The 72,089-nt window shown below is 39.1% G+C and overlaps 5 protein-coding genes and 1 pseudogene across 5 annotated transcripts in view; 5 read left to right on the plus strand and 1 right to left on the minus strand.

Annotated features, from left to right (window-relative positions):
• cacng8a (calcium channel, voltage-dependent, gamma subunit 8a) overlaps nt 1–1,923 on the plus strand; it is a 15,791-nt gene extending 13,868 nt beyond the window's left edge. Inside the window, exon 6 of the mRNA XM_017718540.2 lies at nt 1–1,923. This exon is cut by the window's left edge and continues 1,758 nt beyond it. The gene's annotated coding sequence lies outside the window, so the exon portion shown is untranslated.
• Nucleotides 1,924–6,295: 4,372 nt separating this feature from the next.
• On the minus strand, nt 6,296–14,144 carry cacng6a (calcium channel, voltage-dependent, gamma subunit 6a). Its single transcript, XM_017718579.2, has 5 exons — nt 13,941–14,144; nt 12,652–13,466; nt 11,247–11,321; nt 9,364–9,501; nt 6,296–8,092 (listed from the first exon to the last, which is right to left on the minus strand). Exons 2-5 carry the CDS (start codon nt 13,040–13,042, stop codon nt 7,872–7,874), a joined length of 825 nt encoding a protein of 274 aa, XP_017574068.1. The 5' UTR covers nt 13,043–13,466; nt 13,941–14,144; the 3' UTR covers nt 6,296–7,871.
• A 2,684-nt stretch (nt 14,145–16,828) lies between these two features.
• LOC119264424 lies at nt 16,829–16,981 on the plus strand (annotated as a pseudogene).
• Nucleotides 16,982–22,015: 5,034 nt separating this feature from the next.
• On the plus strand, nt 22,016–34,658 carry si:dkey-14o18.2 (neuronal pentraxin-2). Its single transcript, XM_017718539.2, has 6 exons — nt 22,016–22,065; nt 25,993–27,093; nt 28,722–29,295; nt 29,408–29,658; nt 30,773–30,952; nt 32,251–34,658. The coding sequence occupies exons 2-6, from the start codon at nt 26,359–26,361 to the stop codon at nt 32,458–32,460; spliced, it is 1,950 nt and encodes a 649-aa protein (XP_017574028.1). The 5' UTR covers nt 22,016–22,065; nt 25,993–26,358; the 3' UTR covers nt 32,461–34,658.
• Nucleotides 34,659–35,770: 1,112 nt separating this feature from the next.
• LOC108439909 (C-type lectin domain family 4 member E-like) lies at nt 35,771–41,989 on the plus strand. The gene is made up of 7 exons (XM_017718578.2): nt 35,771–35,962; nt 36,230–36,364; nt 36,523–36,618; nt 36,877–37,038; nt 39,687–39,838; nt 40,872–40,996; nt 41,703–41,989. The coding sequence occupies exons 2-7, from the start codon at nt 36,277–36,279 to the stop codon at nt 41,854–41,856; spliced, it is 777 nt and encodes a 258-aa protein (XP_017574067.1). The 5' UTR covers nt 35,771–35,962; nt 36,230–36,276; the 3' UTR covers nt 41,857–41,989.
• Nucleotides 41,990–56,238: 14,249 nt separating this feature from the next.
• Nucleotides 56,239–72,089, plus strand: part of slc2a3a (solute carrier family 2 member 3a) — a 19,461-nt gene continuing 3,610 nt past the window's right edge. The window contains exons 1-7 of the mRNA XM_017718538.2: nt 56,239–56,578; nt 56,955–57,051; nt 62,636–62,734; nt 62,948–63,108; nt 64,030–64,270; nt 65,152–65,314; nt 71,909–72,089. The exon at nt 71,909–72,089 is cut by the window's right edge and continues 7 nt beyond it. Of these exons, the coding sequence (XP_017574027.1) occupies nt 57,037–57,051; nt 62,636–62,734; nt 62,948–63,108; nt 64,030–64,270; nt 65,152–65,314; nt 71,909–72,089 (860 nt within the window). The 5' untranslated portion in view covers nt 56,239–56,578; nt 56,955–57,036. The remainder of the gene's footprint in view (nt 56,579–56,954; nt 57,052–62,635; nt 62,735–62,947; nt 63,109–64,029; nt 64,271–65,151; nt 65,315–71,908) is intronic.

The following is a 72,089-nucleotide window of genomic DNA, read 5'->3' on the forward strand; positions in this document are numbered from 1 at the left end:
TCTGAGAGAGGGAGCGAGTGAGCAAAAGAGAGAAAGAAGAGAGGGGAGATGGGGATTATCCAAGCTGCGAATGGCAAACAGGGATGGAAAGAGAAAGCGTGGGAGGAAGAGAGAAAAGGGAGAGAGAGAGCGGGCTGAGAAGCAGAGAAAGGGATGACTCACAGGACAGAGAGAGAGAGAGAAAGAAAGAAGCCAATCATCCTCTTTTTTCTCTCCATTTCTGTTTTCGAACATGGTGACTTTAGTCATAAATAGAGTTCCATCCGCACTTTTACTGATTCATGTTGAAATACTTGATGTGTGTGATGGTGGTCTTACTTTGGGTTCTTCAAGCTCTTTTAATTCCAGTGCTTTATCATCAGGTTATGCCTGTTACTTATTTAGCATTCCAATATAAAATGTCTTTGTTTTTATTATTGTTGATGTTACTGTTTGGTTTTTCTGAATTATTTTGTTATTAAATTATTAGTTATTTTAATAATTTATTTATCTTATTTCAGTTCCAACTGATGAATTTAAACTGTGATTTTCTCTTGCACATACTGACACTCTATTTTATGATGTCATTTAGTGTCAAGCATGTGCATATTTGTGAGATTGTGTGACATTATTATTATTATCATTATTATTATTATTATTATGTCTTTTTTTTTTTTTACAAAGATGGATAATATTTAGATCTGTGGAATTTCTTTCATTGTAATTGTAGGTGTACAAGTAGTTAGATTTCATATGAATATATTTGATTATTCAATTAATAACCTTAATATTGTTACAATGAGATGACAATTTTGAAGAACTGTTTTCCAGAAAGCCTGTTTCGGGACAAGGAAGAAATGAAAAGGTAGAATGTGAAAATTAAAGACTTTCATGCCGGGGAGCAATACCTATACCTATAAAACCTCACCAGAAAAGACAAAAAAACTCTATTATAGTATATTATATATATGAATATATATATATATATATATATATATGTGGAACTTTTTTTGACAAATAAAACAAAATATATTCTATAAATGTACCCAGTTGAGATATGTATGCAGTGTTTTATCTTTGAATGTTAGGAACTAGCCTGATTGATAGACTATAGATACTTTTTATTTTTACTAAATAAACTACATTTACATTTTGAACCATTATTAGTAACAGAAATATCACTGTGGAATAGGTGGAATACAGACAGAGGTGGATAGTAGTAGCAAGTAGTCATGCTATAGTGAGACGTTAGCAGAATATTTCAAATTACATCTACTTATGCTGTAATATATTTTTTGTTCATTTAACTGCAGATTTAGCCACTAATATCATTCTCTTCTATTGTGTCAGCACTGGTGTTTTATACCGTTTGCATTTGCCCACACCCCTCACTTTGTAGACCAGAAAGAGAAAAATAGCATCTTTGAACTTCTGTTCCTATGTTAGATGCCAGATTTACTAGAGTTCAAGTGCAGTTCTATAGGGAACTCTATAAGGTACTCAAAAGTTTTTGCACCTAGTGCTTTTTCACTCCCACTCAAGCTTTTTTTTTCTTTTTCAAAAGTTACTTTTACCTCAGCTATTTTGCTGGAACACTTTTACTCTGGTTTTAGGCTACTTTGCCCAAGCCTGAGTGCAGGTAAGATGTGGTTTTACAAATGTAGTCCAAAACATATAAATAACAACCCATCATGGTCAAAGCAAAAATGAAGGTATTTTCTCCTCTTGTCATTATTTATGTGTACACTGTTTATATATCTAGTGTATGATTAATTACTCCAGTTGGCCTTCTGGCATTTTGGGTTTAGTAGGTATGATCAAAGAAAGTACAAAGAGAATTCGTAATCATGAGGAATCCAGGTATTAACATAATGCTGTACCTGCCAAATCCACTGAAGAAAGCGGGGTCAGGTCTGCAGTGTATTAAGGACATTAATGAATGGATCAGTGTGGAATTGAGTGTTTGAGTTGACCTTGAGAGCATGAAGCGTTGGGGAGGTCAGCACCAAACATGTGAACATGAGTACCCTGAGGGATTTAGGCTACGCCTGTTTAGACAGTCACATTCTCTTCTCTCGCTCACACACACTGTAATTACTGAGAGAACAATGTAATGCTTAAGCGTAGCTCTGGGGAAGGATGCGACCGACTGTGTATCCTCGAGAGCTCCACACTGGCCTTCATCTCCTGCTAAATAATAACACAGGGAATCTTCACTGTGCGCCTGGCTGTGTCTTGTCCCATTTCCAAAATGTGTTGTGTGTGCCACTGTGTGACCCCTCACCTTTGCTGCTGTGGGGCTGCTGTTGGCACACGGTGAGTTATGATATGAGCAAGTGAGCTACTGCATAGCTTTAAGACCGCTGGGGTCCCAGCCACATGCTTTCTCCAATTACCTCTGATCTCTGCTGGCACACCCACACAAACACACGCTCCACCGTACCACCGATCAAACTCACAGCTCAAAATGATATACAGCCCGCTTACTTCACAGATCATGCACTGAAACGTGTATAAGTACTTTTTAGATTACATACTGAAATATATATAATATGCAGATATTTGCTTTTCAGATTACACACTGACACATAAATTATATACTTGTCAGATCACGCAATGAAACATGATGTTTACTTTAAAACCACACACTGATACATGTAAATATATTTTTAGATGGCACATAAAACAAAGATATTTACATTTCAGGCCACACACTGAAACACAATATAAGGATTTTTGCTTTTTAGAAGACGCTTTGAATCTAAATATAAAGATATTTACTTTTCAGATCACACACTGAAACATATGAACACACTTTAAAATCACACACTGAGATATATTACTCCATTTTTAGATGACACATACAGCAAATATGTTTACTTTTCAGAAGACTGAAATATAACATAAAACAATATAGTATAATATAATATGAAGATGTTTACTTTTCAGATCCTGCACTGAAGTCTATATAAAGATATTTGTTTTTCAGATCATACTCTGAAACATTTATAATATAATGATGTTTACTTACTCAAACACACACACACACACATATATATATATATATATATATATATATATATATATATATATATATAAACACATATACTTTGATGGATTTCAGCACATGGCTATCTTTATATATATATATATATATATATAAAGATAGCCATGTGCTGAAATCCATCAAAGTCCTTACAGGGATGTCTGTTCACTCTTCGCAACACTGCTGAGGAGTCATTCCCAGCCATACAAGAACAAGCTCCCCTCTCTTTGAATGGGGACAGGCCAAAGTACTTGAAATCGAAGGTCAAATTTCAGCCTCGAAAACAAATTTGAAATCACTGCTAAAATCTGACAAAGAGTTTGGCTCAGTAATGCACAATAACATTTTTTGCCTTGTTCTGGCTTGTGCCACAGTATTGTCAATCATTCTCTGTTAGTGGCATAATCAGCAAGCTGACTGGCTTTTTTCTTTGAAGGTGGAACTTTCTCATAACAGACGCCATGTCAACTGATACAAGCTTTCCCATTCATGTTTCAGCCAGTGACAGGTCTCCTCCTTTATAACATCTCTGATGCCATTTGCAAGTGGACAATATAAGGGATCTCAAACAACAAATTAAATGTGATTAACTGCATCATTTCATGTAGTTAATTGTGATTAATCACGTGTCTTATTTGTTTAAATTTGACCCTAAAGAATGTTTTGTGTTTTTTTTAAAGCAGGGCATTTTGTTATACACTAATGCTCAAGAGTTTAGAACTGCTTGGTTTTTACTTCACAGGTAATGACTGCGACACTAGCAAGCTGTTAAAAAACAAGGAAAACAAGGAAATATAAGATGGGTTTGGAATGATGAACGGAGCTGTAGATGATTCTAAAATGACAAAAAAGCTGTATGACATCGAGAATGTACTTATCATAAAATCAATATCCAAAATTCATCAGATTTCAGAAGTGTAGATTAACTCTCAGGTAGATAATTTGATTAAATTAATGTAAATTGACAATTACAGTATATCATTTACATCATGTGAATGCAGAGCTCTTTCAGAATTTCCTAGTATTTGGTACTTTCCTCATTTGCTTTAATAACTTAAAACTGGCATGAACGCCATACATTTGTGCAAAAGCCTCTGAGCAGTAGATTAAATCCCTCTGAGAGTCTTCTGAACAGCAATATATATTATCATATATAAATTATATCGCTGTCAGAAGAAAATATCAGAAGAAAACCTTGTATCTCCAAAATGGTAACTTTACAGGAAAAGGGAAAACCCACTTTCCCACTTTACTTTTAATGTAAGTCAATGCAGCCAAATTATAAAAAAAATTGAGCCATTTCTTTTGGTTCATTTGTAATGAAATTTACAAACAATGTAAATGCCAACAGGCATTTTCAAATATGTCATACACTGAAAAACAACATAAATGTAAATACAAGCTTTTCTTCCAACAGCAGTGATATATATAATAATTGGCAAAACACAAAATTATGAAAGACAAAATTGTGCTGTCATACTGTAAATCAGTAGACATGTAGAAATTATGTATTCTTTTCAATCTAGTTGAAAAGATGATGAAGGCATGCATTACATCTCCATGGATACATATAAAGAAGTTCCAAAAACAAACACAATCCTGAACTCTCAGACCAACTAGCTGCTATCTTCTTTCCTTACAAACATACACACACACACACACACACACACACACACACACACACACACACACACACACACACACACACACACACACACACACACACACACTTTAAAACGATTAAACTGCTATATATACAGAGTGCACGGAAGATCAGGTGTCCTACCCTGGCAGTGGGACAGGGATGTGTTTCAAGTGGGTGAGCATGTGTGGCTTTGTGGCTTTGAGGGGTAATGCGAGGGTACAGGTTACAGCACTAGCTTGTCTGCACCTCATCTTAGATGGTTGCTATGGGCATAGAAGAAACACTGAAAACACTTTATATATAACATACAAACAGAAAAACAACCCACGTTTAGTTGGTGCCAGTTATGTTTGGGTCAGTGTGGACTGAGGAACTTGTTTCGGGTAAAGAAATGGCATAAATGACAGACAAGGTAATGCTGCTCTTCAGAAAGAGCTTGGGTGGTGGAATTGCACTTAAGCCCCAGGTTTGTGTTGCATACATCCACTGGAGCGCAATTGGCCACGCTCTAAATTTAGAGAGGGAGGGAGCAAGGGAGGGGAGGAGATGAGATGAGTGAGAAAGCGCAGAGACAGAAATCTGGAAGGAGGTCAAGACAGAAAATGGCATGTATATGTGCAATGGTGAAAAAGAAACAAGGAGCTTTTGGAGGGTTTGTCATTGCCTTTTTATCATATGTGGATTTGTGCATGCATACAGAAAGAAAACGGTGAACAGTAACACTAACTATTCAAATCAGTTCAGTGAGTTTGTTCCTTAACAAAGCTAAAATTACATGTTAAAGGTATACATACAAGAACACATACAAATCACACACACACACACACACACATATATATATATAAATATATATATATATATATATATATATATATATATATATATATATATATATATATATATATACACATTTAAGTTACACGTAGGCAGCAAGGTTGTGCAATTACATGAGTCACTAAATAAATATGCATTCCATTGTACAAATAAGTCAAGCTTCTCATGAAGTTGCACAGATTATTAAAAACATGCATTTTATTAAAACATTTATGTACAATAAGACATAATTCATATTTGAGACAAAACTGGTGGAAAAGCATGCTGAAAAAAATGACATATGAAATACATGAGCAACTACAACACATGGAAAAAGAGAGCTTATATTTTCATATAAAATGGATTATATTGCAACATGTTATCAATGTATTTGAAAACTGTAATTATGCTCATGAATTATGATTATGTTGCAATGCATTTTTAATATGTTATATTTTTGATTTACATTTTTGAGGATTGTTTTGCTGTATAATATTAGAAATAAATGGTTACATTGTAGAAGGTAAGGTAGATGGTTATGAATTCGCTTTTAGGTAGATTTATATAGATAGATAGATAGATAGATAGATAGATAGATAGATAGATAGATAGATAGATAGATAGATAGATAAGATATAAGCAGTATTCAGTAATGTATATAGTACAGTATAGTTAATACATTTTACATTAAAAGGGTTGTATCTTATACTTTTACAGCTCATTGCATATAAGAGCTAGGGCTTTGGTCTATCCAGATTTTTTATATAATATTTTATATAATATTTTCATTGTTAATTTTTTCTGGTGTTTAATATTTGTTTAGGTAATTCAGTCCCTTTGGTGTCTTGTACTCAACCAACCTCCTCAGCAAAAAGTGACGATCCAGTGAGTCAAAAATGTTAGCTTGAGTTTAAAATTTGGACAGACTATAGTTTTTTTTCACCACTCAGCAAAGTTGTATAACATTATTTAACATGCTATTAAACATGTTCTATTTTCATGTATTGTATTTGCAACAGAGGTATAGTTGCACTTCATACTGGCATCATAATTGCCTTTTCTACTGAAAATTGAATCTTTTCACTACAGAGATCCAGGGCTAAAATATGGCAACACTGTTGCTTATAATCTGTGCGACATTAAAAAAATCAAGGGCACATACAGTTTAACTCATATACTCAACGGTGGATTGATCACATTCTCCCTCTACAGTTTTAACTATGCTATGGGCTTTTGAATATTTTTGAATATATTTTGGATATTATTAGCATACATTATGTCTAAAAATCTCCCAACACTCTTTCACTTTTAGCAGACTAAATCTTCTGATAACCTGACGTTACATAAATCTGTTAGGCTGAACTTTTAATGCAGTCTGCTTCTTTTTTGGTCTGCTTCCCTAGCCTGGTACTTGAGAAGTTGTGAGGATATTTTTAACTGCTGATTGGGGATTAGCAAGTCTCTGGTCAAGACACCCTATAAGCACCCTGTTTTTAACTTGTGCTGGGTCACACGATAATAGATCTATACCTTAGACTTAGTTTGGAAAGATATCTAATGTTGTAAAACCTTTTTTTTCACTGTGAAATGAGGTGAAGATCAGGAAGCTATATCTCGTTTTCTGGGTGGGGGTGCAAGCTAAAAGGAAAGAAGAAATCAACTAAATCCTACACCATCTAATCTTAGCACACTTCATTGGTACACTGCCAGAGGCAACAGTTTGGGATGGAAGACTTATGAAACCAGTATTAATGTACAATCTGTGGGGGGTTGTTTGCATTTACTGCACTGTTACAACATATTACATAGAACCCTGACTGTTAAGCTTCAATATGGTGTAGATATTCAATACTATTAAAGTATAAGCTTCATATATTAAAAATAGACAAATGTCATTGCCACAGGAATTACATCATCAAATGGTTGTGCTACATCTTGTCCAGTGAGTGAGTGAACAGTTAGCTAAATGTCTAATTTAACTCAAATTTAGTCTTCATTCTTACCAACTTTAAGCATGTCTTTATCCAAAAGAAAACCTTGTATTGTGTCTAGGACTCAGTCGAATGCAATTAAATAGCATCATTTCAGTGCAACATGGTGGCTAACAAGGAGGCGGACTTTGCCTAGTTGTTTATTTGTTTTTATTATAAACAAACATTTCCATTTAATTTATACATCCATATTTAAATGGTCACTGGACACTGTTTTAAGGCATAAAAGTCCTAACAGTCAGGGTTGACTTTAAACTGTACGGTATTATTTTTATATTATCAGTTTTAACCAGCAAGCAAATGCCAAAATGTACTGCACTGAAAGGTGAATGTGTCTATTTAACAGTTACTATGCCATATAAAACAAAGCTTACAAAAGAGATCTTCCTCCATGTCACTAGCTGTCATTGTTCCTGCAAGGCGGACACTTCTCCCAAGGACTGTATGGAAGAGCAAGGAGAAGGAATGAAGCTCCCGCAACTACAAGCATGGCTCCTGCACACCCCACACATGTCACAGACCATGACAGTTCGTAGTGCAAAGGTATGGTGTGGTCGCTTGCCAAAAATGAAAGAACCGACTGGTGGAAAACGATGAGCGATAGGAAAACAAGGACACCTGATTTGAGACAAAATGAAAGAAAATCAAGCACTGTTCACTGGAAGAAAAACAGTCACTACATCCCATTTATCGTGAAGAAGCTTTTAAAAACAGCCTCGTTGTACAGCTGTGTTTCTTTGTGTGTCAAGCAGGCTTTGTAATGTCATGATTTTTTGAGCTGGGAGAACATTGTCGATAAGTGTCTTATGAGAACACCCAAATTAATTTCTTAAAAGTGGTTTCATTGTAATGGCATTGTAGGCTGCTATGATGCCTTAAAGGGGAATTCAACTGATTTTTTAATATTTCTACATAACTAAAATGGAACGATATAGATGAAGTCATTCAGAGTGGTTTGATGTGAAATGCGCCTTCCTAGAGAAAGTTACCGTGTCTGAATTGTTCAAAAATGTGGTGACAGGAACCAAATGTATGAAGGGTTTAATGTGTCTGAAGGCTGCCTCACAGAAAGCTTTCACATGAAATAGTTACTAATGCTCCATCTGGTGCCTGAGACCTTTTTTATTTGTATTAAGTTTAGAAAGAAAACAGCAGCAAAAACACATTAATGCCAGAGAGGAACATAAAGGTCACTGTAAGGTTAAATGGTACCCATGTTTTTTTTATTCAAAAATCATTATCATTATTAAAGTTGCATATTGCTGCTGTCAGAAGAAAACCTCGTATCTCTAAAATGGTAACTTTATAGGAGAAGGACAAAAATACATACTTTACTTTTAATGTAAGTCAATGGAATCAGACATATTTCCCAAGCAATTTTGGGTTGTTTCTCTTAGTCCATTCTTCATGAAATTTGCATTCGATGTAAACAGGCAATTTCAAATTATGTCAAAAACTGAAAATGTTCAAAAATGGAGATACAAGGTTTTCTTCCAACAGCAGCGATATATAAATTCAGAAGACATATGTAGGTTAAGTGGTCATTTTAAATAGTCATAGCAAATAAAATGACAATATCTGTACTGTAGATACTGTGACTCCTGGATCTTATAGTGGATCACCACCACTATAAAGAAATCTGAGTGTGTAAGTTTCTCTGCAAATGAATCATTTCACATCAAAACACTTGAAATGCTTTTTTGTTTGCATCTTGACGACTGATTTATGCAGAAATGTAGAACAATCAGTGGAACTCTCCATTTTATTTCTAAATAAAATGCATGCTCAGGAAGTGTCTTTAGATATTTAATTGCACTTGTCAAGTGATCCACATCATCAGTTGCTTAGTGTTTTTGTCCTTTTTACTTGCAGTTACTGAATTACTGTACCTGATAATGTAAAACAGACTGAGGCTGGCTTTAGGAAGAACTGCACGCCTTTGCTTATTGCCATGATGATGCAAACAGCTCCCATCAGCATTAGGAAAAGACCGAAGATAGCCAGCATTGCTGACATCACCGTCAAATCTGTGCAGAAAAAAGAACAGAGGGTCACAACTTAGGTACTTAAGGCCTTTTTATGTAATTTATATATCGCTGCTGTCAGAAGAAAACCTTGGATCTCCATTTTTTACATTTTTCAGTTTTTAAAAAGCATGCTACCTTTTATATTGTATGTAAATTTCTTGATGAATGGACTAAAGAAAATAACCTAAAATGGCTTGGAAAAAATTCTGGTTCCATTGACTTACATTAAAAACTGAAGTGTTTTTTTTTCTTTCTCCTGTAAAGTTACCATTTTGGAGATACAAGGTTTTCTTCTGACTATATATATATATATATATATATATATATATATATATATATACAGTCATGTGAAAATTGTATATAAAAAAACTATATTTTTTAACATATTTGGACATGTGGATATTTAATATCAATTTTAACAATACTGTGGGATCCAAGTAATAAAACTATACTATTAAAGATTAATAAAGGCCTTTTCACAATTTTCTGTAAAATGGAATTTAAAAAGAATGCAATTTCTGGGTCCCAGAGCAGACGGCAAGACACTCAAAGAAGTCATGAAAAATCTAAAAATTTCATCACAGGACCTACAGCAGGCTCTTGCTACGGTCAATGTGAAAGTGCATGACTCAACTATCAGAAAGAGACCACACAAGTTTAATTTTCATGGGAGGTGTGCAAGGAGGAGACCTTTGCTCTCTAAGGAAAACATTAAGGCCAGAGAGAACGCAGACAAAGACCAGGACTTCTGGAATAATGTTCTTTGCACAGACGAGTCTAAAACTGAATTATTTGGACACCAGAACAGAAGACAAACACAACATTCCAAGAAAAGAACCTCAAACCAACTGTGAAGCATGGAGGTGGAAGTGTCATGGTTTGGGGATGCTTTGCTGCAGCAGGACCTGGCCAGCTTACCATCATAGAATCCACCATGAATTCTACTGTGTATCAGAGGGTGGTAAAAAAAAAATAAAGCTGGAGCGGAACTGGACCCTGCAACATGACAATGACCCAAAACATACCAGTAAATCCACCAAGGACTGGCTGAAAACTAAGTGGAGAATCCTGGAATGGCCAAGTCAAAGTCTGGATCTTAATCCCATTGAGATGCTGTGGAGTGACTTAAAACGGTAAGCATCTCACTGAAGTTAAAACAAAGGGGGCAACACTAGTTATTAGAGGGTAGGGTGTCCTAACTTTTTCCTCCATTATAATACGCATTTTTATTCATATCTTTTGTTTCATGAGCAAAATGAAGTTCATTTTTGTTGTTTAATTGCAGTTACACATCACTTTTCCAGAAATAAACAAACAAGATTGGACATTGATATGTAAACATTCCTTAAAGAGCTGACTACTTAATGGGGTGTCCTCATTTTTTTACATGACTGTATATATATTCTACAATACAGTACTCTATGGTTACTGTACAATGTACATGTGGTTAATGTATCTAGATGAGAAACACTGGCAGAAAATAATTTGCTATACATAAACCTTTTTATTTTTTCTCAAGCTCCCCAAAAGAGAGGGTTTGGGGTATTTTTATTTCACTTTATTCAACTTTTCAGCCTATTCAGATGAAAACCAACCTATAAGAGAATATGCATTTTCACAGGCAGCAGATTTTAAAATTCACAGTTTGAATTAACCTCCTGACCTTATCTCCTGAGAGAGACAGACAGAGAGAGAGAGAAACAGACAGACAGACATTGTATTGCAGTAATGGAAAGCGTACTCACTCTTGGCTGGTGTTTTCTGAAACAGGACCGTGTTCTCTCCAGTGGTGTAGAACTTGAAGAAGGTACAGTTTGATTCTAGGATTAACATGCTGCAGTTAATTTTATGGAAAGAAATATAGTTACATGAATAGATGATCTGTTAGAAAATACATGGATTGTTTAATATATATATATATATATATATATATATATATATATATATATATATATATATATATATATATATGTGTGTGTGTGTGTATATGTATTAGCAGATCATGCTAATAAAATATTAAAGTTGATGAAAAATATATTGTTTTTTCCCTCCGTGCCGTGATGTATGTCTGAGGGAAACGTGACATATACACTCAGGTAGCTCATATAGACCAAGGTAACTGACAGGTTCTGCTTGATAATTAGTGGAGGTGGTGGGGTGGTGAAGAGAAATGCTATTTTGCTACAGTGGATTCAGAAGATGATTTAGAGACACTGAAAAGTCATCACAGCCTGATGGAAGATTGTGGGACAACAAGGATTTTGTCTTTGTAAATGTATATGATGAATCATTCTTAACATGACAATATGAATTAACAAAGTAAACACAATTAGGCTTGTGTGCTATACCTATTTGTAGTTCTTAGAATTTGTTCTCCTGCATTGTGGATGTTGATGTTCTTGAATAATGTCATGTCAATGGCTATTTTCAGTTTACAGGGTTAACGTGACACAAAAACAGGTTTGAGCCCATTTAATGTCTTTCTTGTCAGGTAGCTATCCAATATTTAGCTATAAGACTAATGAGAATGGTCAGATCAGAGTCCATTTATTTTTTTAACCACACTTCACTGTGTATATCTTTATAACAGATAGATCATGGCAAGTAAATGTGCCAAAAAAGGTTCTTTGCAGAGCACAATTAGGTTCTCTAAAGAGCCTTTCAGAGGATGTGCAGCATATTGATGTGGCTCAAAAAATGACAAGTAATACTAGATGATAAATCTACAGTAGATCTGTCAAAAGGAGCCACACATTCAGGACACAATAAGACGCGTTCTATTTAGGAAATCTGTCTGCTGATGTATCCCCAAAATGCAACCAATACAAAATGACACAAAGTTTCTGCTGTTAATCAATGTAGTCTTTTATACTGGGCATGTGAGGCTTACTTTCACTTGATTAGTGGGACATTGCTTTACTAAATGACCCCCTGAGGCCAGGCCTGCTCAAAGAATCTTTTTTAAGAGTGTAATGGCAGATGTGGGTCACTTACAAACTCACATGTGAACTGCCAAAGCAGAAAAATCAGAACTGAGCAACAGATTTTAGCAGTGAGACTTGTAAAAGTGAACACTTCCAGAGTGCATCCTGGGTTGAGCTAAGACCATTTCTGAGATTGTTTTAAGCAGCACCACCTCAGGAAGCTCACCTCCAGGTAGATCCAAAGGCCCGCAGCTTTCTCGCTCTGGATCGACATCGGCAACCCAGAGCATCTTGGTACAGCTTTTCCACAGGCCATGGTGCGCCGCCAGGCATGTCTGATTGTTGTGAAAGCCCTTGGATGGTGCAAGCTCCACCCAGAATTCGGTGCCCACCCCTAGCACAGTCAATGTGATGCCCACTGCGGCTACAAAGAAGGCGAACTTGATCTTGCCCTCCTGACTCTCACTTAGGGCATTGCCTGAAGGGGAGGATGCTCTAGTCCGCCGTTTGCCCCCTCCAGTACGCACACCCATCATTCCTGTCAGTGTTCCGGCACCTCCGCCAGATGCAGCCGATGGCCTGCTCTCCTCATCCTGCACGATGAAGGTGGACCACATGGCGGAGGGAGGGGTGTGAAGAAAAAAGCAATTTGAAAAAGGCTGACTTCTTGATGTGGCAGTTGTGAATTGATGTTAACGTGGGTGAAAATAATATGGCTATCTAGCCAAATGCATAAAAAAGCTAAAGAGTGGAGAAAAAGTAGAAGGCCAATATCCTGAAGGCTCAGCTAGTGGTGGAATGATGTAGCATTAGAATAGGACTTGGCAGAATGCATTAATGATAGCCATGTAAAAACCAGCATTGAATGATAACACATGATATAAGCAAGGGTGTGGACTCTGCACAACCATATGAAGGCATTTTCATGGGGAAATTTGAAGGAACCAATGGAGAGTGATGAAGGAGATTCATAGAGTCGACATGGAGAACATATGAGGGGAGGATGAGGCCGGGGGGTTAACAAGTGTTGTGTATCTGGAGCTTAAACAAAACAAAAGAAAAATTAGAAAAGATTAGAACAGCAAAATTGGGAAAAGTAGGAAAAAATTGAACAAATATTAAACAATCATGCTTTGTCCATATAGGCAAATATGCCCATTGCAGCAATACAGCGTGCCATTTTGTAAGTAAAGTATATTTTTCAAATACTGCACACTGAACATGTATCACAGGCTAAGCTTAATTCCTACTAATACTCCATTTCGTGTTTATATGTCACAAATGAGAGAACTTAACACAATAGAACCATACCAGGTATTCTTGACTAACAAATTTAAACCTGCACAGTAGACGGAATTATAGGTAGACTAGCCCTTAGTGGATGTGTTTATGCATATTCTGCAATTGCCAGAGACAAACCAAACTTTTTTTGTCATTTTAGTGGTGATTGACAAGCGCTGATCAAGCAAGGGCTTCAATAACAAACCGTAACAATGGTACAAACAAGCTGCTAACCTGTTGGGCGTGAGAGGCTCAGTCGGAGTGAGGGAGGAAATCTTTTCTCTGTGCCTGGGAGAAACAAGACAGAGAGACAGAAAGGGAAAAGGGAGGGTAATAGAGGGAGGAGGCCAAACTGGCACGCTGTTGCCGTATGTTTGGTGGGGGGTTGTGTGTGACTACACGTCCAGCCCCTTACATGCACAACCAAGGCAAGAGTACTGGTGTTTTTTTAAGCTTGCCTGCATTGGGTTGCAGCCTCTGTCACTCAGTCATTACCTCACGCTTGCGTGAATGTGTTTGTGCATTTTTGCATACGCTGTCTCCGTGTTGGCTCAGCGTTTGTGTGTGTGTGTGTGTGTGTGTGTGTGTGTGTGGGTGGGTGGGTGGGAGTGTGTGTTTCTCATTTCTATTTTCGACAGCCACCTGTTAATGACATTAAAAAGGGAGCAGTGGACGAGAGACCACTCGAGTTAGGGTCAGCAGACATGTGTCTTTGGGGAAAATGGGAAATGGATTCCTGGGAAGTTATTCATCATTTAAGCTGTCAGATTTCACTTTAGTAATTGGTAAACATTCTAACACATCAACAAAGCAAAATCAGGCTACCCAGTTATACAGTTCACATAAGAGTGTCTGAATGAGTGCTACTGTAATTAACTCAAAGTACAGTGTATGAAATTGCCAACTGGGCAGTGAACACTCCTTTAACTATGTATGAAATAAATAAAAACATTAAATGCCGAAATGCCCTTGAGACCATAATCCAAGGTCATAAAGACAACTTGGAGAAAATGGATATGTATTTTAAGACGCTATATAAAGACGCTATGCAAAACGCAAGTAATGTGCATTCACAAGATGCGTTGGCCTCTCTTCATGTTAAGAGCATAAACCATTGTGACAATTTAAAGTATGACTTCTCCAGAAATCCAAGAGGAATTATCAAGAAAGTCATTTTGAGTGGTCCATTCTAAGGACACTTACTGAGTCAAGGTCGAACCAGACATCTACAGTGTGTAATGCCTCTAAAAGCAAATTCACAAAAAGCTGTAATGGTCACATTTATGCTGCCTGATGCCCGAGATTGTTATTTTCAATTCATGTTTCAGCCTAAAACTAATTTTCTAAATTCATTTATGGCAAAGTGCTGCATACAAGGCATTATTAGCCAAAACAATCTGAAAGAAAACAAACAAATTTTACTACTATAATCTTTACATATCTCCAGAAGACACATGTAGGCTCACGAGACATTTTGGATAGTAAATAAAATGGCTATATTTGCAGTATATACATCATGACCCCTGGTTCCCTCCACTATGACTGTAAAGAAATTTAACTCTGTAAAATTGTCTACACTGTAACATGTTGCATTAAATCACTCTGAATGACTGTTTATCTCAAAACAATGGAATTATTCAGAAATGTAAAAAAAAATGTTGGAATTGCTCTTTTAAGATACCAACCATGAATAAATTCTCACATACACTGACATGTGCATGTACAAGAAGTTATTTTCAAAGGTGTAGACCGGGTCATTTCTACGTATTTAGGGGGCCTCCTTCCCACTCCAGATCTGAGGAAGTTTTGTGTGCAAGAATAAAAGAGATTTATTAGAATTATTACTTCATTAATTTTATATATAAAAAATTGCATAAAACAATAATAAACACACTAAAACAATACACACACACACACACACACACACACACACACATATATATATATATATATATATATATATATATATATATATATATATACAGGAGTCTTAATTCTGGAGAAAAAAGTCTGATATGGTCAGTTTAAACTGATCATAGAAAACTCTGCTTGAAATTTCTGTTGTCTGCTGGCTTGCCCTTATGGGTGCATTCAGAATGATCTGACTTCTAGTTGATTGCAGAAGAATTTGCATTCAATCCATTATTATGGCACTGGCACTGCGCCTTTGTGTTACGTGGGCTCATATGAGCGAGAGAGAGAGAGAAAGAGAGAGAGAGAGAGAGAGAGAGAGTGCTGCAGTCTTATGTGCTCAGCATGGCGATAGCTGTGTGCACTCACTCCCCTCCACACAGGTCCAGCTCTAACGCTAGCCATTAGGTGGCGCCACTGGGCAGTGGCCAGCCACATAGTTCCTATCAAACTCATCATTACCCTATCTTCTGCACTGGGACCAGCAGGCCTCGTCTTAATCCTGGCCCCCTGGCCTTCACTACCAGGGAACCCATAACAAACATTATCCCTGGATCATAAACAGAAACAGACATGCTGAACTGCCAAAACTTTCTGGACGTCACACCAGAAACATGATAATACATATTATTATGATGATTATTATGAAAAAGCATAATTGCTTTAATTAAATTCATGCATCATCCACTTTTAAATGTATGTTCAGTACTGTTCAAAAGATTTAGGCCATAAGAGAGAGTAAGTAATTCAATATACCTGTTGAGTAAGGATTCATTATAAGGCTGCAACAAATATTTCATAAAAGCAGATAAATTTGATCAATAAAATATTAAAAAATGAAAAAGCCATAATAACCAATACTTTTATCTATTGATGGAAATGTGCAACCAATAAGCTGTTGTCAGTTTTTTAAGACAATGTGGTTTAAAGGCGATGATTCCTCTGCTCTCCTGTGCTGCTCATCACTGACACGTTGAGAACTGCCAGGCCCCGCCCGATTAGCATTTTGTGCTACTTGCTATGACAATAATTGTTTATCAGGGATCCACTGCCTTTTAATTTTCATTAAAAAGCCTAAATAAGAACAATAAATAAATAGATACAGTAAAAACACAAAAAATTAATAGATTCAGCAATCACACAAAAACCTGTTCATACAAATGAACAAAAATGTCATATTTTACTACATTTACATTTAGGTATATATATGAATACTTACCATACCATGATTATGAAGGTGGTTCACCCAGGGCGAGGCTCTGCCATTGCACTTGGGTGGTGCTGATCCTTGTGAATTCCCCAAATGCGGGAATCTCAACTGCATAATTTCTGGTAGTGGGGGACTGTGTTTGCGCTCTCCCCTTATTTTTTATGGGGGCAGTCATGGGCTGGAGGTTAGGGAACCGGCCCTGTTGCTGGTTCAATCTCCAGCACTGACAGTCCATGACTGAGGTGTCCTTGAGCAAGACACCTAACCCCCAATTGCTCCCCGGCACTGTGGATAGGGCTGATCACTGACCCCTAGTGTGTGTTTGTGGTGTTTCACTTCACGGATGGGTTAAATGCGGAGGTGAAATTTCCCTGTTTGCGGGATTAAAAAGTGGATCATAGTATATTCTAATGTTACATATTGTTTTACTGGAAAAAACACCCTTTCTGTCAAGATAAATAGTTTTAACAGTTCTTCTTGGGTGCCTGAGACTTGTTATGTTTAACCACGATACAGAACCAGTATTCTTGGTGTAATTTGTAATCTATCAGTAGTTAATCTTTTTGGAATGTTTTTGATGTAATTTGCTGCATTCTGTCAAACGCTACAGCATCTGTTATAGTATTTTATCTGTAGCAAAAATTGGACAGTAGGAATGAATCTATCAATAGCAACTGCTTCGAGTAGCTCCAAAGAGAAAGAGAGAGAGAGAGAGAGAGACAGAGAGAGAGTATATTAAACTCTCTCTTGACACATGGAAGGGTGAGAGATAAAGAGATTACTGTCAACGGTGTGAGGCCTTCAGTTTACACTCTGTAAAGAAGAAGAAAAAAAAACAGATTAGTCACCAGCCTTCCTTTCACTTCCTCCCAAGCTCTTTCAAAAAAGTCTCTCTCACTATTTCTTATTATCACATAATCCAACCCTTTGCTTAAATCTTCATGATACGATTCTGCGTCTCTCTTTTTCACATGCTCAACCTTTAATTCACACAAGGAATTGAAGCAGCTGATGTATTTCACCCTCCAGGGTGACCCTAACAGAAAGTTGCACATCTGGCATCTTTTCCTCAAAGATATTCCAGTTATTGGCACGCCAAATGCTGTCCATCCAGCAGAGATGTTTCTGATCCCGGGGAGAATGGCTTTACGGTGAATCAAGATGCCTCTGGGCATGAGGGTGGTGATTAAGGATCAATTACACCGGTAAGTGGATGATTATGTAACCCCAGCAGCAGTCGCCTTTCAGCCTCTAAAACACGACAGAAAAAAAGGGTAGAAGCCTGTTAATCCATGATTAGTCTTCGATGTAAGTGGATATGAGCCAGTTGAAAGTTGCAAAACAAAATTTTAAGCAATTAATTAGGTGATCCTATGATACAAACATCACATGCACTGGCAGGACAATCATTCCATGTCAGTTCAGAATTCGGTTGTTGCTCAGATTTTGCTCTTTTTTTGTTGCTTGTGACCTAAAGCCCAAGTATGTGAAGTATTTAATCTGAATTTTAACATTATCACATTTTTCTACTCTCCAGAAAACTTTAATATTTACTAATTTAAAAATATTTCATCTGGGAAGACACGTTTGTAGTTTAATATCTCCAGAAATATGAGTCCCATCCGGATTACATTTGGTGGCGATAAGGACAAACATCTTTTCTTCCTGTCTAAATTCCCTGACATCACCACAGAAGATTAATTTGTTCTTATGGTGTCCTCACTGTTCTCACTGGAAAACTGTCAATTTCAGCACAAAAACTTGAGTGATATTTAGTATTATGGACACCATTTTAATAGAGTGTGTCTAAAAGCACAGTTTGTGCTTAAACAATAATATCTCATTGACGTTGCTTCAACAAAACACAAAACATCGGAGACATACAGATTCTGTCTGATTTGACACAGAATAACACAAGAACAACCATTATTGTCTATATTCTGATGTGGCACAAATGATGTCAAGCTCATATTAAAACTGCAGGTCATACATGGTATGTACTCAAAGTGCATTGGAAATGACTGCTGGTGTATTAAATATTGGAAAAATAAATAATGAAAGCAAGGTATAATTTGTATTCATGTCAACATGTGAGTGCTGCTAGTGGTGAGATAAAAGCACTTGCTGGATATTATACATATATTCATTAGTGCAGTGCATTATAAAGTATACAGACCACTGTTTCAAAAAGATGTTATATTCAAAAAAGCTGTCATAATATATCAAATGACACGTTTGAAGCATATTAGGAAGACTTGTTTCAGGGTTGCAAGCATTTTCGAGTTGGTTTATTAGGGAAAGATAAACCATTTGTTAGGCCCTAATCTGATCAAAGTCCTTTAATCCTGAGTACTGATTGATATTTGACCTGATATTTGCATTTTCATAGATAATACAGACAGTGCACACACGCCCACTTCAAGTAGAAATCTTAACTCCAAAGAAAGTTTGGGACAAAATTTGAAATGCTTATGAAAACAGAAATCGGTGATTAGTAAAAAGTTTTTTACCTTATGAACATACTCTGAAAGTTTTTTTGTGTGTAATGTATACATACACACACACACCTGTTTATATTTTTAGCATTAATGGTGACTTCACAGATGTGCAAGTTACCCATTAGACGGGTACTTACACACCTTCACGGCATGGCAAACCCTGACTTTTGAACTTTATGCTGGTAACAATCTGGATGGTCCATTTCAGCCTGTATAGCTGTGATAAACAGGGAGTGCCTCGTATGGTCTTCCTCAGTGACTATTATTCTCTTATTGGTAGATTGTGGGTTCAGTGCTGAGACTAAAAAGTCACTTATTTCTGCTTTTACTTTAAAAATGTAGCTTCTCAATATCAGCCATCCAGTGTATCTGTTAAGCTCAGGTGAATATTGCTAATAATGTTGCAGCATGACCAGTAAAGCAGAATGTTTCTGTGATGCTTTTGTTTGTATATCTGTTATACGTGAAAAATATAGCGATAGTGTATTTTGTTTACGCATCTCGAGAGATGCCACTCATAGAAAGCAACAAAAAACCAAAGCACCAAACTTACATTTTACTAGCTAGAAAGGCATCTGTCAAATACAGTGCAAACACTGGCACAGTGTAAACAACCATCGCCAAGTCTATTTACACCACATCTACAACAGTGGAGAAAATGGGGAGCAAAAAATATACCAAAGTAGATCAGACTTAATATAGTCAACATCTATACTGTTAAAATACACCTGGATCAGCTTCAATCCTGATCCACTGGATCACATCAGGACATCCCGACTGTACAAAGACACCATAAGTACACGGATAGTAGCTCATCCCTAGTATTTCACTACATCAGCCAATTTGCCAATGTATCTTTACCACTTTACGGGTTTCAAGTCTGTTAGATGTCCTGCATCAGTGTTATGTTGTAATCAGGTTGATTTGGGTCAGCACTGAAACATTGACAAGCTATATTTAGTTAGATGCCCAACAGAGATTTGGATTATGAAACATGCTTAGGCCGGGCCAGAGCGCAAAATAGTGGTTAACACTGTCACATTAACACCCAGCCTTTGCATCTCAGTAAGTATCTGGCAGGTGTTTGGCAGATGTTAGAGCTACAGAGCCAGAGCAAAGACCTTCTACACCCCTCTCACTACAAGTGCCTTGATAATATTCAAGTATAAAAAAATTGTCAATCATAACTAATTGTCTCTGGACAGGTGTGCCATGCAGGATTTCTCTCTGACCAATAATGAGTATGATTAAAAAAAAGCCAGCTGTAACTCAAAAAGACTTGCAGAATGACCTGAAATCAGCAGGAATCACCACCACAATGATCTCATCTCTGTTCCTACACCGTATACAACATGGAGAAGGCATATTTTTCAACAAACACAACAAACAACTCAAGACTGGTTTCTAAAAAAGGGAAAGATGCTTGCATGACCTAGCCAGTTTCATGACTAGATTCCCAGTGAAATTTTTTAGAGGATCTTCAAATTAGGAGTCCAACAGAGGGATCCTTGTAACCTTGGGGAATTGAAAGCAATTTGCCATGAGGAATAGAACAAAATTGAATCACAATGCTTCAAAAAGCTAATTACATCTTATTCTAGATGTCTTCAAGCTGTAATTACCAATAATGTTAGTACGAATGTTCCTTTCATCTGGTATCTGAATGTTTTTTCCCTATCAGTTTCCCATTAACGTCTTTCTTTATGCTTACGAATACATCCTTTTTCATTCATTTTATAAGTACAAAGTCAGAAGATGTTATGTGGGTATACTGTGTGATCTAGAAAGATCTGAATACATGTTCCTGTCACTATATTTTCAATCTAATTACACAAATACATGTGAGACTATTGGAAACATGTAGCTCATGTTGTGTTTTGGAATGAATGAGAGTGCTTTACTAATTTAAATAATTTAGAGTAACATTTATATGGGCTGAAACTAATTCTGCTATAGGCTGTCTGTCTGTTTTGCTTCTATCTCATTTTTAGATAAAATAAATAATAAAAATGATCTCTAGATATAAAATATACTCTCAATAGGCAAACAAATTATTTCACATCAAAAAGAATGTGCGATGCAGTTTGAACTACTGCAAGTATTTTAGGTTTGGCCTAAATTGCTGCAATTCATTACAATTCCTATGGAATGCTCATCATCCCATGTGAATAAAATATATCACATAAACACAATTTTGTCTTTTTGCTTACTTATATCTCACAACAATTGTGACAACATTTGTCAGTCAATTCATTACATTTTCATTGCAATTTAAAAACTGTCAATAGATGGAATGGAATAGGATTTTTGGCCCATTAATGATATGGTGGTGAATTATCAAACTTGTTCATGGTGATGTCAGCAACTTTTACACTGTACGCAAATGTCTAAAGGATGTTTTTTATACAACTACTGGAGCGCCGTGTCAGCTGTGTGGTTTCCATTTGTTTCACCAAATGCAGCTCTCTGAGTTTCATGCCAGGTCTGGAATTGCTTTGGGATTTTTATATCCCAACAGAGCACAAAATAAAAACACAAATGAGGGGAGCAGAAGGAATGTGTGAAAAAAAGGTCTGGAGCATGTAAGAGCAAAGGGAGGGAGGAAGACTGGGAGGGAGGGCAGAAGAGAGGGGGAAAGGAGGACAGAGTTAAAATTATCCCCCTCGAGCCAATCCTTTTCAATCTGATCAGTGCGTTTGAGATGGACTAGCCAGCTTGTGACTCCATGGCTTGACAGCAGGTAGGAAAACTTATTCCCCACTTACAATAATTCTTGCTGGTAGAGCTAATTGAAAATATTTTGAAATCTAGCAATTCAATGACCTGTGTGAGAACATTGTATTTGGATGTATAGTCATCACATTGTGTCTGTGTAGAATATGGCGCACTTCGCTAACATAAGAATTGGTTAATCAGCCTAACTGTGCGGAAATGCTACTTAGCAGGTGAAACTGCTCACTGTAGTTACATAAACAACTTTTTTACAGGTTGTTCAAGAATTACAGTTAGGATATCTGAAAAACTTGCTATCAGTGTATATAAAGAGACGAGGTTGGTTTTTTGCACCTTTGTTAAAGGGACTGTGGAAATTTGGTTGAACATAATTGTGTTGATTTGGGCTTCTGGTTACTAAATTAGCTGTGCAAGCAAACTTTAACAGTCAAATGACCTACTGCTTGTTAATGTAACTGATTGAATGGGAGTGATACTATGACTAAATTATGTATGTTGGAAAGTAGTGATGAGTGAAGGCTTTGTTTTGTTTGTTTTATTTCTCAAGCAATTTAAGAAGCTTGGAAGTCTCACTTAACATAGATGTCATCATGGAGTCTTTTTAAAGGTCCTGGCACAAGCACAGCATTTACAATTGCATTTTAAACTATTATTGAATTAAATATTATACTTGTTGACAATTGTCTTGTTACTGTTCACAATTTAGCCTGTCCTACCTATAGCCATTTAATGTCTATATAGACATAATATATAGACTATATAGATTTCTTCAATAAAGGTGGTATTAATCATAATATGGCACTTTTATATATGAAGCCCACTATAGATAATTTATATCATGGATAAAAGGAAATTCGTGAAAGTGGTCCACAATATGTTTAAGCATGAAGACCTCTGTAACAAGTAATACACTTTTCTGAAATTGTTATTTTGAGATTTAGTTCAGGGTTCTGCTGTAATAATTGATATAGCACATGTATTTATATCCAGTACTGTTCTGTGAGGCAATGCTTTTTACATGCCCTCATGATGACATGGCACATTAGGTGATGGCCTTGTTGAGGCCTGAGTTCAACTCTGAATACCAAAATCTGCATAAAGCACATGCTTCCTGTAGGCCTTGTCAATGGTCTTAATGAACACCCCATGATGTACTGAACAGACTACTGCTACCTGTAGATCTTAGCAATGGCTGTTATTAAAGAACATGATCCAGTCCTGTAACAAATCAGTCCTGAAATAGCACACACTCAGTGTCAGCAGATACTGAAGGTTTCAATATCACCATCGTTCTCAGAAAAGAAAAAGTAACATTGTTACTCTATCGTGGTCTCTAATTTTAAGTTATTCATTTATTTTTACAGTACCTGAATAAATAGGTCTTAGTATTTTTTTTAAAGCACTACAAAATTAAGGCCTGACTATGTTTGTTCTTTGTACCACATTATTTGTAAGTCGCTTTGAATGAAAGCGTCTGCTAAATGTAATGTAATGTAATGTAAAATCATCTCGTTGTTTAACAAGTTACATTGGTCTGTGATCTTGCAACTTGATGAGACAGTGAAAAGAGGTGGCATTAAGGGTTTTTAAATCTAATCAGTAATACTTCATCTTTTTGCAGCCAGTGATGCAGAATCACAATTCATTTAGAATGCAATGGTTTGCCTTGAATAAAGCAGAGGGTATTGCCTGAAGTTTATGCAAAATCCAATCCTATTTACAAATCTTACTTTGATTAACAGTTAAGTTGGCAAAAAAGCATCTAGCAGTGGGTTCAGTTGGGGAGAAAATAAGAAAATCAACTCCCCTTCACTCCCCTACTCGCTTTGCTGTTGCTTTGCCAATTATAAGTAATCTATATGTCCATAAATACCAACCTGTAATTTGATAAGCCGTTAATCATAAAGATGCATTGAAAATGATTCAGCGTGTCCACATAGTGTCAACTTTAAGTTTACTGACTTTTGGCAATAACTGTATTTATGTAATTTATTTTTACCAATGGAAATAATGTATTTGAATTAAGTCAATTTGAATCATCACATTCAGTGTAGTAGGATCAGCAATAGGGACTTTTATATTGTCAGTGGCAAAACAAAACCTTTACAGGACAAAAATGTTTTTAACTTTAATGAACATTAAGGTAATCAGACCATTTTTTATTGATCCACTCATTTGAATAATAAAGTTCCAAGGTTTTGGTATGACAACAATATAGTATGATGCGGTAAGACAGTGTCAACTGTCCATGACTAAATGTTTATGACATAAAAGAATACATTTTATCAATGAAGCCTGCGAAGCTAGAATAGTTTTTTTAGCTTCATCTGTTTATTTCAGATACAACCAAGGTTTAGCCTCTGTCTGCTTTACACTAGATTAAGTACTGAATAAGTGATCCCACAGATGAATGCTAATATGGATTTAATAAAAAAAATATTAAATTCAATTTGCTAATATTGAAGGTGCAGTTTTCTTCTTCCCTGGATGAGAGCAGTACTACAATATGAATAACTAGTTGTTTGAATTTTTTCCATGCTCAAATTTTATTAAAAGCAATAAAAAGCCAAAAACAACAACAGGTAACAATCTTAGACGTGGGCACATGAGAGTGAAATGGGTGCTGCTTGGTCACCAGGCCCAGCTGGCGTGCTGTACAGCGTGAGAAAAGCACACTAGTTAGGAGTGGCAAGGCTGTTGAGAGACCTTGGGCCACATGCAGGAGGAGTGGTTCTGAACTGGCTGGCAGGGGCAGACTGCCACCCAGTCTCATCAACACGTGTGATCACACAATACTGCAGGCTATTGGTGGCGTGCCAAGCCAATCTGCCATGACCAATAATCCCCTCCAGATCCTATTAGCCAGTCAACCTTGGGACGTAGACAGTTTAGTCAGAACACTATGACGTGGTGGATCCTTCTAGGTTCACAGAGTGCCATATTAGACACTGTACTGAGCGTGATTCTCTGGACCTGATTTTCTGCTATTTGGTGGATTTTTATATTGGTTACAAACAGGCTGTTGGTGCTTACATTTAAATAGAAAACATGCCGACAAGAGCTTCTGTGGGTTTCACAAAACTGAACGGTTAAAGTGACTTATTAACTCTATATAATTGAAACATTAACTCTATATTTAATGGATGTTCAAGATGGCGCTGAGCCTGAACAACTGCTAAGAAATGTACGCTCTAAAAAGTGACACATTAAATAACTCATTTCATGTTAAAGTAATACAAAATGTGTTGTCAATACACACCAATGTGTCTAGTTAAGGACAAAATGAGTTGCTTTTAACATACCTGTTTTAGGAGTGTACCAAAAAGCAATCTAGATAACTTGGAATTGGATTGATACCTTCTGCTGAGGACATCTATACATCTAGGAAAAATTCCACATTCATGTTTACCATCAGGCTTAATATAAAGGCTTTCTCTGAAACCTCACTGATTACCTCTGGCAGTAGCCTGTCATCTACCCTGTGTACTGTGTCCCCCACATTAGTTACCTCTTGCTGCAGGCTTTGTGAACTGCTTGCTTGCTTCCATTATGCTGAAACCCATCCTTTATCATTTGTATCAAGTTGGAAGAGCAGTAATCTGATTACAGTTTTCAGGGGGCTTTCAGCTGTTAGCGTCATTCACCTCAGGGGTGGGCAACTGGCTCAGTCAGACTCAACGCTGATGAGTGATTGACTCGATAATTGGAACTGAGTTGTTTATGATCCAGCTGTGGTCCTCTTCAAGAAAAACTGCTCATCTGCTTTGCTAAAGCCACTGTACTCTTTAGCCTTATGCTCTGCCATTAGACCATGTCCCTGTTTGGTTTCATTTAGACATGAATAATGCGGCTGGTCGCATTATTCAAAAGTTGTCCCATTTTTTTTCAGGGGAAGGATCCATTCTTATTGATGTGTCTTCTGTGTTTCCTGTAGGAGTGCGCTGGTGGCCTCACGGATTGGCAGAATCCGGAAGGATTACTCTGGTTGCCAAACACAGGAGATTTGGTGTGCCAAAGGACAATTCACCTAGGGTGTGGAAAAAAGTAAACCACACCTACCTCTGCTCTGTCAGATCACAATGCTGGAATGTGATTTTGGACACGGGAACGTGGTGTTATATTTGATGGAATTATGACCAGCAGAAGTATCTCCAATGGAAATACTGTCTGATTGCAGAAACCTCTTTAAAGGATTTCAAGTGGATAAACACAGTGTTTTCTAGTTAACAGTAATGGATCTCTTCATCTACTTTCTTGGTGCACATCGCACCAACGATAAAGAGTAGGCAAACAGTGATTGATGATGGTTAAGGACACAAACAGAGCCATTTTGCCTTTGCTGCTGCCTTTCTCAGAAAACATGCACAGGGGTAGAATCCCCCGAGGACGTTGTCCTCTGCCTCTCCCCCTCTTCCCAATTCTCCTCCTCTCAATAATGACCTCAGTGGGTCTTTGCAGTGTGCCAGGAATAGAATATGATTGGGGTGCTCACCCCAAGCTAGTTTGCACCCCCATACCTGCAGATGCTGACCCAAGCTGCTTTCCCCCAGGTGGTGTTACTAATGGGCCTAGCACTAATGGACATAGCAATGGACATGCCAATGGACACAGCAATGGACAGTATGGTGCGCTTCCCAACAGTCCAGGAAGCAGCAGCAGTCGACGAGGAATGTCTGATGAGGCAAAGGCTACCATTCTCCACCTGAGGGAGAGCCTAGTGCGTCAGAAGGAGACCATCCTAGACCAGCGAGAGACTATACGAGAGCTGACAGCAAAACTGACACTTTGTGAGGGCTTTGGGAGGGGTACAGGTGGGCACCACGATGACGATCACCATGGACCGTCCCACCATGGCTCTCACCACTCCTCACATCACTTTGACAGTGACCATCATTCTGATCCCCATTATCCTCTTAATGGGCACCGCAATGACCATCATAGAGGAAAGTCACCATATCTGGGCAAACATGGCTTCTCCCCAGAGCAGGCAGGGAAGACACTGCAGACTCTGAAAGAAAGGCTGGAGAATTTACAGGTGAGGGTTTCAGAAACAACTAAAGTGCTAATTAGATTCCAAAGACACGTTGATACTTTATTAAGATGCACTGCATGCATAAGACATTTATCAGTGACAAAGTACATTTTGTCCAAGAGGATGTGCAAAAAACCTCCACTGGTCAAATTTAATGCTTCTCTGTCAAGTTAATCTGAAAAGCTCTCCAGAGAAGTGCAAGATGTGCAGTGTCCTAGCTCTCCAACACATGCTGTGATAGCATCCAGTGCCAGCAAAACATCACTGAATGCCTTCCCCCCTCCTCTCGAGCAACCTTGCTTGGCTTAATTAATTTAATTAGCTGAGTCCTTTCCTCAGGAGAGCACCTTGGACGAAATGCTGAAAACAAACAAGCCCGAACGGAAAGACATCAAAGGAAACACGGTAGAAACACAGGCTGAATCTGGATAAGTACATTAGTATCTTTCATGCAACAATGAAAGATTCAAGGGTGGAATTTTAGAAAACATGGATATTTGAACGTTGAACGTTGGATCATTTATATAGGAAGAATATTTAGTTAGTCTTCATTTAACTATTATACAAATGCAGACTTTGATGGCAGTATGGAGGAAGTTTTAAGCAATACAGATTTGTTTTCCAATAGCACAGCACTGAAGCTCAACATTTTTAACTGGTACACTGATTGAACACTTTACACACTATCTACGATTTGACAGTGGGCTCACTGTAAAGCTTTTAGGTAAATAAAGAAAAGTTTACACTAAGGCAGAATGAAGGGAAAATAAACGTGTGTCAGAAAGACACCCCTAGAATCTTAGTCCTTTAGTTGGCATGACATTGCAAGAGTTTCTCAGTTATGTTTTAGTGTATTCACACTTCTCTTTGAATTATGGCTCTAGGAGCAAATATCATGGTTGAATATAACCAATTTCTTTAAAAAAATATTTGAACTATATTGAGAAGTATTTTGTTACAAAAAAGCCCTCTCTTATAAGACAATGCTTTCGTAAAGAAAGTATTGGTGCACTAGTGGCCATTCTCTGCAGTATGCAAGCCACCATCACTATCAATTAGCCTTATCTGCCTTGATAAGCCATTAATCGCAGTGTACTATGGCGTTGAGGAAAGCCGGATTTGCTCTGACTAATCAGAGGAAGGAGGCTGACAGTGAAGGAGGGGCTGGCTTAAAATGTCATCATGATTATCTGCATATTGGCATAATGAATGCCAAACATACATGCAATTATGGTAAACAGTCACAAACCGAGCTCCTGAACTATTTCTAGGGAACAAATGCTTAACAAATATGAGAAAATCTATTTAAGGGTCCATGTTTAGCTTCCACCTACAATATTTCTGCCTCATATTTATGCTTGAGATTTGAATGTCTTGTTAAATTCTGAGGAGCATTTATGATAATTCCATTTTCATAAGAAGCTCAGAGAGATGCATGTATGAATGCGTGAGTCATCCCAGTGTCCTACTTTCAGGAACCTATATTCTCATATGCAACAGCTGCAAGTCTAAAACATTGTTTGAAATAAGATTAAAGGTTACAACATTAAATCAAAGTTTTGAAGAGCAAATTGTGAAGTTTGTAACAACCCCACTCCTTCTTGTCTTCTTTCTCTCTATTTGTTATGTAGGCAAGGAATTCCTCCAGCACCTATTCAAACTCCTTGAGAGACCTTCTACAGCGCAAAATTAATGCATTAGAAGAGCAGCTCCACCACCACTATGATGGTCATCATGACCATGGACACCATGACAACCATGGGCATGGTCATCATGATGATCACCATGAAAATCATCATGACAGTCATGGAGATCATCATGATGATCACCATGAAAATCACCATGCCAACCACCATGACGACCACCACTATGGCCATCATTACAATCACTATTACGGCCATCGCTACGATCGACACGGTACACGACATGATGATCATCATGACAACCATCATGATGATCACCACGATGACCATCATGATGACCACCATGATGACCATCATGACGATCACCATGATGACCATCATGACAATCACCATGATGACCATCATGATGACCACCATGATGATGGTCACCACGGCAATGATGATCATGGCAACCAAGCCCGGACCCCTCACAAACCAACAGGATCAAGAGCACCAGCCCGTGGGGCCCACAACAAGCTGGACACGGTGCTCAGCCATCTGTATCACAGGCCACCGGAAGCAGGTCATGTGAATTGCAATTTAAAAGTTGTTGTGATCTCATGTCATTTTTGCTGCAGTTTTAACAGGTGAAAAGCAAAATAATGTGTCATTAACAGTCTCTTGCCTCCTGATAGGGACCCACAAGAAAACTAAGAATCCTGACGCCTTTCAAATCGGATTTCCCATGCGCACCAACTACATGTATGGCCGGATAAAGCGTACTCTTCTCAATGAGATCTTTGCCCTGACTGTCTGCCTCTGGGTGAAGGGGGGCTCAGGGCCAGGGCTTGGCACCCCTTTCTCTTACTCTGTTCCTGGTCAGGCTAATGAGCTTGTCTTGATTGAATGGGGCAACAATCCGATGGAATTACTCGTGAATGACAAAGTAAGGACATAGTCACTGAAAATCATATGGCGTATTTTGTCATTTCTGACATTATTTTCACACTTCAGCATTAACAACTTCACAACCCCCCCATCACAGCTATGGTACAGTCATGCATGTAAACAGATTAAGAGTCTTCAGCAGCTTTTGTTTGTCCAGACACAGGCTTTTCCCACAACATACCCTCTAGTGCTACATTCTACATGGGGTCAGAACGCTCTATGAACAGAAGGGAAGAAATAGTTCCACCTTTCAATGCTGGTGCTTAAAGACTCTTGAAGGCCCTCAATCACATGTGATTAATGACATCTAGTTCTGAAATTCCATAAATCTTAATGTTGTCATTATAAGTTAAATCAGAGGTTCTCAAACTGGGGACACCAAAAAAAAATCTCAAAAAGTGGTACAGTAGACTTTTTGAAACATTATAAATCGGCATTCTGCACCCACTCAATGAGCAATCTGTAGTGTCCAGATCATCGCCATATCTTTTGTACATGCAGTTCACTGATAACTGTGGAGAAAGCTGGCAAGAGAAGGCTCTAGTCCATGAAGTAAAATTAAAGGAGGGGCACATGCTATGCACAAAAGGGGTCTCAGATTAAAAAAAAAAAAAAAAAAAAAGTTTAAGAACCACTGAATTAAACCATGTATGTTACTGCAGAGGAAATGGTCCTCCAGGACTGAAACTGCTCAAGCCTCCTGCAGACCACTGATCTATTGAAATATTCTTTCTTCAGTCTTACAATATTTAAATGTAGTTTCTGTTAAAACTGAAGTGGCCACTGCTCTGAGAGCACAGTTCTCCAGCTCATGGAGGGCAACAGGTCTGCCCTGTTCAGTGCACTTTCTGCTCTAAAATAATTTATTCCTAATGTTGACTAAATATTAAGTCTACCTTGAGTTGAATCATTGTATAAATTAAGATTAACATTTCGTTTTGTAAGACCGTTGCACTCAAGGACAAAACTTTTGTTTTTATTTATTAAATTTCACCATTCCACCGCTTCACAGCCAAAACCTCAATTCTTCACAATTGTTTAATCAACTGACTACAGTGATTTTCTTCAGGAAAAGGTGGATTAGAGTTTTCTCCTCTTTCTCTCTCTTATAGGCTGTGACTCTACCCCTATCTCTAGCAGACAGTAAGTGGCATCATCTGTGTGTGACATGGTCGACTCGAGATGGTGTGTGGGAGGCCTATCAGGATGGAGTGAAAAGGGGCTCTGGGGAAAATCTATCCCCCTGGCATCCCATAAAACCAGGGGGAGTGTTTATACTGGGACAGGAGCAGGTAACATTAATGAGTACTACTTAATCGTGAGCTTTCTTTGACCTTCAATTGATCATTAACCCCTTACATGGCCAGGGCCTGTCAACAGGCCCAAATTTTTATTGTACGCTTCTATAACCAAAGAATAGCTCCACCAGTTTGCACTGAAGTCCCTGTAGTTACTAAAAAATAAGCCCTAGTATGTATAGAGCCTGGGATACTAAAAGATGTTATATTTTACAACATTCACAATTTGGGATCTCTTAAAGTACAGCATTTCAAATTACAAGAGTCCATACAATATTCATGTTCCTTATTCTTCACAAACTATATAGTCAAAAATACATTTTGAATGATTAAGTTTATTATTTAACCATGAATCTTAAGACTTATTACACTGTAACTACTATAAAGTACTAAGTACAGGTTATCTAGTTATGAAAGTTAGGAATGATAAATGATGAGCCCAAATACTGGAGACATACAATACAATTTTTGGCTACATTTCAACCTCGAATTGCCCCTTTTGACAATGAAAAGTGATTTTCCACAACAGGAGCCTGGTCCAAAGCGAGTGGGGGTACAGTTAAAATAGTGGTGTAAGAATGGATACAAGTCTTTAGCCCTTCCATCTCCAGAGTGATCAGTGGCCCTACAATATTTTGAAATGTTTGATTTTACAACTGAAAACATTTATAAATTCTCTAGTGGGAGAGTGTCAGCGACTTGCATTGGAGGAGGAACCTCATGCCAAACTTTGTTAAATACATCTTTACAACATATGAAGAAGAATTCACGTCACTTTCTTTGTATTTCTTTGCATTACATATTCATTTATGCATAAAAGCACAAACTAGCCCATTGAAGTTTTAGCTTTGTTTGTAAAATCCCACAATGGTGAGACTTTGAGTCCTTTCTCGTAGCCAAAACTCATTATGTATCTGACACCCTCTGGTGTAAAACCCAGTTCCTTCCAGGCCACAGCTCTGCAGATTTTAACGTTTTGTCTCACTGAACACAGCTAATAAGCATGGCCTTTGACACTGAACTCGGAGTGTCAGAAGAGGGGAAAACACTAATCTCTGCAGAGCTGTGGCCTTGAGAAAATCCAGTTTGATAATCCAGTCTATTTTGCACACCCTTAGAGCAAGAAGTTACGCAGACGTTATGTAGCATACGCCCCACTTTAGGATTTAAGGGGTTGGGGGTTAAGGGCTTTGCACATAGTAACAGAAAACATCTTGCTGATATACTATTCTGACATTACCCAACAAATCTATTCATGCCCTGCCTTATTATATCCTTCCTAACCATATCAGGACACTCTGGGTGGCCGCTTTGATGCCACACAGTCTTTTGTGGGAGAGATGTCAGACCTGCAGCTGTGGTCACGTGTCCTTACCTCTCAGGAGATCTACAACCAGGCTTCTTGTTCCAGCCACCTCACAGGAGATGTCATCGCTTGGAGCGAGCCCATTGTTGAGCTCCACGGAGGGGTTACCAAATACCCGTTTGATCCTTGTCATTAAAGGTCCAAGAAGGCTAGCTCACCTTAAGTCACAGAACACCTCCAAATGAGTTGGATCCAGTGGTGTTCTGCTTAACCACAAGCTTCTCTCCATGCAAGTCCTGCAACAAAAATAGAGGCTCACAGAGCCTCTAATAGTCAAGGGACTGGAGATGGAGATGAATATAAGCATTGTGACGGCTGCTGCTGCTAATGCTGCTACTGCTTCTTAAGCAATATCCAAGCCAGTCTAATGCTATAGGATTTGCTACTTTTAAATGGGTCCAAGTAGGCCCTGGGAATTTAGCCAAGCACTTTATTAGATGTGTTTCAATTAAACACTGTACACTAATACGCTAAAGTGTCTCAGAAAAACCAACATATACCATCCTTTCAATTTTATCCTTTTTGTTTAGTAATGAGGAAGGTAAATGAAACACTAAGAAAAGGAGAACATAACTGATGCATAGGGAAGTAATGGTCAGTTGGGACATGTGAAGTGAAGAACACTGTCGTTTTTGTTAGACCTTGACGCTGCTTTGAGCAGCATGGGGCAGCAACAAAGTTTTAGAGGCCTATTTTAATTTTACTTCATGTAAATGTTTCATACTGATATTTTTTTTAATCAAAACCAGACTTCAATTAGTTCTGTTAATAGATTACTATCCAAGGTGCTCTTTCAGCCTGCTTCTCTCCTTTTGGTTCAGATGTATGCTCTGACTGCTGGGAAAACGAAAAAGTATTGTACTGTTTTTATATAAACATAAATGTAAACAAAAAGAAAACCAAAGACCAAAAAAATGCATGTATATTCATGTATGTATCATTTCCATCTAACCATGGGCATTTTTCAACTAGGCTTTTATTGTTTATTGTGCTTGCATGTGTGTGTGTTCATACAGTTTAAGGGGTCTCAAAGGAGTGAAATTTGCACTTTTTGTTCAATCCTATATTTGTATTTCATGCAAATATGCATATGACTACTAAGAGCAGGTGGGCCGCTGTAATGGGTCTGCATATGCGCATGCCAGCAAGCCAGGAGCTGCAGGAGAATGCAGAGGTGTCCATGGCAACATAGCTTAAAGGAGGATTAAACAGACGTAGAGAGCCCTCTGATTTATTCTCTCTATCTCTTGCTCTTTCTCTTTAAAATGCAGCCCAGGTATATGAGCTCACAATTGCTCTCTCTCTCTCTCTCGCTCTCTCTCTCGCTCTCTCTCTCTTCCTCATTCACTGTAACACACTGGTCTTTGGGGGCACGTCACTGTAAACTATGTAAATAGCTTTATGTTGCACTTTGATGCTTGTATTCTGTGGGAAACGGGTTCAATATAATCTGTGCAATATAAGCATATGCTTTAGGCAAATATTTTAAGCTATTACAAAAGCTGCAGAGCTGTCTTTTAACATATGTTAAAATGTATATGTTTTTATGTGCAAACAATATGTTTTGATTTGAATTCACATATTCCTGCCCACCTTTCATCGTCCAATTCAGTGGAAGAAATGGACCATGTGACAAGCAGATTGCTTTTCAATGTTTATGTCTTCCAGTTTTACAGAGAGTCAGACTGCATTTAATGACATCTAGAATCCTCTCCAGGTATGGGGCTCATTGTTGCCATGGCAATAGGCTGGGCACCATTTTCTGGTAAAAAGAGACTGTGCGCTTAAAACCCTCAACGGCATGCTGGCTTCCGTGAGGTCTGCAAAAAACTCCCTACGTAACTCAGACTCAGAAATCTGTCAAACCCTCCTGCCCTGTCGACTCCCCACCAACCCTCACAACAGACACATGTGAAATCCACGCACAGATCAGACAATCATGTTTTGTATTTGTTTGTTTTATTGTTTATCTTGCTTGTTTTATTTTACATATACTATTTAAACCTACTGCTAAAAGGTTTTAATAACTGTACTAAGGAATGAAATGAACAACGTATTTTCAAGAACATGAGCTGCATCATAAATATGTTGCTTAATCTCTTAATCGCCTTTGGTATGTACTTCTGTATGTATACATCACACTGTAGGTTTTACCACCTTTATATTTTCATGGATGTACATATTGTTCGACTATTTTTATTTACATATGTGTTTGGGCACATGTTCAGTGTCTGTAAGCCAAATACTATATGCTAAATCATTTAACTTGCATAAAGAAAACAAGAGACTTGTTCCACTATCTATTTGTAAATAAAGTAATGCTGAGTTACTGAAGAGAACGTTTTTTCTACAGATGGTGGATGACATTCATCTCAACCAGTGTTGCAAAGCTGAGGTCTATTGTTGGATTCTTTAGAATATTTCACTTGTGGTCCAATGGCGGCTCAATTGCTCATGCCATTTTAGTGTAAAAAGAATGGCATAGTTCATAGGAATTATCTTTAATAAGCATATAAACCATACCCAACTTTATTCAGCGAGTAGCGCTGTAGCCTCAAAGCAAGGAGGGCCTGGGTTTGATTCCCTGGCCAGATGACTGGGGTCCTTTCTGTGTGGAGTTTGCATATTCTCCCCATGTCTGCATGGGTTTCCTCCCAGAGTCCGAAGACATGCAGTCAGACCAACAGTGTGAGTGTGAGAGTGAATGTATATGTCTGTGTGTCTACCCTGCAATGGACTGGTGACGTGTCCAGAGTGTTTTCTGCCTTACACGCAATGACTAACAGATGGACCAGGCTGTGCAGTACACAGTAGAAAACATGGCTAACATAACATGGGAAGCACTGAACAAAAGGGCCTAAAGCTCATTCTCCATTCTACACGTATAAACATGGTATAAACCATGTAGGCCCAAGTTCCCTACGAAGGTGAGAATTCATTTTGACTAAAATGTCAAGTTGTAGGATAGAGAAGACATTTCCGAAAAACAAAGATCACTCATACTACTGATGTTTCTTCAGAAAAATACGTTGTTAACCAGTGCTAAAGACACTCGTAGAGCAGGGCTGTCCAATCTTGTCCACAAAGGGCTGCAGGTTTTCATTTCAACAAAGCAGGAGATCATGGGATCAGCAGTTTCAGGAATCAGGTGTGCTCCAGCCTGTTTTGAGGGAAAACCTGCAGCCACAGCAGCCCACTGTGGATAAGAACGGACACCCCCATAGTAGAGCAACATGACTTCAGGAATTATTCCTGCAGGCTGTTTCTATGAGTAAAAACACTGTTCAAATTTTAGGCTAGTTGACATTTGCATGCAGAGTGAGATTGATAGGCGCAATAGAACCATGTGATGCTGGATGCATTCAAATCCTGTGGTGACTGTCCTACTTGACCAGTGATTATCCACTGTCAAGAAAGGGCTCTGGCAAACAGTACTTCCAGTGCAGGTGTCACTGTAACTGCTGTTGACGAGCAGTCAAAGCCAACATTATTTAGTGCACACTGTGACATCCACACGAGTGCATTTGATTACATTTGAAGGACCGTGCTAATCTAGACATTGTGTAGACTCTGACAGGCTCTAAATTAAAAATGAAATGTTATCATCCAGTCAAACTTTAAATGTTTCATTCTTAATGGTAAGATGGATCTTTGTCTTTTTCAGTAGAAATGCAGTGACAGACAAATAAAGAAAGTGTGTTGTTTATCTATAATTTCGACAGAACAATCAAAGAACAATAGGTTACTCATTAAATTGACAGCTATGAAACTACCTCAAGTTTGTTTCCTCTTATTCCCAAGCTTATGAAAGGGATGTAGACAACTTTAAAGTAATGAAATATATCATCCTCTAGTTTGCATGTGCTCTAAGCTGATAAGACCTGTTAGGTGTCTCTGAATTTCAGCTTCAGAAGAGAACATCTAGAAGAGGCACTGACTCTGTCTCAAAGTTATGGGCATTTTTAAGCAAACTGATCACGGGAATCAGACGCCGAATATGCCGGTCAAGACGGAGGAGGAGCTTAAACCACCTAATGACGGTAATTAAAATCTTGTTATGAAAAGAATTGCGTTTTACCAAGTAATTAAGATTGAAGGTCTGGACATCTGTCTAGAGCCCTAAAGCTGTTGTAAATAGAGTAGACATGTTCTACATTTATACACAATGTATTGTTGTTGACGATTCTTTCTTTTCTAGATAAACAGACTGTGAAGTGCTACAGGACCGCTACATACTACTTCGCTTTGCTCTGCTTCTTGCTAGCTGTCGTTTCCTTTCTAGAGGCATTTTACTGTGAGTACAATAGTGTTGCATGCAATAATATGTATATGTGCAGCTTCAATTTGTAAAGCAACAGAGTCTGAAAGAGTACACCTAAAAAAACAGGGCTTTGATAGTCATATGAGTGAAAATGTAATGAAAAAATGTTTTTTTCTTTTTTTTTAGAAGAACTTAGACTCACTTCGGTGTAATCTTTACTTCCAACCTTCAACATTTGTTAGAGCATTTTCTGTTATGCTTAATAAAGAAAATAATTCTGTCTTTGTGCAGCGGTTCAGATCACTGTCTCGTTTAAGGGACAGATGGCTGAGCAGGAGGGCCGTTTCAGAGACTTAACAGGAAAGTGTGACGCTCTGAACCGCTCATACAATAACCTCTTCCACAGGTATCCAGAGCTTAACCAACACTGCACTACCAACAAAACCTCTAACTGTGAGTAATGATAACATTGCTGGATATACTGCTATTTCAGCTAGGAACTGTAATTTGACCTTCACGCTTTCAGACAAATAATAAGCAGAAAGCGTGTACTTGTATGTTAAAGGAGAATTTCACTGACTTTTCTATATTTCTTCATAAAACGGGGTGTAAACACAGTCATTCTGCATGGTTTGATGTGCACTGCAGAGAAAGTCACTGAGTCAGATTTCTTTATAGTGGTGGGGAAAGGAACCAGAAGTTGTCTACACAAATATACCCATTTTATTTGCTATCCAAAATGATCACTGAACCAACATTCTGAGTCTTCTGAGTTTTTATATGTAATGCTGATGATTGTGAAATACTTCTAAGTCTGAAAATTGTTTTTTTTTTTCGAGTACTCTTCCTCACATCGCCCTACATGTACCTCCCTGCCATGAATGTATTTAACAGAACCTTATCTTTAAAAAATCTAAAATCCTTATCCTACAAACTGGCAGTCTCAAATATCAAACAACATTTTTATAACCATTACATGTAATAATTTTATGTTAGCAAGCTTTTAGAGTGCATTTATACTTGAAGTTTGGTTTCCATGCAGACCAAAGCAGAAAATGATACATTTTCACAAATACATACAGTTTTGTTCTGGTGTACTTACCATTTATATTAACATATTCAACAATCAAACCAAAAAACGTAAACAAAAGTCACAACACAACACCTATTCATCTGATTGTGTAGATTTTGACACACAAACAATAACTGAGATAATGTGCTTTGAATGTTCTGAATCTTGCTGTTCTTCGTTCTATCTGTGCTCGTTTGATCTATTTGTGTCTTGTTTTGTCTGTCTTGTGTTATCAGAGCAATAAGTAATAAGACTCCCTGTGCTACCATGGTGAAACCCCTCTAACAGCCTTGAGTGGCTTGCTGTTTTTACTAAATGGAGAAACTTTAGTGCCTTAATACACAATATAATTTATGAGTGCAGCCAAAGTGTATATCATGTAATTTATAATCACTGTCAATGTGCCTCAACCTTATTTTGAAACCAAAACTAGGCCTATATGTTCTATCATCACAGTTTCAGAATAAACAATAAAACACATGTATGTGTCAAAACAGCCTCAGAAACTCACCTCTTTCTGTTTGGTCTGTATTCTGTTCATATTTCAAGTGAACTAAGGGAACTAAGACGGATCTGCTCTGACGGTCTCGTTTTGCTTTTTTGGTGTTTACCAGAGCTCAGATGGCAGCATTCTCAATTACTCTAACAAATCACACTAACAGAGCAATAGCACTAGGGTTTGTTTTAATTGAACCAAACTTTCCAAGTCTGAATTCACATTTAGAGGCTTTGGATGTCTGTTTCCTATCACTACAGTTATAATATGTATAAAGCAACAACAATATAAGGTACATCAAGAGCACTGAAGCATGGCTGCTGTTGTTTGACTCAGAGTCATTAGCTGTTGCACAGAAGCAGTTTGGTCCTTTTTGACTGGTCCATACAAAAGATGGAATGCCAACATTATTTCTCCAAATGTTAGTCACAAGGGGTCTCTCACTCTCTCTTGTAATTACACACTAATGCAGGTCTTCCAAAATGTGACAAGATCATCAGGCTTGTAGTATTCATTTCCCTTGGACCAATTATAGCTACAACTGTGGGTGGACTTTTCCACTGTGGTTGATGCAGGAATCCATGATTGGCTGATCAAGCTGCTCTGAGATTTTCAGGTTGATATGAATGTCACTATCCCAGAAACTGAAGTTGCCCACTGAAGCCAGTGTGCCACGCACCTGGTGAAATGCTATGGCAATGACAGTATTAATATCTTGCTGTATGGTAGAGTTGGTTCCCTTATATCTGTGACACTTAAAGATGAAGCCATCCTTGGCTAGAGTGGGTAGGTTAATGTCACAAATGACCACTCGCCTCTCAATGCTACCCAGTGCAAAGCCAGTAGGTTTATTGGGTTTATCTTTAAAGACAGCCACACATAGGTGCAGATGCTTTAATGGTGAATCTAGAGAACGTTTATGGCCAATTCTCTAACAGATATACAGATAGGCCTGAGGCCTAAGGTTTGAGTAAGTGTGTCTCAGAACTTCTACTGTATGTTTTGTCCCAATTTTTTGACTGGACTTTCGTGTTGTCTGCATGGCTTGGCTGCTCTTCATATTCCTTTTTTTTGTTGTGAACAACTGACTGACTTACTAAGTTTCTCCAGAATGGCATTTCACAGGTTCCTTAATAAGAGCATTTCATATCAAACCACTCTGAATGGCTTTGTCTACATCTCAATTATTACTTAGAAGAATTCACATTTAAACACAGACCTGAATATAAAAATACAACAGTACAATGTGTTCTGTAAATAGTCAGAGGAAAAACATGTCTTTAATTGTATAAAAGTTGATGTAAGAGTCACAAGTGTATATAGTCATGGGCTGGAAAAGGCAATATTGATGTGCCATGAAATTGCCATTGAAGGTTTGTGATTATATGAAATTTAGAGTGTACATCTACAGATTTCCTAAACATCAAGTAATGCCGCTCAACTTGAGAAACATTCTACTCAATAACACAGAATTACTCACTGTGTATGGAGGTAAACATTTGCACTTACCTCTGATTCTGGATGCCTCCACAGTGCGTGAGTGTAAGCCATGCCCAGAGGGCTGGGAACCCTTCATGCAGAAATGCTACCTGTTTGTCTCAGAGCGAAAGGACTGGATGTCCAGTCAGTATCTCTGCCTGTCTGTTGGAGGCCACCTGGCTACTGTGAAAAATGAGGAGGAGCAGGTAAGAGAAAGACCCATGGCAGACAAGCTTTGGGAGTCCACTTCTACATTTCTCTTTTACACTGATGAGAGACTAATTAAGTGTGAAGTCATTTGTATAATAAACACAGTTTCCTACTGGCTTTCATTTGTAGTCATTTCCAGAAGTGTTTGGACATCGACAAAGTTATTTTAGCTGTCCACCACAGCCTATTGGAGTTGACATTGAACAATGAATATGAGGTCAGCGCAGACCTTCAGCTTCACTTTGATGGCGTTTACAACTGGGTGAACAGTGTAGGTATTAAAATACTTTTCATACATAGCTCCCTGACTGTAAAGGGGCTTGGACAAACTAATATCCTCATACATAATTTTATACATTTTTAAATACTTTTTTGCAAATTACTTTGCAAACCAAGCTTCCTGCCTGAAAGTCATAGGTGACTGCTGGAAGTCTGAAACCCGTAGACATCACTCGATGCTGGGTTGCTTCTCTGGTAATGTTCTGCTAGGGCTTTGCTGTAGCTGTCCTCAGTTCCAGCTTGTTCTTGCAGCATTTTAACTTTTAGTAGTCAGTAAACAAATCCAACTGTCCAATTAAATTTGAGCCTCTAAAAATGTGCGTGTGAAAATGGTTGTAATTCCTACACTGTTTACATGATTAGGATGTGAATATTCTCAACTTAAAGCTTGTATTTATTATCTAATTTCAAATGCAACATTCTGTGGCAAACAACTAAAATCAATGCCCAGATATTTACAGACCTGACTGTATTTCTACGTTTACTACAGGGTGTAATATTCTCATATGGATTGCATTTGGATGGGGAAGCAGTTTATAAAAGAGCACAAAGTCAGTGACTTTACTTTCCTTGCAGCCACTTTAAAAACAGAACTAAGATATGAGCACTAAGGAAAAAGGACAAAAGGCCTTAACTGAAAGCCTATTAATAACTAGATACACTGTGGTAAGCCAGCCCATTCAGTGCATTAAGGCCTCTTATCTGGTTGTACTCACAATGTTCCTTGCATAAATGTGAATGTCCTTTCAGAAGTTCTTGTGCAGAAAGGCTGAAGATTTCAGTCAAGGTGACTCATACTGGCTTGGTCTGGCGAACATGAATCCAGATGGGGCCTGGCTGTGGGTGGATGGCACACCTGTAGATGATGCAGAACAGTAAGAGGATGTTCTCCAGCTACAATACAATGACTAATACTACTAAAACACATACACACAAACAAAAGTCTGTGCTAACTGCAATAGTTTAAAAATTCTAGAAAGTTCTAGGACACATTTATTTCTTTGTAGGCTTGATCATTATGGCTAAATACACCAACTGCTATTTTAGGTCCATTTTCCATATAAGCCACTTGCCAGATGGCTGTTGTAAATAAGAACATGTCAATGACTTGCCTATCTAAATTAAAGGTTAAATAAAATTTTAATAAATTATAAGTGCACTTTGTCGTTCTACAAATTCAAACTGTAGTCCATCTGGATCACTGCATACTTTGTTAGCCCCCTTTAACCCTGACCTTCAATGGTCAGGACCCCCACAGGATCTGCAGTGCTGAGAATGATCCACCATCCAAATAATACCTGCTCTGTGTTGGTCCTGCGGGGGTCCTGACCTTTGAAGGACAGGGTTAAAGGGGGCGAACAAATGGAGAAAGGGTGAAGATACAAGGTAGGTGCACTTAATGAAGTGGCCAGTTGGTGTATGTTGAGATGTTGGACAGTAACTTCAAAACACACACACACACACACACACACACACACACACACACACACACACACACACACACACACACACACATTTTCTAAGCCGCTTCTCCCTCAGGGAACTTCAAAAACAATGATACAAAATTCTTTGTCCTCTTAGGTTCTGGGACTGGTCCCCTGTCAACGGCAAGAATAAAGATTTGTGTGCCCGAATGACCCCAGGGGGCTCTTATCGCACCACTTGGTTCACATCTTCCTGCAAAAATGGTCTGAAGAGAATCTGTGAGAGGAGCCAGGGCAGTGTAGTATTATAGGGTAAAAATGATTTCCACCTAATTCCTTGCCAGTTCTTGACTGTGCTGAAAGATAGTTACACATGACAAGTCATAGTTTGTTCTTCACTAAACACTGAACTGAGCAATAAAATAAGGTGATATCCAAATGTTATCCAAATGCATGTGATTACTGTCTGTTATTGCACTTCAAAGATGAAATGACTGTTAATACTGCTAATTTACGATAAATTAACATGAACTGAAGTTAATTATAGTTAGGTTATACTGGAGTCATAACCCATGAAAGCTTGCAAGTTAGCTGGGGAAAAGCTGACCAACACTGACCACTAAACTGTTAAAAACATCACATTAACCTAAACAATTAGGCCTACATTAGACAATACTTGGTGGCTAGTTAGCCAGTCACAGAGTTAGCTGCGATGAAAAATGCTAACCTTACTCTTCCAACTCTCCAGATGTTTTGAGAGATTGGTTATTTTTGCCAATTCATTTATAGAAACCTATCACCCATAAAATTCAGACCTCTTACCTCAGTTTCCATAAGAAAGACTGACGGTTGGAAAAGCTTCACCAGAGAACATGTAGAGAGAACAATTACCACTCAGCAATGTCTTCCAGGTTTGTCAAACACTAGAGGTGTTCCCAACTGAGTCCAAAATGAAGAGGCTCAAATGGAACATCTGTGCAAAAAACATAGTAACAGCACTGCTAACCAGTCAGTACTCAGTAGCAGTAATGCTAACTAGTCAGTACTCAGTAGCAGTAATGCTAACCAATCAGCACTCAGTAGCAGTGATGCTAACCAATCAGCACTCAGTAGCAGTGATGCTAACCAATCAGCACTCACTAGCAGTGATGCTAATCAATTAGCACTCAGTAGCAGTAATGCTAACCAATCAGCACTCAGTAGCAGTGATGCTAACCAATCAGCACTCAATAACAGTGATGCTAACCAATCAGCACTCAGTAGCAGTGATGCTAAACAATCAGCACTCAGTAGCAGTGATGCTAACCAATCAGCACTCAGTAACAGTGATGCTAACCAATCAGCACTCAGTACATTTACATTTCTGGCATTTGGCTGAAGCTCTTATCCAGAGTGACTTACATTTTTACACAGGTAGGCCAAGGTGGTGCTAGGAGTCTTGCCCAAGGACTCTTATTGGTATAGTGTAGGGTGCTGACCCAGGTGGGGATTGAATCCCAGTCTACAACATAGAAGGCAGAGGTGTTAACCACTACACTAACCAACCAACTCAGTATCCGTAATGCTAACAACATACTGCACCTGTTTACTGCAGAAAAAAGGAAATATACAGACACATTTTTACTTGACTTTGCTTTTCTTTGCCTTTTTAGTGAGATACATCCTTCTTATAAATTACAGGAATGTTCTGGACAAGTGGCTAGAAAGCCCTGAAATATTTCCTTTTTTCTTTTTCCTTCTTTTTTCTTTTCTTTTTAGCTCCATCCCCACCCACCCGATATAAAGTGGGGAGTAGGAAGTGGCCAGCCTCCCTGTAGTGTTCATAATACATTTTTAAATGTTTTATTTATAAAAATAATTAAACATGTACAAACTATGATTTTGTCATATAATCCATGTTGACCCATTCATTTTGGACTTGAGCTCAGGAGTGCCCTCTAGCGCTTGACAAACCAAGAGCACATTACAGGGTGTAAGGTCTCTTCAATACACATTCTCGGATTTTAATCACTGTTAAAGAAATTAACAAGCACAAAAACAAACTCCTCTCATTACAAAGTGCTTTTTTCCTGCTTTACTTGAAATAGCTGTGGAGAATTGAACTGCATGAAAAATTAAGGTATATTATAATTCAGTGACTATTATTTTAAGAGCATGACCCTAACATACCTTGCCCTCTAGTGGCCATGCAACGAAATGCAGCAGCAGAAACCAAAGCACCTCAGTGAAAGTCACTACAGCTGTGAAAATGGTTAACATTTTATGTTAAAAAAGCATTTGTATTCATTTATAGATTTCTGTGAGTGTGTATGTATATGTACTACTAAATCATAATTTATTTCAACGCATACAGACATAGTTGTTTGGTTTTATGCCTACATTCATTTGCTGCAACATTATTTGCCATCTCCCTATCCTCCACGAAGCTGATGTAATGCAACATGAATCCAGCAGTACTTCTGTTTACCTTCAGTGTTTTGTGATAATGATCATTTTAATAGACGTCAGCGTCACTAATTAATGACGTTCTATTAAAAGACTGGTTTACCAAGAGAGACGCTGGAGGATTTTCACCTGAAATGAGTTCATGAAGCGAGTCTTGTTACAAAAATGATAACAGGACATCAGAGCCATAATTACTCTTTTAGTACTTTTACTTTATTCTTAAGTACATTTGAAGGCAAATACTTTTGTACTTTTACTCAAGTGGAGGTCTAAAGGGAGGAACTTCTACTTTTACTGGAGTAATATTTTCCTTGGGTGTCTCTACTTTAACTCAAGTACATGATTTGTGTACTTTGTCCCCCTCTGTTGATATGTATGTTATGGTATTTTGTCGTCTGATAGCATCTGATGTTTTCCTAATGAAATCTAAAGATGTCCTACAGGAAACACTGGTCTCTAGTATTAAATTAACATTAAATGACCATTAAAGTGTAAGTAGTGTGTTGTAAGTAAAATGTATCTTGTTTCTTTTCTAAATGTTATTTGGTCAAACTACCCAAAGCATTCAGTTTCAGTAATTCTGGTGAATTTTGAATGTAAATGAGAGTGTGAGTGTGCACGCAGTGTCGCAGTAGCTAAAGATGTACTGAATTGAGAACTTACTCTATCATATAATCTTAACCATCATTAGAATAAAGCTCTGCAGGCTCTGCTGAGGAAATCCATGTAAACTGTAACATACTAGCCTTTATCATTAATAATTCCACAGCCAGCAGAGGACAGGCAAGAGCCAGTGGCTACAGCAGCATCTGTGAAAGCCATTATTCATCATTCAACAAAGCTGCTATGTAAAAATCACATTAATTCTTCTCACATTTCTTTGCATAACCTTGAAGGAACTATTCTGTATCCTTGAATCAATAACAGATTAGTTTCTAAAAGAAAGGGGCTTGTCTAGTTTTAGAAACATGCCTGTCAGACTTTAGAAGCATGTTTTTCATAAGAAACAGAGTAAGAAATGTTAGAGAAAGACAGAAGGTATATACCAAGTCATGAACTAGTCTTTTAAGCCATTTCCCAAAGAAATGATGAATTAAACCGAGAATTGTTTTGCCATTTCTGTATGTGTATATTTACTAATGGATCACAATTTTTATCAACATGCATGGCAGGGACTGATTATGGCCCTAGGCACAAGCATCTTTAGTTCACCCTAACAATAAACACATAATGAGTGAACAAATGAATGAATGAATGAATGAATGAATGAAGGAATGAATGAATGAATTAATACGTGGTAAGAGAGATTAAACAGTAGTTCATGTTTGTGTTTATGTCCTCTTTCTTAAGATTCTTTTTGTTTGGAAAATAAACTAAATTAATCTTAACAATGTATCATTTTGTGTCTATATTGAAACACGTTTTGCCATGTTGTGCTTTTTTTCTTCCCTGTTTCTTTTAACAGAAACCGAGTAATAATACACAAAAAGGAGTCCAACTCATTGTCCAAAGCATCTCATTTCAATTGCAACAATACCCCATGAGTGAATAACAACATAAAATTAGAGGGGCCTTAAAACAGATTCTATTTCTTCATTTAGTCATTTGTACAAATTCCATGGCTATTTGTTCATAGGATATATGCAGTGGATCCTTCTGCATAATTTGAGGCCCTGCTTGTGGTCTGAGGGCCTCTGGGGCCCCAGCAATGGCCCTATTCACCCACACTTGGTGCTTGCCACTGTCTTTTGTCGACTTCTGCTTGCATTCATTTTCTGCAACATGTTATTTACCATCCTGAACACAAGATGGCAGTAAAGTGCTGCCTACATGAAGCTGATGCGGTATGAATTCATGAGTTTACAAAGTTAACTTGGTGATAAGAGATGACACCTCAAGTAGCTACACTGCAACACTTACTTTTCTGTGTTTAAAGAAGACTTTCACCTTTAATGCTGTCTGCACAGAGCTGTCAGGGCAGGCTCCAGACCATAGAAGACCCTAGGCAAGATTTGCCTCACTCTCTTGGGTGAATTCAGTGTTCAGTATATATGTCAGCATTTGTTTAGTCAATCTGTTTTTCGAATAAGGCACATGTAGGAACAAAATTAAAAAAAATCTTGTATTATCTTATTAAGATTTTAAACAGTGTGTGACAGATTGTCTGGACACAACCATTTCATATATGGGTCCCACATTAAGCAAAATAACCATAACTAGGGTGAACTATACGAACACAGTAATATATTGGTACCAAGATATTGGTAATTAGGTGTAAGTTGGTAACTAAAACAGATAAACTACTAAACGAATCAAACAATGAGATACACATCACCAATTACACCAATCAGGCATAACATTACGAGCACCTCCTTGTTTCTACGCTCATTATCCAGTTTATCAGCTCGACTTACTGTATAGCTGCACTTTGTAGTTCTACAGTTACAGACTGTAGTCCATCTGTTTCTCTGCATACTCTGTTAGCCCCCTTTGACCCTGTTCTTCAGTGGTCAGGACCCCCATGGACCCTTACAGTGCAGGTACTATTTGAGTGGTGCTGCTGGAATTTTTAAACATCTCAGTGTCACTGCTGAGCTGAGAATAGTCCACCAACCAAAAATATCCAGCCAACAGCATCCTGTGACCACTGATGAAGGACTAGAGGATTGCTGTGTCTGATCCACTCGTACCAGCAAAACACACACTAACACATCACCACCACGTCAGTGTTACTGCAGCGCTGAGAATGATCCACCATCCAAAATAGTACCTGCTCTGTTAGTGTGTATGGGGGTCCTGACCACTGAAGAACAGGGTAAAAGTGGGCTAACAGAGTATGCAGAGAAACAGATGGACTACAGTCTGTAACTGTAAAACTACAAAGTGCAGCTATACAGTAAGTGGAGCTGATAAAATGGACAATGAGCATAGAAACAAGGAGGTGGTCAGAATGTTATGCCTGATAGGTGTAAGATAACACTACTAGAAAAACCAGCACACAGCAGCACAGCTGGTCAACAGTAAAGCCAGCATACGTTTTGTTCTGGATGCTGGTATGTTGGTCAACCAGCATGACGATACTGGGTGACCAGCTAAACCGGCACCAGGCCAGCATATTTTTTTCAGCAGGGAAGTGCATCCAGTAAACTTTTTACTCTTTCTTCTGCAAAAAGCCGTACTGTTTCTTAAAAACATGTTAGTTGCCACTGGAGGAAGTTCTGAGCAATGACTTTTGGTGATCCAATGAACCTCAACATGAGCAATAGGAACCTTTTCATTGGCTTCCTTCAGGGAGGGATTATTGACCCCAAGGGCCATTGGGGTCAGGGCCTAGGGGCCCATGACTGGCAAGGGCCTTTGGGGGCTACAGAAAACAAGGCCCTAAGGTGCTCAAATACTTCATACAATACACTGCAGATGCAAACAGATGAATGAAGAAATGCTATGTCAGGTTTTAATCTCAGGTTTAAGTTTTGCAGCTGCCATTCATTTATGGCATTACCATTTGACATTCAAATGGTATGTTTTAGATGGCATATGATAGCACTGTTAGCAGTTACCTTTCAGTGCTGCTTTTGCATCGCAACTCTGTTTGGGTTTAAAGTAAAAAGAGAAGAATGATTTGTCTTTTGACTTACAAATCTTACACAAGAGGCACAAATTATGACAACAGACAATTTCGTTTATTTAAAAAACAAAAAAATTTGCATCACTCAACTTGCACATAAACGCAAAATGTTCATTTTTATTTGCTTGCTTGTTTGTTTATTGTTACGAGTTTGGGTGGTCTTGCAACATCATGATCAGTCCCGGCTTCCCTGTACTTGACTGTGGCAACACTGAACAGTAACAGTGAAGTTAAAAATGCTACTCATTCAAAAGCCCAGTAAGCCCAGTTAAGGTACAATTTAAACATTTCATTTCTGATGATAACTGCACAACATATTTCTTCATATTTCTTATCTAGATGTATTTTTAATCTGTAAATGATATTGCTGTGGCTCATAAAACTTGTGAGAATACTGGAATTTGAGTGAGGTATTACATGTATTATAGCAAAGCATATGCTTAGATTTAACTATGTCTGTTAAAGTTTTCATTCCAGATTGGATTTATTCAGAAATGGAACCTTATGATTCTAAACATACGAGAACTTCAGGAATGAAAAGGTTCCACGTGTCTTTGGTCTGTTGGTTGGAAAAGATTTTTTCCAAATATTTCATAAGAAGGAACCAATTAACATGAACGCTGAAAATCAAGTCATGGTTTCCATTCTGTCATGATGGTATGTTTGGTGCATCATTCCAGATCAATTAGCTTCACATAAATGTCTATGTAAATGTTCAGGCTGAAGGAGAATGTGCTGCAGATGATTCCATATACAGCCTTTTTTAAAAAGGTTTATATACAGCAACAAAAAGAGGTTGTTCTATTGCTATAAACTTGACATCATAACAATAGACATAATGTAACAATAAGGACAGAACCCTTACAGAACCCATACAGAACCCTTTTCAAAAAGGTTTTATGTAGAACCATATACAACACATTCTCCAATTAGAGAATTTAAGGTTCTAAGTACAACTATTGTCCTTAGTAAAGAAACTTCAAAGAACCATCTTTGTTAATAGTGTACTGAAAATTGTAGCTAACTTTGAGCATAACTCATAAACACAGCCCAGTACATTACTAACAGTTGTACACATGTAAAATTACAATATTCTGAAATAAAAAATATTTACTTAATTGCAGGAAATATATGTTCTCTGACAATTCTTAAGGTTACACACTTATTTTCTCTATTAATCTATTAATACACAAAATATCAATACATATAAAATAAGTATCTGAGGTCTGAATACTTAATCGTTATACACTCTCAGAAAAAAAGGTACGACACTGTCACTGGGGCAGGACCATTTTTGTCACTGTGGTGGTACCCTCAGGGGTACATCTCAGTACCTTTAGTCAGGGAACATAACTGAACCATAATCCATTGAAATTATACTTTCTAAGTCATACTGACTCCACACTCCCCGTCTCACCTCCAGCCTTTTTATTTTCTTGTTCTGTTTTAAAACATTAATTTATAAAAAGATGCAAATGTCTACTTTTCCACTAGGAAAAACTTACTTAAGGTACAAAGTTGAACCTTAAAACCGCTGTTGCATCTTTGAGGTTACACTTACCATGTACCTGCATGGTACCTTTATTTCTAACAGTGTATACATCCTTTTTTTATTGTTTTTGTTGTGCATGTGTGATTTGTGGAATAATCAGAAAATATGTTTTAATGTATTTCTTTCCTTTCAGAGAAAAAGCCGTGGAAGACCTGATGATTCATAGAAGACCATGCTTACAAGTCTATTAGAAGATGAAAACATAATTCGAGAGAGAATCTTCTGCTCCGTGCTACACCTTTAACTGATAAACTGGTGGATTTATTGCCACCAGGTGTCGTCTGTCTGTCTATCTGTCTGTGTGTCTGTCTGTCTGTCTTTGCATCAACAGAGCCATAAATCTTCAACTTAAGGACTTAGTTATACAAAGGGAAAAGATGACATCTGATGGCAGTAAAGACAATAAGAATGGGCAAGGCATAATTAAGTCAACCAATGATGGAACACGGTGAACAAGAAAGAAATAGAACAAGCCAATCAATTAGCATGCGCTGACTCCTCCTCTATTAAGCTTTCAAGTATATTAGCATGACGCGAAAAAGGTAACATCAGCTTTTACCCTTACAATGCGCTGTGATTGATTCCTTCGTGTCGTGGTTTTTACTTGTGATGAACCTTCATGTACAAACAAAATCTTGTATCTCCATTTTTGTTTTTTAGTTTTTTACAATTTCCTGATGAATGAACAAAAAGAAATGGCCCAAAATTATTTGGAAAAAAGTCTGGTCTGGTTGCTTTGACTTACATTGAAGGTAAAGCATGTTTTTTCCTTCTCATGTAAAGTTCTGATTTTGGTGATATGAGGTTGTGTGTTTTGTTCCGACAACAGCAATATGTATGTATATATATATATATATATATATATATATATATATATATATATATATGTGTGTGTGTGTGTGTGTGTGTGTGTGTGTGTGTGTGTGTTCTAAGCTTGCACAAATCAGGTGAATCCTGAAAAGTGAAGTCTACATGGTTGTGCAGAGACAGAAGGGAAGACTGAAGATGTTGACTGATAATAACAATGTCAGTCTCCTCAAAGCTTGTTAGGCCTAAATGCTGTCCATGAAGGAAACTGCAATAGTCCATCAGCAATACAGATACTGATACAACATCCCATTCAAGGACAGCCGTTTAGACCTGCTCAGAACTGTTGTTTCAGTTGAGAATGATGTATTTGTTGTTTTTCTATGTTACCAAGTAGACAGCATAAGGACTTGTAGGTTTGGGTGCCAATTTGAGCCCATGATTATACGGTCTACATGTCTGAAAAATCTGAAAAACCATTTACTCAAAGAACCCTTCACTCATGCATGCAAAGCGTTCGTTGAGCTGTCAGTGGTTCTATGCAGAATCATTTTCTTCATTAAAGAACCCGTGAAGAACCATCTTTCAAATCACCAAACACATTCTCCATCAAATCTATAGAACCTTCTAATTATGCAAAGAACACTTTAATCATGCAAAGGGTTCTTTGAGTGTGTATGGTTCCATACAGAACCATTTTGTTTACTAAAGAACCCCTGAAGAATCTACAACAATTACATGCAACAGCTGCAGTACCACACAGCGAACTGAAGATGTCAGCATGTTGCTTTTGAATTAAACCTTCACGCACATCTCCGCAAGGACCGAAATCACTCAGGAATGAACGTCCCGGCCAATCAGTTATCAGGGTTCAGTAAACTACTTCATATTTATAATGGGTGTGCAAATTAACCCCTGGTATTCCGGGGGTTCTCATGTTGGCTGGAACTCACTAGCCATAGATTTAACAGTCCTTCTTTTGGAAATGCCCTTTTCCAGTTAGGTAATGCACTTTTCCACACATTATTTAGGATCTTACCCAAAAGAAATGAGTAACGGTTCACTCTTTCAACCAGTCTCTTGGGAAATTGGCCAAGCTTTCAGATTTGCACATATACTGCAGCATACTGTGAAGTTATAGATACAGAGGTATCCCAGACATAGTTAACATTGCTAAGCTATGAAGGACAAACTGCGTAACCAATTTACTTTCCCTTTCCCTGAATTTGTATTTGCGTGTATAGTTTTCCCTAACAAACAGTATAACATCATAATGTCTTTATTTTCAGGTAGCCCTCAGAATTTTGATTTTAAAAATTTCCAAGAGGTCAATTAGGGGATTCTGGAGCCCCCCAGGACCCCCTATATTTTGCACCTTGTTTATACTCATTTAATTTTCCATCAGATCATTCATTTTAATTCATTAAGACTGCTAAGTTGCAGGTAATTGAAGATGTTTTGTTAAAGTGACTACAAAGAGACATGAAACACATTCATGGCTAGGATAGCTAAACTTATTTAAAATCTCAGGCTTGTTATATGCTATGTCCTATTACTCAGTAGCCTCATGGACGGACGAGTTATTCTTAGGTTATAGATGTATGAGGTAAAAATTTGGACTAGTAAAGGGGTCATTTAAAGGATTAACACATGAATGCAACCATTTGTGAGAAACTAAGTAATTCAGTAAGTAATTAAATTTGATTATTTAAGGACAAAGCTGCCTACAAGGGAGGAAAATAGGAAATCTCTTTTTTTTCATAAGTCAGCTCATCATAAAGTGCATGTTTAGGTTCACAATAGTCACAAGACCCTAGCAAATGTGGGGTAGTGGGATGTGGCTACTGAGCTGGAAGAAGATGGGCAGCATAGCAAACTCTAACACAGGCAGCAAGGGACACTTAGCTCAGAGGAAGGGAATACCAAGCACTAAGCCTGCCCCCTCCTGGACGGGTCTAGCAAGCCAAGAACGAGGCAGCTGGCCGGAGATATACTTGGGGCTGGCTGGGAAAGAAAACAGCGTGTTGACACTCAGCACTGGAGCCCAGCCCACAGAGTGCTGAACTCATCCTCGGCATAGAGGCGCTGCGACGAACAGCACAGTGCCAGAGAATTTGTAGAGGGGAGAATTCCCGCTCTGCAATGTGTTCCGGTTTTCTCGAACGCTAGAGGGCGCTCCCGAGCGAGTCCAAAATGAATGGGTTGATATGGAGCCTTTGAGCACAATCATAGTTTATAAATGCTTAAACACTTTTAATGTAAAAGAATGCAGGCATTTCCTGAACAGTGAATATAATAAAACATGTTAACACATGTTGCTTTACTTTTAAGAGCTTTTAAACTCGAGTTATAGGAGTTTAAAACGTCGCCTCATGTAGGTCCATGACGTCAGTGAGCGCGAACAGCCAATGGGCTGCTCAGCTCGTCAATCAATCATCCCGCTCAAGCAGTAAAGCCCGCCTCCTGCTGCCCAATGCTACAAGGCAGAGGAGCTCAAGGAGGAGGCAAAATGCCAAGCTGCTGCCAACCTGTGCCAATGACTATGTGATCTTACATTGTCTTTACATTCTTTCTGATGTCTGATGATTTGCAAGATGGTTCTTCAAGGGTTCTTTAATGACAAAAATGGTTCTACAATGAACCACTGACAACTCAAAGAATGCATGCATGTGTTAAGGGTTCTTTGTATTAGTAAAGGATTGTTCAGATCGATGGAGGATGTACAATAGATGGCTCTATATAGAACCTTTTTGAAATGGGTTCTATGTAGCACCACAAAGGGTTTTTCTATTGTTATGATGTCAGGCCTGTGACAATAGAAGAACCATTTTTGGTCAAATATAGAAGCCTTTTCAAAAAGAAAAGAAATAGAACCCTATTAGACACATTCTTCATCAATCTGAAGAACCGTCTAATCAAGCAAACGGTTCTGTGAGTGTGTGGTTCCATGCAGAACCATTTTCTTTACTAAAGAACCCCTGAAGAACCATTTAATCTGTGTAAAAGCACCTGCCCAATGCTGTAAATGTTTATCTCCCCTCCCCCCTCCTCCCATCACCTCAGCCCCACATACAGATGAGCGTCTTATAAAGAACCACTGCCCAGCTTTTCCTTTGAAACTAATTGGAGTGAAGCATTCATCTGCTAATGGAGTGGTCGTCATGGCTTTTGGCTGTGGTGGCCAGCGTTGTTAATATTGTTTGGTGGATTTGATTTTTTATGGATGCCACTTTCAACTTTCAGTAAGGATTCAAACAAGATTCTGACACTTACTGCAAAGATTTTTGTGCATTACACAGGATAGCAGCTCAAGGTACTTTATGAAAAATGTGAACAAGCATAAACAAATAAAAAATAATTATAAAAGGCAGTGGAAAAAGCTGAGTAAAGAGTTGATTTATAAAACTATCAGCAATTCACTGCAAAATAGGCTATCTTGTCAAGTGAAATGACCTTAAATCTAGTCCATTTACTTAATAATACCTAATATCACCTAATGTATTTCTGGGTTTGTTATAACCTTATCATAAGATTATGTAGTAAGTCAAATAATCTCACTACATTGGCAGATGATTTGGTTTGTTTCAAGCCTATTTCTTTAAAAAGGCCACATTTTCTGCCATTAAAGTGAGATACTGTGACATAGTAAAAACAGAAACAAACAAAAAATGTCTTATATAAGTTAAAAACATCATATAATTAGGTTCAATATTAGATACGTTGACTAATTTCACTTGCCACTTTTTGCTTTTGCAGTTTAGGTGCCTAATAAGATAAGCTGAAGCACTGCATACCTTTGGAGCATCAAAATGAAAAGCTACTTCACCACTTCGTCCCTGCTGAAAAGGCTCAACGAGAGCTGGATGACACCGATCATTAGGACATTTTAAAAGCCTTTTAACCTAAGCTGTCCAGGAGTGCCTCAGATCTATATTTATTACAGGACAGATTTATTACGCAGATTATTTCTTCTTTCTAAAAGAACCACAAGACAAAACGTTTTGCATTTTTTCACATGTAATAACTGCTTGCATAATCAACGAGAAATGAGGCCTTAATTTCAATAAACAGAAAATGCTTGGCTTCTAGACTACATGTCTGCTGTCCTTCCTCCAGGTTAGCCTATATCTCTGCTTTACAGTTACGGAACATCCATGCAGTGCTGTACTTTTATCATTAGATCAGCTTGTTCAGAGGTTGTATGCAGTTGGAATGCAAAATTCAGCTCCCCAGCCTCATATACATGTCATATAAGCTATATTGCACAGTATTTCTTAGCAGAGCACCAGATCTGTCATAAACCATTAGTGTTTCAAGCAAATTCAATCATCTGGACAAGTCTCATGGTCTCATGGTTCCTCTGATGCAGCAGGAGTCCATGAGTGCAGTGCACATTCTGCTGCAGTGAAACATTAGGTTTCAAAAGAAAGGTGAAACCAAGGCCATAGTCACTCAAAAAGTTCCACACTTGACCAAAATGGAGAAACACTAATAGTTTAGTCTAAATCAGTACGAAGTGTGGATGCGGCTACCCTCATTACATTGGTTGTTATATGTGAGTAATGTAACAGTCACATTCAAGAGACATTTACACAGCTTTATCAAAGAATCTCCCAGAGGAGCAACACTCTCTGGGCTTCTTTCTGATTCCAGCTTGCTGCGTTGTGCTGGTGCACAGCTAGCACTGCATCAGCAGCATTCATATTGCACCCGTTTTCCTGCAAAACCCCGCCTCCTGTGCTGGGAATGGCTAGAACGATCCCACGTCCTGTGCTATGATTGGCTAAAAGGACTTTAACATCAAATGAATTTGTGTTAATAGAAACATTTCTCTGTAGTCTACTGACGTTTGATTTTTCAAATTGATGCTGTTTTATCACCTAAAACCATGTTTGGTGGAATAGAATTTTTCATCAGTAGGCCATATTTAAATGGGATCAGATATATAACAGTCATACTAACCTTTGTAGACACATCACAAGATAGTTTGTTTCGTTTTGTTTACTTGTTTCATTTTGATTCATTTTTCCTTTTCCTTTTATTTATTCTTTTTTCTGAAAATGTATAATTGATGTGATTTATGACCCCTGACATTATCCTTTTGTGTTACTGAATATGTTCACCATGCCAATGCAGTGTTGCACATTCCTTGTTACGTCAGATAAAAAAAGGAAAAATTCTACACTAAGAAAGACATGTTGTATGAACTTAATAATGGCAGACATTTTCATTCGAACAAATAGAGTAGAGTCCGTTTAACAGACTTTTGTTAACTTATCGTATAATTCAATTGTTGATGCAGCACAAAACATTTCAGTGCAGTGTATTTGAGGCTCAGTAACGAGTTTTCATTGAGTGAAATGCACTTTCATTAATTTTGTCTATTTTAGGTTAAGCAGTTACCTAAAGACAACACAAGTGTGTTCAGAGTATGCCATTTTTCAGTCTGTAAGTCCAGTTTATTTTTTTAGTGTCAAACACAGTGGTGTTTAGTGGTGTGTGTTGTGCTCTTGCGAGTGGACTGGACACAGCAGTGCTGCAGGAGTTTTCGAACACTGTCCACTCACTGTCCACTCCGATCTTGTTGGTCCAAGTCACTGACGGAATCTCAGAGGTGGTAGTTTATCTGTTGCGGCACAGCTTGTGTTATTCAGTGGTCACTGGATGCTGATGACTGGATTTGTTTTGGTTGGTAATACCTGCTCTATGGTGGTCCTGCGGGGCACCTGGCCATTGAACAGATCGAAAGGTGGCCAACAAAGTATGCAGGGAAACATCTGTAATTGTAGAACTACAAAGTGGTAAGTGGAGCTGATGAGATGGACAACGGGTTTGGATACAGGGTAGGTGCACGTAACACGGTCCTCTCTGTGTGGAGTTTGCGTGTTCTCCCTGTGTCTGTGTGGGTTTCCTCCGGGTTCTCCGGTTTCCTCCCACAGTCCAAAGACATGCGGTCAGGCCAACTGGACATGCTAAATTGCACCTATGTGTGAGTGTGTGAGTGACTGTGTGTGTCTGTCTGTCTGCCCTGCAATGGACTGGCGACCTGTCCAGAGTGTATCCTGCCTTCTGCCCAATGACTGCTGGGATGGGCTCCAGTACCCCTCCCCACGACCCTGTGGGAGAAGTGGCTTAGAAAACGGATGGATGGATGGATGGATGGATGTGTTTTAGCCAATCCCAAAGCAGGAGGCGGGGCTTTACCGGAATACGGGTGGGGGGAAAAATACTACACCGTAGCTGACACTTTCAAGGTCGCCTGCGCGCGGGGCATCATGGGGAGGATGGAGCATCCTCGGATCGCCCACCGTTGGCTTTACGAGAACACGCCCCCCGCTGCTGTGAGCTGCAGTCACGAGATGTGATGCAGAATGCGTGTCACAGATAAATGAAGTGGGGGGAATAAAGAGAGAGTGGGGGGAAGGAGGCCGAGCTGAGTCTCGTTTTTATTGGACGAGGCCAGCCGGGAGGTGTTTTCGTCAAAAGGCAACGTGCGGATGGTCGTGTACTCACTGGGTGGTCACCGAGCGGCGAGGAGCTGGGCTTCATTCCTCCCTCTGGCGGTGGGGCAGCTCAGTTCAGTCACGACGACCAGCAGAAGGTAGGCTGAGGTCTTCTTTAGCTACGGAGGCTGCGTTAGAGCTTCCGAGCTGTCTTGGCTTTCTGTTTGACCGCAGTCGAGGGCAATAGCAGCTCCTGCGTAGGGAAACGAGCGAGTTTGAGCTACAAAGGCGTGTCGGAGCTGCCGGAGCACTGAAGTGATGCCTCCGTTATGCTATGGGGTGATGATAACTCTGGGCTTAACATTTGGCCTGTGGTAGCAGCTCGACACGGTTTTACAAATAATTACGGCTGAGGCGACCTAGCGAGGAAAGCCGGAGTCAGCAGTGTGGCCAGGACCTGTTGTGTGTCGTGTTATTTTGAGGCATCTTTCTTGATACTTCCCTCCTTCATTTCTGTTCTCCCTCCTCTTCCAGCAAGCACGCAGTCTGAGCAGTTTGTGCTACACCGCACGTCCGCCCGAAGTCAACCAGTCTTCGACTTATCCTCTCGGGGAAGATGGAGGGGGAGAAGGTGAGTGAGTGCTCGACAACACCCAGCCGACTAGACTATGTGCTCAGCCTCTCAGGGGAGACATCTGTGCTTTCTCCCATTTCAAACTGGGTTAATGTTCTAGAGCTGTTGTGGAAAACGCCACACCAGGGCTTTAAAAGGAGTCATTAACCACAATTAGCCATAAAATTAAAACCACCTCCTTTTCATCATCCTTTTCAGCTCCACCTGCCATATAGGTGCGCTCTGTAGTTCTGTATTTACAGACGTAGACCATCCGTTTACCTCCATACATTGTTCCTCAATGGTCAGCACCCTCAGAAGACCACCACAGAGCAGGTATTATCTGGTGGGTCATTCTCAGCACTGCAGTGACACTGATGTGGTGTGTTACTGTGTGTTGTGCGTGGATCAGACACAGCAGCGCTGCTAGAGTTTTTAAACACACCCGCCTTAGACGCTCCTACCTTGTTGATCCAGCTTGTAGATGTGAAGTCAGGGATGGGAGCTCATCTGTTGCTGCACGCTTTGTGTTGATCGTCCTCTAGTCCCTCATTAGTGGTCACAGGACGCTGGGAGCTGGATATTTTGGTTGGTGGACTGTTCTCAGTCCAGCAGTGACACTGAGCAGCGCTGCTGTCTGATCCACTCGTACTAGCGCACCACCCCCAGGTCAGTGTCACTGCAGTGTCAGAATAGCTTTTTTAGTCGCGTCGCGCTAAGTTGCTACCTGAACGCATTTACTGCTGTGAAATATTTGGAATACTGTGCAAATTTAAACTTTACTTTGCAGAATATAAACATTTTTCCCATTTTTTGTCCCATACATGCCTCATCCAACTTTCCTGAAGACCAGGGAAGCAGAACAACAGATTATCTCATTCTTTTTCTTTCTTCTCAGTAATATTGTAATGTTGACTGATAAGAAACATTTACAGTTCTTATCCAAATTATTAATTAAGACAAACTGAAAAATGATTTGCTTAAAAAAGTAACATTTGAGTAAACTCTTAGAGAATATATATATAGTGCATTTACTACAATTATGCTTTTGCTTATTCATGCCAGTGCCAGCACAGAAACCTTTAGTAAAAATTTGATGTGATCACTTTTTTCAGTGGTTAAATGTATGTTTTCTTACATTCAGTGTTGACAAAATAACAAAAAGTAAACTGTATTTTCTGAGTTAGATGGGCTAAATGGCAACCCAATTGAGGAATCATCTGCTGTGTCCTTGATGAAATGTACATGCAGTACATTTGAGAACCACAGAAAGGTTCTTTAACATTAGCTCTATTCAAAGGAGTGACACTAGTGCGTGCTATTCATTCACTGTATTGAAAGCCCAAATGGCTCAGAGCGGTTTGTGTAGGCCTTTTCCTGCCTGGCTACACGGTTATTGAATTCATAGCTGAAATTAGTCCATGCTGTTGCCCTCTGTTACTGTAAATCTCGTGCCGATTTACTCTCAGGATTAGTACTAGATGACGTATATGTAATACAGAGAATGGACTGTAGACAGTGCTTTGTTTTTGGTTGCTGCTGAATGAAATACAACCTCCTCATAATGAGCAGTGAGCTGTACTGCGCCTTGGATTGAACAGCCGTTGTGTGGGTCTAATCTAAAGTGTCAATGCAGCTGTCACCTTCAGGTTGTTGTTATGACAACGAGGGCGAGGCAAGAGTGTAAGTGAGGATAAAGTAGACATCTTGGGAGAAGAAAGCGGCAGATGCAGGATTATATTGTAGGGCTGCAGAGTTTTAGTTTTGTGGATCCACGTTATGCATTAATGTTTGTTTCTCAACACAGTCCAACTGAAACAAACACAGTTTTATCTTTTCTCTACATTCCGTTTGAGGTGCAGGGTTGTATATTTTTAGTATGTCTGTGTAACCTGATTTGCACGTAGTTCAGTCTTTCAGGCAGTAACCTCGAAAACCTGATCCTGAACTGTTAGTCGTGCTAATGATGATGTTATCAGGCTAATGCTTTTGTGCACTATCGGCTCAAGTTTACTCAGATTCACTGAGTCATTGTGACTTCACAGAAAGAGTGACAGTGAGAAAGATACAGAAACAGAGAGGCAGGGAGGAGAGGGGCGTGTCAGTTTTCTCGAAGTGGAGCGTGGCGGTTTGTTTACCTACACTACTGTTCGGAATGGCAGATGTTAGGAATCACTTGTCATGTAGTAATTGTTATTAAGTAATAACTCAGACTGTGGACTGAAATGTTACAAACTAGACATCTGATCATTTATGCACAGTTTAAAGTATTTTGATAACAAGAAGCAAATGTAGTTAAATAATAATCTGTGATATCTAATTGTATATTTATTTATAGTAATTTGCTGAGGTAAGACAACTGAATTGCTGTTTAATTGCAAGATTTGGTCACTGCTTTTCAAATGCAAAGTATTCTGGATGTAAATTCTTTCCACAAGTTGTATTAAAGATAGAATATACTGCTACTGTCGGAACAAAACATTTTTCAGTTTTGGCATAATTTGAAAATGGCTGTTGTTCTTTACAACCCCAGTTCCAATGAAGTTGGGATGCTGTGTAAAACATAAATAAAAACAGAATACTATGATTTGCAAATCTTTTTCAACTTATATTCAATTGAATACACTACAAAGACAAGATATTTAATGTCCAAACAGATAAATTTTATTGTTTTTTGCAAATATTCACTCATTTTGAATTTGATGCCTGCAACACGTTCCAAAGAAGTTGGGACAGGGGCATGTTTACCACTGTAGACGAGGATCAGAGAAACTTTATCTTCAAGTTAGAGTTCCAAAGCATGTCCACCTTCATTTTTGATTGTGGTCATGTTAAGTAAATTAAGGGGTGGTAAAGCCAGCATTACAACGCATAGCAGATAGAAACAACACAGGTAGGTTCCTAACAAACGTCTCTCTCTCTCGCTCACTGTGAAACTGGTTTGCAAGCCTGCACACTTCTTAAATTTGAATCTGAGTTTCCCACCATGTTTAACAAGCTTTTAAATGTAAATTAATCTTCTCTAATTATCTGTTTGTTTGTTTACTTTTTTTTTTTGCCAAAATGCCAATTTTCACTTTTTACACATCCTCATTGGGTTATTTGTCATCAGTGGAGGATGTCATCAGATATCTGATTACATCACCCAGGCCTAATTAGCATCAGATGAGAATAATATTTTTTTCATGTCTCTGCAACAAAATGTGTATTATATTATTAAAAGCAGTGATTTCAAACTTTTAAATAGTAGAGTATAACATGCTATTTTAAAACCAAAGTATTGCTTTCTAAAATAATATTATTGGGCCTTTGCAGTTGTATATTTCACTTGTAATGCTTCACGGCAGATGCTTGTGGTTCCTTAGCACGCCAGCCTTGTACAACCCATCTGCTCCAGGCTTTTTTGCAATGAAACCACTCACTGCATGACACACACAAATTCTTCACATCTGAATCGTGAGGTGAAGGTGAATGTAAGGTCATCAGCCCGGAAAGCTTCAGCCGCTACAGGATCATGTAGCCCACTGCATTCTGCTCTCTCAGCACTGTTGTGTCCTATTACCCTAGAAACCTGGATTCAGCAGAAAGGCTCAGTGATTTTGTTAAGGGTCGTCCCCTCTAAGTTGGCAAGTCAATTAATCACATAAAGAATTCTGTCAGTGCATTTATTCATGCATTTACACTTAAACCTGTAGTTACTTTAGGAAATATTTTTGAAGCAAATGCTTTTAGTGTCATCCTGTTTTACATAACTTCATGGCCACGTGCATGAATCAGGCAGGCCTGTTGGCTGCTGACTCAAGAGTGAGGCGGGTGTAGCAGGGTCAAAAAACGAAAACCCTTCAATTTTAAAGATCAGTCTGTGGAGGTAAGCTGTAATTTGTGAAGCTACCATTTCATTTATTACAGTTCAGCCTACACTGTGATGTACTGCTTCAGAAAGCATGAACATGTGAGTCACTGTTATGCTGTATTGCAGATGTTCATTCTTAATTTGTTTCTTAATTAAGGTGTGGGTACTGTACTGTCCTTAGCATAGAGTTAACCCCTTAAAATCCCAGGCTTATTACATACTAAGACTTATTATTCAGTAACTACAGGATTGTGGGGAAACAGTGCTGTGTAGAAGAAATATATATATATATATGTATATGTGTGTGTGTGTGTGTGTGTGTGTGTGTGTGTGTGTGTGTGTGTGTGTGTGTGTGTATGTGGGTGTGTGTGTGTGGGTGTGTGTGTGTGTATAAAAAATTGTTGGTTTACTCAGAATTCAGGTGTACTTAAAAATATGCATTACAATAAACTACCTTTGCAAAACTCTGTAGAGTCTGCTTATATGTAGGGCTGAGCGTTTCGGTCAAGTCTGGTACTAAACATTTTAAGTATAGTAATTTAAATACTACAGTCTCCTGCACGTGGAGTTCCTACACTGGATGTGTCAGGAAGTAGTGACCAGTGAAGTTACTGAGACGGAGAGAGTGAAGCCACTCAGCATCTTAGGCTAGAAATTCTACATTCTGTAAGATGAACAGACAAATGTTAATCAATTGTTTTACTTTTAGGTTAGCTATATTTAACCTTGTAGCTTTTAGCTAGAAAAAAGTGAGTTTATGAAGAGTTAGTGGTGCTTCTCATCCAGTGTGCTGACTGCAATCATTTTTCTGTGCTTCCTTCTTTGGACTGAACAGATAAGAAACTCTCACCAAATTGTAAGACACAGGCTCCGCACTGCCCTTTGGTGTAGTATAGAGTTCAAACATTTTGTGAGGTTTTTTGAGAATGTGTATTGTCAAAGACCAGCCTGTCAACATAGAGAAAAACCCTAATTTAATATTTCATCTTTCAGGACTATTAAATTATTTAAATATTCTGTCTCATCCCTGCTTCTGAATAGTGCGTTCATCTATTTCAGCTACATCCGTTGTAAACAGGTGGGATCTGCAAAGGAGAGACCAATTCTATATTAATGCCCTTGGTTTTGCACATAAGGATGTGATGTTTGTGTTGCTGCATGCTTTTGGCCATTAAGAGCATATTATCGATTACAGTTTAGAGTATAATGGTCTTGTGTTTTATGGATTTTTGTTTCTTTTCTTCACAGAGCCTTCTTTTGCTAATTTTTACCAAAGGTGCCATTCAGGATCAGAGTCTTAAAAACATGACATTTATTTACTCATAGTGGCTCCAAAACACACATCACCACAATGTTTGAGATTTCCTGGCAGTTCCTGTTAAAAACATGCTTGTTTATGGTGAATCAGTTTGAAACAAACTGTAATATATCAACATAATACTTTACATTTATTATTTTCATTCATTTCTTATTAGTAGTTGGCAGTGTTAGTCAAAAATGGTATCTGTTGGTTGACCAAAATAAAGAGTAGATGAAATCAGGATCAAATTGTTTTTCATAAATCAAATCTTTTTTTTTTATAAACTGTTGTGCTGGATATGACGAGGCCACTCAATAATTAGGCCTTTTACTCATGTTTTGTTTGTTGTTTTCTGGTTTAATAACTTTATGTAATGCTCATTTACAGTGCTGTCTACAGCAAAGTCACTCAGAATTCCATTTTATGCTGTCTAACTCCTTTTTACACAGAAACAAGTAACGTGCTACCTCCTGTTCTCTCTGAGCACGGCTGTTATTGGCTCCCTGCAGTTTGGCTATAACACAGGGGTCATCAATGCACCTGAACAGGTAAAAGAGTGTGTGGGTGTGCGTGAATGTGTGTGTGAGATCACTTTCTGTTGTATTTTTCCTCAGGTGTTAGAGGAAAAGAGAATGACTGTTTTATCTCTTGCGGTAATGACATGTGCTTGGATTCATAGGCATGTATATTAATGCAATAAATTATCTCAGTGCCATCTCAGCTATTTGTCATAATGATGTTGTTGCTCTGACCGCCTTCAGAAACTGCAAGCATTTTTCAACGAGACTTGGGTGAAACGTTATGGGAAGCCTATCGAACCTGGAGTGTCTATCTTTGTATGGAGCTTAGCAGTGGCCATTTTCAGTGTCGGTGGAATGGTGGGCTCCTTCAGTGTCGGTGTGGTGGCAGATAAGTTTGGACGGTAGGTAAAAACAAATGTTCATTCCTCCTGCTCACTTTAACTTAATCTTCAGCCAGTGAGCATTCACCAAGCTTCTACTAAAGTGGTTGGTGATATATGAAAACTTGCTTGTTTTGTAATTCAAATGTAAGCAGTGTTTGCATAAAACTCCTTACAGTCAAAAGAGAATTAAAACTTTAGCAATGTTTACAAAGTATATCAAACTCACATAAAAAATCAAATCACAGTGTGAGTTTCTGCAGTGAACTCATGATTATGAGCTGCAGCTGCACGTCTAACATTAGTGCTCTACTTCTTTTACTACTACTCTTGGGCTTGGACCCTGCTGTCCCATATGTAAAGCAAGCAACTTAATTACTCCTCTTAAAACTACTCTGTTACTAACTCCTAAAAAACCATCACCATAAGAAGCTTTATAAGAAGTTGTCAATTGTATTGTTTTTGTAAGTCTATATAGAATAGAAAAACATATATATATATATATTTGTTCATTTTTATTGTAACATTACAGTACACAAAAAGGCTTATTTTAGGACAACAGTGTTGCTAATTGTGCTAGTGATATTAGCTATTAGTATTTTATTATTATTTATTTTGGATTTTGCGCCAAAGTGAATGTGACATATAGGATTTTCTGTTTTTGCTTGATTGTATTATTTGACTTGTTGCACATCCATTAAGAGAGACAGTATTTTAATAATAATTTATTGCTTCTCATGTGTTCATAGAAATATATAACAACTTTATCGAACATCACTTTTCATGTCCTTATCCTGCAGCTCTAATATCATGGCATTAAAGTTATTTGGTTATATTTTATTTTTCACAAAAACTATTATTAGAGAAAATCTGACAGAAGTTTTATTCTTGATCGGAAATTAGAGAAATCTTCTTAATCACCTCGTCTTTCTGTCTTTACAGACGCAAGTCAATGTTCCTGGTGAATATCTTGGCCTTGATTGGTGGAGGGCTGATGGGGCTGTGCACTCTCTGCTCTTCCTTTGAGATGGTCATCGCTGGCCGCCTGGTTATCGGGCTTTTCTGTGGCCTCTTCACTGGTCTCACTCCGATGTATGTCGGAGAAGTATCACCCACCCCTTTGCGTGGAGCCTTTGGGACTCTGCACCAGCTGGGTGTGGTATTGGGCATCTTAATTTCTCAGGTGAATTATTATCTGTGATACAGTGTAGATTGTAGTTTTTTCTTGTGCTTTCACAGTCAAATTAGTTTAACCCGTAGAGGTTGAGAGGTATTACTTTAATTTGCTTTAATATGAGAATTTCAACACATTAAAATTACATATGTAATTCAGTAGTTATTTGTACATATTTTGTAAATTCACTTGCTTCAGTGAACTTTCATGTGGTTTTATGTGCCAATAGAGTTATAGATCAAAATATATATAATTATCATTTTGCCACACTGTAAAAATTATTGTGTTTTAACTTGAAAAAATTAATTAAACAAGTTTCTTTAAAATTTTGAGCACATTGATCTTCAAACAGTAATTTAACAGAATATAAATCAGATTAATGTTCTGTTGTCATACTATTTGATGTTCAATAAACTCAATTCAATTGTAAATCAACCAGGTTACTTACCATTTTAAATTAAATCAATAGAATTTAATCAGTTTTTACAGTGCTACATGACCTCAGATGTTTTTATTGGCCGACCCTTTCTCAAGTCAAATTAGACACAGGATGTTCTACATAAATTCACACATAAATTCAAGGCTAAAATTTATGAAACATACTGTGACAAGCAATAATTTTTTTTTGTAATATTTGCTAGCACACATTGTTTCCCACAGACTGCCTAGTTGTCTCTAGTGTTGTTTTGTGTTTTAAGGATTTGAAGATTTGCACATGATACACAGATAACATGGGGTTTATTTTTACTCTGTAGCTTGCTAGCCAAAAACAACCTAATCTGCTAAGACTGCCTAACCTAACCTGCCTAAATTTCTGCTAACTGCCTACTACTGCTTACATTCTAACTTTGCTAATTGGTGTCTCCTGTCTGCTTTTCTACTGCATGTAGATCTTTGGTCTGGAGTTTCTTCTAGGCTCAGATAAATTGTGGCCTCTGCTGCTAGCTCTGACTGTGGTACCTGCAGTTATACAGTGTGTGCTGCTGCCTTTCTGCCCTGAGAGCCCCCGCTACCTCCTTATTAACCTCAATCAGGAGGAGGAGGCTCGCAAAGGTGAGATATTAGCAATTAATAAAAGCTGGCTAGTTAGCATGATTTTACTTCTGCATTGTTAATCTAGTTTTGATTTAATCAGTTTTTATTTTTATCATTTTTTTATTAATTAGAATTAAATAGCATTATCTGAGTGCAAATTAAGGGTATGCATGTAGCTCAAGTATATTTTAATCAGGCAGGTTTCCAAGCTGCATGCCAGAACAGAAATGATGACCAGCACCAGAAAAATATATATACTTCAAAAACAATTCATATTTAATGACAGGACCAAAATAGACCCCCTCTCTGCACTGCATATGACTGCTCCACAGAGAAACTAAAGCTAAAGGTTCTTGAACCTAAAGACTAACAGCAGCTTATGACAGCTTCCAATTCAGTTTATGAGGACAATGTTATGTTTTCCATCCATCCATTGTCATCTGCTTATCCGAGTCCAGGTAGCGGGGGCAGCAGCCTAAGCAAAGGCCCAGGTCTCCCTTTCCCCCGCCACCACCTCCAGCTTTTCCAGAGGGATACCGAGGTGTTCCCAAGACAGTTGAGATATAATCCTTCCAGCGTGTCCTGGGTCTTCCCCGGGGTCTCCTCCCCGTCAGACATGTCTGGAACACCTCCCTAGGGAGGCGTCCAGAGGCCATCCTTACCAGATGCCCGAACCACCTCAACTGGCTTGTCTCAATGTGGAGCAGCAGCGGCTCTACTCCGAGCCTCTCCTGAATCGCCAAGCTTCTCACGCTATTTCTGAGGGAGAGCCTGGTGACCCTCATTTTGGCCGCTTGTATCCACGATCTCGTGCTTTCGGTCACTACCCAAAGCTCATGACCAGAGGTGAGAGTCAGAACGTAGATTGACCAGTAAATTGATAGCTTCGCCTTCTGGCTCAGCTCTCTCTTCACCATGACGGACCGGTATAGGGTCCGCATTATTGCAGACGCCACACCAATCCGCCTGTCAACATCTCGCTCCATTCTTCCTTTACTCGTGAACAGAATCCCAAGATATTTAAACTCCTCCACTTAGGGCAAGAATTCACTCTTGACCTGGACAGAGCATTCCACCCTTTTCTAACTGAGGACCATGGTCTCAGATTTAGAGATGCTGATTTTCATCCCAGCTGCTTCACACTCAGCTGCAAACTGGTCCAGAGAGAGCCGGAGGTCCCGGCCTGATAATGCCAACGGGACCACATCATCCACAAATAGCAGACGTGAAATCCTGAGGCCACCATACTGGACACCCTCCACTACTTGGCTGTTCCGAGAAAGTCTGTCCATAAAAGCTATGAACAGAATTGGTGATAACAGACAGACAGAGTCCAACCCTGACTGGAAACCAATCCGACTTACTGCCGGCTATACGAACCAAGCTCCTGCTTTGTACAGGGACTGAATGGCCTGTAACAACGAGCCCCTTAGCCCGTGCTCCCGGAGCACTCCCCACATATTCAAGGTGCAAGGGATGCAGTCGAATGCCTTCTCCAATTCCTCAAACCACATGTGGAATGGTTGGGCGAACTCCCACGCACCCTCCAGGACCCTGGTGAGGATAAAAAGCTGGTCCAGTGTTCCACGACCAAGGCAAAACCCGCATTGTTCCTCTTGTAGCTGAGATTCGACTATCGGTCGGCCTCTGTTCCCCTGCATAGACCTTACCGGGTAGGCAGAGAAATGTGATCCCCTGATAGTTGGAACACACCCTCCGGTCCCTTTTCTTAAAAAGAGGGACCACCACTCTGGTCTGGCATTCCAGGGGGACCGTCCCAGATGTCCACGCGATGTTGCAGAGACGTGTCAGCCAAGACAGCCCTACAACATCCATGGCCCTCACGAATTCCGGGCAGATCTCATCCACCCCCAGTTCTCTGCCACCAAGGAGTTTTCCAGCCACCTTGGCTACCTCAGCCCGAGTGATGGACGGACCCTCGCTTGGATCTTCAAGCTCTGCCTCCTCTAGGGAAGGATCGTTGGTGGGATCGAGAAGATCCTTGAAGTATTCCTTCCCCAGTCGAAGTCAGCAGCCCCCCAGCCCCACTGTATACAGTGTTGGTCGGGAACCACTTTCCTCTCTTGAGGCGCCTGACGGTTTGCCAGAACCTTCTCGTGCCTGTCAATAGTCTTTCTCCATGGCCTCACCAAACTCCTCCCACACCCAAGTTTTTGCCTCAGCAACCGCCAAAGCCGCGACCCGCTTGGCCCTTTGGTACCCATCTTTTGCCTCCAGAGTCCCACAAGCCAACCAGGCCCGATAGGACTCTTTCTTCAGCTAGACGTCTTCCTTTACCTGAGGTGTCCACCAATGTATTCGGGGATTGCTGCCACGACAGGCACCTACAACCTTGCGACCACAGCTCCGATCCGTTGCATCGACAATGGTTATGCTTTCCTTTACATTAAAATCCTGCTTCATGAGACAGGCCCTGTATATCATTATCTACCCTGATTCATCACTGATTTATTCTTTGTGTACATTTTGAGTAATATCTATGGCTGGGACAATATGATGTTTTGCAATAGTGATACATTGGAATAGTGTTATTGATAAATATATTACTGGCTTTCTCTAAGATGGTGCCCACCGTGGCAGAAATCTCTGTGTGTTCCTCCTGCAACCAACGCTATTTATTATTTATTTTAACTTTAGTATTTATTTTAAATGTACAGTATATGCACGGTACAGTTAGTTACAGTAGAGAGGCACTCCTGCAGATCGGTTAAGTTCGTCATGAACTTACCTTTAGCCTTTCGGACTTCAACTTTCTTTTACGCTCATACTCCACCAGCATCAGCCAGCAAGCCCTGCAGCACCAGGCTCGGGTGAGCGGCACAGCCGACGAACACAACAGCCAAAGCGGAAACAGGGCAGGAGCGGTGGGCTACATGCTAAGCTACAGGCTAGGGCTATGTGGCCACCGCTACCTAGCTTGTTGCTAGCAAATGTTCGCTCCCTCCAAAACAAGCTTGAAGAGCTAACAACCAGAATACCAACTCAGCGTGAGATCAGAGAGTACTGTGCTCTTATTCTTACAGAAACCTGGCTCTCGGACAGCATGCCAGACTCAGCGATCCAGTTAGAAATGCATTCCGTCCACCGTGGGGACCGCACGGCAGTGTCGGGAAAGAACAAAGGCGGCGGTATCTGCATCTGTGTGAACAATAGGTGGTGTTCAGACGTGAAGACTGTTGAAACACATTGTTCAGCTGACTTAGAACTGCCGATGGTGAAGTGCAGACCACTCTATCTGCCGAGAGAACGCGCTGCGTTAGTCTGGCTGTTTACATCCTGCCACACACGAACTCAGCCACTGTGCTAGGGCTGCTGAATGATGCCATTAGTAAACAAGAGACCGCACACCTGGACGCCGTGTTCATTGTTGCCGGCGACTTCAACCACTGCAGCCTGAAGACTGTCATCCCCAAGTATCATCAGCACGTGAGCTTTCCGACGAGGGAGAGCAACATACTCGACCAAGTCTACACCAACGCGAGGGGTGCCTACAGGGCTGTGCCTTGGCCACACTTCAGACAGATCACGTCTTCGTGTTACTCCACCCAACATAAAGACAACTTGTCAAGCAAGCACTTCCAGTTAGTAAAACTATCAAAGTGTGGAATGAAGAAACTGATCTAGTGCTTCAGGACTGCTTTGATAGTACAAACTGCTGCTGTGGAAGAGGACTGTACTGTTGGTCTAGAGGACTATGCTTCTGGAGTAATGGGCTACATCAGCAGCTGCATTGAAAGCATTGTTCCTACAAAGCACTGCAGAAAATACACCAACCAGAAACCTTTGATAAATGGTGAAGTTCGATCCATGCTACATGCTCCCCATGCTGCATTTCTTTCAGGCAATGCTGAAGACTACAGTAGGTCCAGATACGACCTGCGTAGATCTATCAGAGAGGCCAAAAGACAGTACAGACTGAAGCCAGAGGGCTACTACACCACCGTGGACTCCCGGCACATGTGGCAATGACTGCAGCACATCAACTATCAACAGTCAAGCAGGATGGTCACAACCAGCCACACTACAGTACCTGATGAGCTGAATGAGTTCTATGCTTGTTTCGAGGCCCTCAGTCCTGGCCAACTGAGAGACGCTATGGTCAAGGAGAGCACACAGAACACATTGCTCACTGTGACATCAGTGGATGTGTGAGGGCCTTGAATAGAATAAACCCATGGAGAACAGCTGGCCCAGACAAAAAGCCCACACGTGCACTCAGTGCTTACTCATCAGAACTGGCTGACGTGTTTGTAGAAATCTGTTCCTGACACAAGCTTTTGTGCCATCCTGCTTCAAGACCACCACCATCGTGCCCCTCCCAAAGAAAAGCATTGTGACCTGCCTAAATGACTATCGCACTGTTGCACTCACCCCAATCGTGATGAAGTGCTTTGCAAGAATAGTCATGACTCATATCCAGGAGACCATTCCGAACACTACAGACCCTCTCCAGTTTGCATACCATCTGAACCGGTCCATAAACGATGCATTGAACGTTGCCCTTCACACAGCCCTCACATACTTGGAGGGCAAGTACACGTATATCAGAATGCTTTTTATTGACTACAGCTCAGCATTTACCACGGTCATCCCACACAAACTCTCAGAAAAGCTCCTCTTCCTCAGACTGACACCTGCCCTGTGCAACTGGGTGCTGAACTTTCTACCAGACAGACCCCAGATCCAGCGCAAGAACAATGAGCACAGGGGTCCCCCAGAGCTGTGTGCTGAGCCCCCTTCTTTACACGCTGTTCACGTATGACTGCGTGGCCTCCCAGAACAACATCAGCATAATTAAGTTTGCTGGTGATACTACAATCATTGGACTGATCACAGGTGGGAATGAGACAGCATACAGGAAGGAGGTGGCTGAGCTGGTGGCCTCGTGTTATGACAACAATCTTTCCTTGAATGCAGACAAGACTAAGGAAATGATTATTGATCCAAGGAGGAAGCAGAAGATGCACACACCCCTACACATAGGTGAGACAGCGGGTGGAGGGAGTGAAAACCTTCAAATTCCTTGGCATCCACATCAGTGAAGATCTCACCTGGTCACACAACACACACCTCATCATCAGACTGTACTTTCTGAGAAGGCTGAGGAAATTTTGCCTGCCAGCCAAAATTCTCAGCACCTTCTACAAGAGTATGATTGAGAGTGTTCTTACCAGCTCCATCACAGTCTTTTATAGAAACTGCACTGCTCAGGACAGAAAGGCTCTCCAGTGTGTGATCAAAACTGCACAGCCCATTTCAGGAGCAGCCTTTCCCTCACTACAGGACACTTATCACACCAGGGTCATCAGGAGGGCCCACAACATAATTAGGGACAGTACATACCCCCAGCACAGACTCTTCACATTCCTACCTTTAGGCAGACGCTACAGGAGTGTCAAGTCTAGGACTACAAGACTGATGAACAATTTCTATTCAGAGGCTATCAGGCTGGTGAACACCTCACTCACTACCTCTTCTCCTCTCCCATTCTGAACTGGTTTAACTTTTGGCCAACTTTGCACTCAATAACTGCAACTTAGATACACTGTACTGCTGCTGACAGAAAACTACTGTTTATATCTATTACCAGCACAGAACATTACTGTTTACATCTGTTACTTGCAACATGCACTGTATGAACCGCTGCTCTACATGTTTGCACATACACACATGTAACCGTACTTTTCACAGTCTTCACAGTCTGTGTTTTATAGAGAAAAGAAATATCAAAATAAAAGACAAGTTTTGAAATCTTAACACTAACTAATGACGTCTTTCACATCAAAGTTTATGAGTGCTCATGGTTTGTTTGATTCGTTTCATGCTCAAAGCTTCAAACTCTTGCAGTTTTCTCAACAAGAAAGTTATAAATATTAGCATTTTTGAAAAATTTTTCTTTTCCTGAGCAGAAGCACTAGTAACTCCACTTGACACTCACAGTCAGTGCCGAATCATTTAGCAGAATGGACTGTTACTCAGATGTTGCATCTTTGAGTTGCACTGGCTGAAAGAAAAAAACCTTGCATGAAAGTCCAATTAGTCCAATAGTCTGCAAATAATTTTTTTTGCAAAAAGACCTCACAATGACTTAACTTACGTAACTATAAATAGGAACTAAAAAAATGTGAATTTGATACGTTTTCCCATGTACCAGTATGGCTGTCACATTTCAGCTCTCTGGACAACTCACTGCTGTGTGAGTACATGAAGAACCGGGACAGGTCAGATCACAGAACACTCAGACTTACAAAGTGAAAGGAAAAATAATACATTCTACCTATAAATTTCATAGATGTTAACAAAAATAAGATTAATAAACCAGTACATTAAAAAAAGTAAATGCTGGTAAAACCATATATAGTCCCAGCCCAAATAATATCTACCTTTTTACTTGTTGTATTTAGATTTTATGCCCAAAATCTTGCTGCTTAATGCTTTGTTCCTCTCTCAAATTAATTTTATGATTCAGCTCTCTTCATGTCATAATTTGCTGCCTATGTTCTCATCCCACTGGCACCATTATCTGTCTGAGCTACTTATTCATTTGGTAATCCAGACCTGTCTCCTAATGACCATGGTTTTGTGTCTTAGCACTTGTGCGCCTGAGAGGCTTTGAAGACGTGTCAAAGGATATGCAGGAGATGAAGGAGGAGAGCGTGAAGATGAACATGGAGAAGAAGGTTACCATCCCTGAGCTCTTCCGTACCGCCACATACCGCCAGCCTCTTCTCATTGCAGTGGTTCTACAGCTGTCCCAGCAGCTATCTGGCAT

Source organism: Pygocentrus nattereri, chromosome 1 (genome assembly GCF_015220715.1).
Source record: "Pygocentrus nattereri isolate fPygNat1 chromosome 1, fPygNat1.pri, whole genome shotgun sequence".
Taxonomy (NCBI): Eukaryota; Metazoa; Chordata; class Actinopteri; order Characiformes; family Serrasalmidae; genus Pygocentrus; species Pygocentrus nattereri.

Coding starts and splice junctions, on each gene's coding strand:
- cacng6a (XM_017718579.2), bottom strand. CDS start 13,042: ATGTGGTCCACCTTCATCGTGCAGGATGAGGAGAGCAGGCCATCGGCT. Junction 11,322..12,651: donor GCCTTTGGATCTACCTGGAG/GTGAGCTTCCTG, acceptor TGTTAATCCTAG/AATCAAACTGTACCTTCTTC. Junction 8,093..9,363: donor AGTCTGTTTTACATTATCAG/GTACAGTAATTC, acceptor GTCTCAAATCAG/GTGTCCTTGTTTTCCTATCG.
- si:dkey-14o18.2 (XM_017718539.2), top strand. CDS start 26,359: ATGATGGTTAAGGACACAAACAGAGCCATTTTGCCTTTGCTGCTGCCT. Junction 29,659..30,772: donor AATTACTCGTGAATGACAAA/GTAAGGACATAG, acceptor TCTCTCTTATAG/GCTGTGACTCTACCCCTATC. Junction 30,953..32,250: donor TTATACTGGGACAGGAGCAG/GTAACATTAATG, acceptor TAACCATATCAG/GACACTCTGGGTGGCCGCTT.
- LOC108439909 (XM_017718578.2), top strand. CDS start 36,277: ATGGGCATTTTTAAGCAAACTGATCACGGGAATCAGACGCCGAATATG. Junction 36,365..36,522: donor GCTTAAACCACCTAATGACG/GTAATTAAAATC, acceptor TTTCTTTTCTAG/ATAAACAGACTGTGAAGTGC. Junction 39,839..40,871: donor TGAAAAATGAGGAGGAGCAG/GTAAGAGAAAGA, acceptor ATGTCCTTTCAG/AAGTTCTTGTGCAGAAAGGC.